Raw genomic sequence first — 65,487 nt, forward strand, 5'->3', positions numbered from 1 at the left:
GCCATCTCTTACTAAGATTGATGAAACGACATAGAGATATTCAAAATGATTTGCACATGGTCTTTGTAGATTTGAAAAAAACGTATAACAGGGTCCCAAGAGAAATTCTTTGGAGAATTCCAGAGAAGAATGAAGTGCAAGTATCATATATTCAATCAATAAATGATATGTATAATGAAGCAATGACTGTAATAAGAACTCATAAAGGACAAACTAAAAGCTTTCCCATTACCATAGGGTTACACCAAGGCTAATCTTTAAGCCTTAACCTTTTTGCATTGGTAATGAATAAATTAACGAGATATATTCAAGATGATATCTCTTGATGTATGCTTTTCGCAGATGATGTAGTGCTAATAAATGAAACGCTTGACGGAGTGAATGCGAAGCTTAACCTTTGGAAGGAAGTTCTGGATTCTAAGTAGGTCAAAGATAGAGTGGAGTGCAAGTTCAATGAGAATTGAGGTGAGAATATGATAGGGGTGATGACTGGAGATTAGGAAGTACAAAAGAGTGAAAGCTTTTGTTACCTTGGATTTATCTTGCAAAAGAACCAAGAATTGGAAAGGGATCTCAACTATAGAATACAAGTTGAATGGATGAAGTGGAATAGTCATTGGATGTGTTGTGCAACCGTTGTATGCCACTAAAGTTTAAGGTAAAATTTTATAAGACGACAATAAAGCCAACAATACTTTATGGCACGGAATGTTGGATGGTTAAGCATCAAAACGTGTAAAAAATAAGGTAACATAGATGAGAATGCTTCGTTAGATGTAAAGTATGAGATTAAGATTAAGGATATCGGAGGTAAAGTAGAAGTGATTGCAATTGAAGATAAGATGAGTTGTTAAGGTGGTTTGGACATGTGAACCGAAAACCTACAAATGCTCCAGTGAAAAAATGCGATTGTGAGATAGGCTCATGGTAAAAGGGGTAAAGGAAGACTTGCAAAGGGACTTTGAGAAAAGACATGGAGTACTTGGAACTAACATAAAACTTGTCGAGTACAGTGGCATTCTAAGATTTATAAAGTTACTCCATTTAATGGTGTTGTAGAATTTCTCCATAATCCAATGTTGTTTCTATGATACTTTTAATACAAAATAGTTTCTCCAAGATCCATGGAAATATATATAAACATGTCTGGGAGGGGGAAGGGTTGAATGTGGATCCTCTTGGATATAAAATTTCTTGATATGGTATGAGAAAATCAAACAACCAACTAAGCAACAAGTAAACAAAATTAGATGACCTATTTTGACAAGAAAAGTGCATGCAGGTAGTTGGAGACGTTTTCGTAAAGAGTTCTCTATATTATTTTCAAAAACATTTACACAAAGAACAACTTAAATATTGAAAGACGACTTCTAAATGTTCATACTTTTCATATTGAATAATAATTTTTATAGTATCATGAGAACACTTTCGGAGAGAAAATATAACCGTGTTTATTTTAGTTATTGTTTTGGTTATTGTTATGAGAAGCACAAGTAGTCAAGAAAAATAATCAGCGGAACCAAATATAATTGATATTGGCAGATGTCACTTTACTGCAATTTTGGAAAATAATCATACCAATGCTATAGTATGGGTTCGATTCTCACTGATTTTTCTTTGTTTTAAAAATTAACCATTTAACTCATTAACACTATTATTTCTATAAAAAAAATATATATATAACTGATGCCGTATTGTACGAAAGAGATATTGCCCGTGGTTGTGCAATAAATATTTAATTAATATATATATGTTTGTAATATATAACCCACTCACGAACCACATCATGTAAGTAATAATTATTTGATGTGGAGACAACCTATGTACTACTGCATAGAATTTTTACCACCTGCAAAATTAAGGTAAAAAATATTTAAAAATACTTATACGTGAACAAGATTATCATAGTATAAAAAAGCTCAAAAACATAAAATATTTACAAAATAACAAGGTTATCATAGTAAAGAAAGCTCAATTAAAATCGTTTTCTGTAAGGATTGATATGAATAACTTGTATTTTAACCCACTGTTAATTAACTATTCAACACAAGATTTAGAAAAGATTTGTAATTGTGAATTAAAGTAAAAGACAAACAATAAAAACAACTAAATTAACAAGGATTGAAATCGGCAATAAGAAAACAAATGTTTTGGAAAATCAAATGTAAAAGGCACTCGGGTTTAGCCATCACCATCGACAATCCTACGTAGTTCTACAAATTATTTATAAATTACACATGCAAACTTTGAATGTTAGATTTTCGTAATGCATATTCCACTTGGTATGTTCAAGTTAGAATGTACATCTAATATGTAACCTGTCTGTGATATTCAAATTAAATATAAACATGGAAGACTCATTAAGTTGTGTGAGAAACTTTTGAAAAATCATGCAATGCTTAAGAGTGTGATGTTTGCCTTAAGTGAGTTTACAATTGTCAATCATAAGAAGCCCTATTCAATTCCAGGGTGATGTTCCAACAAAAATTACATCAAATTTTCTTGTCTAAACATCCTAATATATAGTGATCACTCATCAAGACATGTAGATAGTTTAAACACGGTGATAATAACTTTTACATTCATCTCGTTACCTAGAAATTCTCCAAGTATCTTTTGTTACAGCTTAAAGGAGAGGGCTATATGAAATTAAAATTCCTCAAATGGCAAGTGAGATATTTTTTCCACAGTGTAGTTGTATTTTATGGTGTAAGAATCTGAAATTGTGCTCTGGAATGTGCTTTGAAAAATGTAAAGAAGGTTCTTATTCTATGTAGAACTTTGAAGGGTTAACCCTAGACAATCAATTATTCGATGCATATGAACCATCAAAAGGTACTCCTCAGGGATCTTATAAAAGTGAAACTTATACAGGTTTAGAAAGATCACAGTTCAATACAGCTATACAGAAGTGCATCCAACTCTGACTGAACCAACAATTTTAGGCTGGAATCGCTAGTGACTTGTCTCACTTTGTTTTTATGTCTCGAATGTGTACCTTAATGGAGGCGGAGCCATTCAGAAATCGATAAAATTAAAAAAATAATAAAAAAGTAAAAAAAGAAAATAATAAAATAATAAAAAAAGTGGAATACAAAGGATGACTGAAATCAAAACCGACAACAAATGACTGAGACCTTAATGAACTGAAATCCAACTCTCACTGCACCAACAACTAGGCTGGAATCACTAGTGACTTGTCTCAATTTGTTTTTATGTCTCGAATGTGTACGTTAATGGAGGCGGAGCCATTCAGAAATCGATAAAAAAAAGAAGTGGAATACAAAGGACGACTGAAATCAAAACCGACAACGAATGACTGAGACCTTAATGAACTAATGAAACGAAAAATTAGTAATCCAAACCAACAACTAATGAACGAAAATCAGTTCAATCTCTACTTAATTACTTAAGAGCAATGCTAGAGAGAGATCAAATTTTTTAAACCAAATGATGTGTCACTAATAAGAAACAAGCATGTTAATCAATATTTTAATCCAATTATCTACAACCACATTATTTAGTTTGCAAATTTGATTTAAAAAATTTAATCTCTTTGACATTACTCTTACTTAAATATGAGACAGACTAGAGAAAGAAATAATCCCTTCGAATACTGCTAAATTATAGTACATTCAGAAACTAGCAGCAAATGACTGAGAACTTCATGAACGAAAAGTTATCTATCTGAACCAACAGCGAATTAATGAATGTAAATTAGTACAACCTCCACTTACTTTAATATGAGATATTACATTAGTTCACCAAGCCTGTAACCAACATCATAGCATTTAATTAGTAGTCAAATTAGTGAAGAATGTTGAAAAGCTGCTCCAGTTGTTTGATTAGCTGATTCAAGTTATGATTCAATACAGGGGTAAAGAACTAAAGATTCAGGGTTTAAGGAAAATCTGCTATTATGTGACACACAACGTGCATACTTGTAGACACCGAAACAACAGCCAGATTAACGAAAATTAGTACAATCTCCGCTTGCTTTAACACGAGACCTTAATTTGGTTGATCAGAAGTGTAATTCCATGATTGTAAACAACAAAACAACCAATAGCATTAGTGAAGAATGTTTTGAAAACAAGTTGCTCTAGTTGTCTGATTAGCCATGATTTGAGTCTCGGTTCAATGCCACGGGCTGGAGTGAAGATTTTGTTATGTGACACACAACATGCATATATAATATGCTTTGTTTCTGGTTCATATTGATCTTAATTATGTGTCTCCTCCTATTTTGGAGGGTTGGTCTGGTATTTTCTTCTCTACCATTGCTTTTGTTTCTGCTAGCTGTACTTATTGTCTGTGGAAAAAACCCTATGCCTAGCTACATTTGCATGTTGCAGCAACCTTTGAAAAAAACTATCTAAAGTAAGATGCGATTTGAGGACAAAAATAAACCATGTACCATGTACAACAATTTGTGCGGAAGAAACCACAACCCCCATTTGTGGAACTGACTTATATTCCAAATAATTGTAGGCACTTTAACTTTCAACCAGTATCTTGCAAGAAAAGTAACCGAGTAAATTGCTTGAATTACGAAGCTAGAGTTCGGTCTTGTATCTTTAGACAACTTACATACGCTCCTTGTGCACGATAATTTTTTAAAGCAATATGTAGGCCAAAAATAAAAAAGAACTTGATGAAACAGCTGCTTTATCAGAAATCTATTGAAAATTTGCCTGAAAGTATAAAATCTAAAGGATTCTATGTGCTCTTTAAATTTTCTTAAATTTCCAATTTTCGATTATACAATTAAATCATGAACATTATCTTTAAAAACCTGAACAAACCACACAAAGACTGCTATGGAATTGCTGCATAATGCTAATGATCAAAAGCAACCTGAATTTTTCTTTTAACCACGAATGGTTGATTGCAAACATGGAGAAGATGATGCAAGTAATTTATATAATTCTATATCTGGTGGTACGAAATCGTACAATATTCTAGGGTATATCTAAGACTGCTTCTGGAAGTGATAAAAACGGGTTATGACAACCAAAAACACTTACATTTGGCAGAAAAACTAACATTGTTTCAAGGTCATAGAGGTGCACTTTTCCATGAAACACTTTAATGTCTACTAAAATAACTTTTGGTAAAAGTGCTTATGAGAACAAGTGCTTCCGGTAGTGACCGTCATGCTCAAACTTCCGATTAGTTTTCTCTCTTCTACTATGTTTTTTTATTTAATTTTTTTTTCTTTGAAAAAATACACCAGAAAACTTCGACGCTGATTAGTATTGACAACTTCCACTAGCTTCATGCTGCTTATAATTAAGTTTATGGCATATCCATTAGTTTTCTACTTAAATTGATTTTGAAAACCAAAATAGAAGAATGAAAAAGATAGGCAGAATGGTAGTAAAAAACTTTGTAACTTAAGATAACAGAAAATGCATAACAGCAACAGAAACGACATTTATTATAGTGATTTACAAATAAATACAAACTTGTTTGAATAAAATATCACAATATAGTACATTAAGTAATGCAGGCATCCATGGTTTTCCTTTCTCATTAGGCCTTTCCATCTGGGTTCACAGTTAAGGTTTGGCACTCATATTCTGAGACAATGTTCTTGTGGATTCTGTCTATGAAAGCGGCTGCTTTGTTGTCAATCCCGGGCTCAGCCACGAACTGGCCTCTGTCCTCCTCGCTCGGCCAAACCTTCCTTGCACTCATGTAGGAATCCTCCATCATGTCGTCCCCTCTGCGATTGTGTGGCCTCCTCGATTTGAACATGTTGAAGAATGAGAAGGAGGATTTCTTCTGCCTGTTGCCTGCCATAACTCTTTTTCGACACGAAAAGATAATTAAACACAAGGGTTTAAGTGAGATGAAGAAAGTTCTTAATACTCACACTCACTTTGGTTTGTTGTGACTATTAAGAAGGTGGTGTGTATTTATAGTAGGAGGTGATCCTAGTGGAGAATCTTGGAGGACTCAAACTGCAGCTAAGGAAGTAATTTTTGGATGGTTGAGCTCACAAATAAGACCAGAGAAAAAAAAGGTTGAAAGTACATTTTCTATGGTCCTCTACTTTCTCAACTGACCAAAACACTCATAGAATAATTGTCTCTCATTTGACCAAAGCAGACTCATACAATTATTGTAACTTTCATTTTCGAAGAATTGCCATGGAACTGAATATGTTGCTAGAGCGGGATGTGCTAGCTTCCTTATGCACTCGAGTTTAAATTCTCTTCCCCACAAGAAGGAAAAAGAGGTACTACTATGAAGATTGCATTAAAATTTACAGATAAATCTTTTAAATAGTGATATTCCACCTAAAGTTCATTGTTAACCTTTCCACTTTCTTCATCTTCCAAATCATTTAATTAGCAGTGATGATCAGCCAAATCTGACCGGTTTTTGGGATGTGACCTACTTTTCTTGAGAGATGTATAGTTTTATTTGATTAGCTCCAGATTAGCATACATTTTACTATGTATTTAATTAACAGATACTATGCATATGATTCTGTCACCAGAACGAGTCATCCCTCGTGATCTAAAGCTTGTTTAGATTAAGATTAAGCGTGTGTTGATCAGTATTTAATGGGGTTTTGTTTAAGAAAAAAATATTATTTGGCCTTCATCAACTTTAAGGAATAAGAAATACTGGAAACTTCATTAGATATTCAAGAATGCAGAAGGTATATACAATAGTAAAAAGTTTCCCCTTCTTTAGAAAGATAGCTTTGGTTCATGCATTGGTTAAGTACTCTAGAGTTTTAATAATTAAAGTTCGGTACCCCCTCATTTCCTTCTTTCCTTCGTACAGACAAATCATAGTCCGACGCATATACAAAAATCTTTTCTTTTGCTGATTTTATAAACCGCTTCAGTATTTGTGTCAACTTGTGATTTGTTGTGATTTGCAGTTAAGGATGAGCGACAGTGTTGTGCGCAAAAGTTTCTAGTTTTGTAGCATAGCACGCAAGCTGTCCAGCTTTAAGGTATTTGAAAACTCTTACTTGTAAAAACCAGGGTTTGGCAATATGGTCCACCAACTTATTCCCTGCAACTTCTCTCTACCATGCTTTTCAAGTCATTAAAATATTGATGCTTTCTTTGCACGCTGTAATCCCATTGATTAGTTAAAGTTAATAAAAATCTTAGTTCTTTATGCGCAGAGAATGCTGCTTCATTATCAAAATGCTAAATTGTTAAGTAATTGTTCACACGTTAATTCTTGATTAATTTGGCAAATATATGAGTGCCAGCAAAGAAGTTAGGCAGGATACACACACACACACTAGAAACTTCTTATTGCTTGTTAGACTACTCCAAGAAAGTCAGAAATAGAGTAGGTATTCCGGTTGCACCTAAGTTTCTCGAGCAATTTCTAGTTTAGTCGAGTACTTCTAATGCCTAATTGAATGCTTTCTATTTCTATTGTGCTAATGTTTTGATTTGTTAGTTAAGTGACAACTTTTATCCCCTTTTTTGATATTAGTTTGGGGTTTCTTAATATTTGATTATCTTCACGATTCTTAGATATGGTTTTTGATTCAATTTCACAAAATTATGAAAGCACTCAACCTCTGTTTATTGGTCCTTCAGTTTGGGAATAATTTAATTTTGCGCCCTGTTTGGTCTCTAAATTTGGATGGGAATGGGTTGTATGTTGAAGGAAGAAACGAAAAACTCATGTCCAACTTGAAGGTAGAAGATGAGTTATTTATAAAAGAAATACATCCATTCTAATCCAACTCTAATTCCGAAAAAATGAGAAAGTGTTCACTTCTACCTTTTGATATGTAGGATTGGAATCGTTTAATTTATTAATCTTGTGAGGGATGCACTTATCCCCATTTGCATTCATCCCAAGGGGGGATGCACAAATCTCCATTTGCGAATAACGTATTTTGACCGAATAAAATCACGATTGAACCATTTAATTTATTAATCTTCACTCATATATCACTCCTACAAAAAATCATTCAAATTGGAGATCCTTTAAATCATGAATATGTTACTTGATACCTAAAACGTCAATTTTTGTTCTATAGATTTGAATGATTAAATAAACTCCGATTGAAATGAATTTTTGTAAGAATGATCTTCAAATAAAAATTAAGAAATTAAATAGTTATGATTATAAAATTTGTACAGTCAAGATACATTATTCAAAATGGAGAAATAAGCTAATCTCCCAAAGCGAAATTTTAGTATTATCCAAGATGGATTAAATTCAAAAAGATAAGTTTGACGTTCGAAATTAAAGTTAGATATTCGTTCCAATTCAATAATAGACACCAAAACGAGCAACGTCGCCGTTGTCAATTGGGCTGCGTGGTCTCTCACTAAAACCCACCAAATCAACAGACGGGTCGGCCCATTGGGTTGACCCATTTGTACTTGGGCTATTCAACCCCCAATTTCACTTACCATAATTTCTTGCGTGTTGAACCAGTCGAAGAGGTCAGAAAACAGAGCCGGTTCGAGCTCCGGAGCATCTTCGGTTCTTCCATTCGCCAGAAATTTTCACTTTCTGGTTCAATCCAGGTACTCTTTTCCTAATTGAATTGTTCATATCTACTATTTTTTTTATTTATAAACTAATGGCCCACTTTTCTGGTTCAGCACGGCCTTTTTTTTTTTTACTAATTTGGGGTTTTTTTACTTGATTATCATTTGAACTATTCGAAATTATTTATCTTTACCAGATTCTTGAAATGGGTTTTGGACCAATTTGTAGAAATCACTCGCTTTTTGTGTATTGGTTGTTCAGTTTCTGGCTCAATTTTCGTGTTTCTGGAATGCCAGAGACATTTTTTGCTGGCTGGGAATTTGGTTTCTCTCTAAGTGCTAAAAACGTTTTAGGACAACCAAAAACACTTACATTTGGCAGAAAAACTAACATTGTTTCATGGTCATAGAGGTGCACTTTTCCACGAAGCACTTGAATGTCTACTAAAATAACTTTTGGTAAAAGTGCTTATGAGAACAAGTGCTTCCTGTAGTGACCGTCATGCTGAAACTTCTGATTAGTTTCTCTCTTCTACTATGTTTTTATTTTTATTTTTTGAAAAATACACCAGAATGGTAGTAAAAAACTCTGCAACTTAAGATAACAGAAAATGATTAACAGAAATAGATACGACATTTATTATAGTGATTTACAAATAAATGCAAACTTATTGTTTGAATAAAATATGACAATATAGTACATTAAGTAATGCAGGCATCCATGGTTTTCCTTTCTTCTTAGGCCTTTCCATCTGGCTTCACAGTTAAGGTTTGGCACTCATATTCTGAGACAATGTTCTTGTGGATTCTGTCTATGAAAGCAGCGGCTTTGTTGTCAATCCCGGGCTCAGCCACGAACCGGCCTCTGTCCTCCTCGCTCGGCCAAACCCTCCTTGCACTCATGTAGGAATCCTCCGCCATGTCGTCCCCTCTGTGATTGCGTGGCCTCCTCGATTTGAACATGCTGAAGAATGAGAAGGAGGATTTCTTCTGCCTGTTGCCTGCCATAACTCTTTTTCGACACGAAAAGATAATTAAACACAAAGGTTTAAGTGAGATGAAGAAAGTTCTTAGTACTCACTTTGGTTTGTTGTGACTATTAAGAAGGTGGTGTGTATTTATAGTAGGAGGTGATCCTAGTGGAGAATCTTGGAGGATTCAAACTGCAGCTAAGGAAGTGACTTTGGATGGTTGAGATCACAAATAAGACCAGAGAAAAAAGGACGTTGAAAGTACATTTTCTATGGTCCTCTACTTTCTCAACTGACCAAAACAGACTCATAGAATCATTGTCTTTCTCAATTGACCAAAGCAGACTCATACGATTATTGTCACTTTATTTTTCGAAGAACTGCCATGGAAACTGCAGATGTTGCTAGAGCGGGATGTGCTAGCTTCCTTATTCACTCGAGTTCAAATTATCTTCCCCACAAGAATTTAAAAAGAAGTACTACCATGAAGATTGCATTAAAATTTACAGATAAATATTTTAAATAGTGATATTCCTCCTGAAGTTCATTGATAACCATTCCACTCTTTTCATCTTCCGAATCATTTAATTAGCAATGATGATCAGCCAAATCTGACTTTAAGGGATGTAACCTACTTTTTTGTCATAGATGTATAGTTTTATTTGATTAGCTTCGGATTAGCGTACAGAAAAAGCCCTATGCCTAGCTACATTTACAAGTTGCAGCAGCCTTTGAAAAAATAGAACTTTAACAAAAAAAACTTGTGGTGCTGTTCATTTTAACGAAAAATCACATTTTACACTAAAAAGTAAATCTTGGTACTGTTCACTTTACTCTTTATTTTATCGTTATTGTTAAAACTCAAAGTTTTCAAGTCATTTTCATTAGTTTTCCTTTGAAAAAAAAACTATTTAAAGTAAAATGCAATTTGAGGACAAAACTAAAGCATGTGCCATGTACAACAATTTGTGCCGAAGAAACCACAACCCCTATTTATGGAACTGACTTGGATTCCAAATAATTGTAGGCACCACAACCCCAAGCATGCTTTTCATGTCATTAATGGTTTATTTGCAAGTTGTAATCTCATTGATTAGTTAAAGTTGATAAAAATCTTAGTTCTTTATGTGCAGGGAATGATGCTTCGTTTTCAAAGTGCCAAATTGCTAAGTAATTGTTCACACGTTAATTCTTGATCAAGCAAACAAAATAGTGGATTTGGCAAATATATGAGTGCCACACAGAAGTTAGGCAGGATATATATATATATATATATATATATATATATATAGGGAATTGTTATTGTGTCAAATCCCTGAACGAGGGGGACCACTTTCCTGGCTCGACTCTACCGTAGCACGATATTGTCCGCTTTGGGCCCTGACCACGCCCTCACGATTTTGTTTCTGGGAAATCACACGAGAACTTCCCAGTGGGTCACCCATCATGGGAATGCTCTAGCCTTCTTCTTGCTTATCTTCGGAGTTCCTACGGAACCCGAAGCCAGTGAGCTCCCAAAAGGCCTCGTGCTAGGTAAGGATGAGAATATATATTTAAGGATCACTCCCCTGGGCGATGTGGGATGTCACAATCCACCCCCCTTAGGGGCCCGACGTCCTCGTCGGCACACACGCGGCCAAGGTTAGGCTCTGATACCAAATTGTCACATCTCGGCCCAGGGCGGATCACTTCCCGGGCCCGCTCCACCACCGTAGCACGATATTGTCCGCTTTGGGCCCCGACCACGCCCTCACGATTTTGTTTCTGGGAACTCACACGAGAACTTCCCAGTGGGTCACCCATCATGGGAGTGCTCTAGCCTTCTTCTTGCTTAACTTCGGAGTTCCTACGGAACCCGAAGCCAGTGAGCTCCCAAAAGGCCTCGTGCTAGGTAGGGATGGGAATATATATTTAAGGATCACTCCCCTAGGCGATGTGGGATGTCACATATTGGCACTCCAAAAATCTCATTTTACACTCCAAACTTTCTATATTTGGAAAGAAAAATACACTTGTGAGGAGTGTAAAATGAAATTTTTGGAGTGCCAATAATACTTCCCTATATATATATATATATATATGTATATGTATATGTATATGTATATGTGCGGATGCTCGAAAGCAGCAGCTACAACAGCAACAAGAAGAATCTGGGCCTGCCCCAGTTTCCACTGAACTGAACAGTGCTCCTACACTTGCAGATCAGGATCAACGGAAGGCTTTGAAATTTGGGTTTTCTTCTAAAGGTGGCACCTCTAAGTCTAAGGAACGCGTATTGATCGTAAGCGTTCATGTTGAACATGAGTTTGATTTAAGAGGAAGGTGATTTGTGGTGGTTATTTGAGATGTCTTTTGTTTGCTTTCATTGCTTGGCTATAAGACTTAAACTATTACTGCCACCGTCAACACTTTTCTATCTATTAGATCGAGAACTCTGCATATCGCACTCTGAACTTTGACAAAATAATTAGAGTAAATTGTAACAAGAATCCCTTAACTTTAATCAAATTGGAGCAATGATCTCTCATTAAGCCATTACCGTTTATTGAATTTTGTGAATTGTATATTCATCATGAAAAGAACGAAGTACAAGAGACAGCCAATATATATGTGGTAGAGGGAAGAAACAAGACCTTTTACCCCTCCTTGATTTACGCCTAAAAGCTAACAAAACAAGTAAGATACACATCCCTTGAATTAAGGGAATTGACAACAAGGGACAATTGGTGATACCCATGCTCAAGGTGGCAGAAATCAGCCACTCTACACGGTACATCACACGATCACCCTAAAACTAGGTTAACAACTTTGTACAGTGAACATACAACCTAGCCCTAGTTGACATACTTCTTCCAATACTCCCCATCAAGCTGGATCAAAGGGATTAATTGATCCAAGCTTGAACAAAAGACGCTGAAAATTAGTAGATGTCAATCCTTTTGTGAAAATATCCGCAAGTTGATCATGATTGCATGTAGTGAGTATCGATCACCTTGGACTGAACTTGATTTCGAACGTAATGACAATCAACTTCAATATGTTTAGTTTGCTCATGGAATACAGGATTCGATGCAATGTGCATCACAGCCTGATTATCACAATGTAGGGACATGAGTTGCTGATGAGAAAAACCTAAGTCTAACAAAAGGCTTTTGAGCCAAATAAGTTCATAAGCAGTCGACGCCATAGCACGATACTCTGCCTCTGTGCTAGAGCGTGCAACAACACTTTGTTTCTGGTAACTAGGTTGCCTCCCACAAACATATAGAATCCAATAGTAAACTTGCGATCGAGAGAATTCCTGCCCAATCAGCATCGATATAGCCTGAAATGTGAATGTGACTATTGTTGCGCATAATAATTCCTCTACCAATGGAACCCTTGAGATAACGAAGCACACGATGAACAATCTTCAAATGATCCATGCTTAGAGAGTGCATAAACTGGCTAACAAGGCGGACGACATATGATATATCAGGACGTGTGATAGTCAGATAAATGAGTTTGCCAACCATTCTTTGATAGTAGCTTAAATTAGGAATATGATCATCGTGAGTTTTCAGCTTCAAGTTGTTATCCAAGGGGGTGCAAGCAGGCTTGCAATCTGTCATTTTTGCTTCGTGAAGAAGATCCATAACATACTTACGTTGGTTGAGGAAGAAAACTCTGTGAGAGTGTGCCATCTCGATGCCCAGAAAGTATTTGAGAGTGCCAAAATCCTTGATAGCAAACTTCTTGTTAAGATATTGTTTAAGAGCATTAATCTCTGACATATTATCACCCATCACAATTAGATCGTCAACATAAATGAGCACAACGAGTTTACCTACTGAGCTAAAGTGAACAAATAGGGAGGAATCCGCAATACTTCGACAAAAACCAACCCTTTCTAGAACATGACTGAGCTTGGCATACTATGCACGTGGACTTTGTTTGAGACCATAAATGGATTTAAGAAGTTTGCACACCATTTATGGGTTGTTTGATTGAGGATGAGTTGGGGGAAGCTTCATGTAAACCTCTTCTACAAGTTCACCGTGCAGAAAAGCATTTTTAACATCCATTTGAAAATGAGGCCATGCATTGTTAATTGCAACTGACAACAACACCTAACAGTGTTCATTTTTACCACGGGAGCAAATGTCTCCTTATAATCAACCCTATAGGTTTGTGTAAAACCTTGAGCAACCAAGTGAGCCTTATTCCTTTTGATCGTGCCATTTGGATGAAACTTAGTTTTGTACACCCAACAGCTCCTCACTGCCTTTTTTCCTTTTGGAAGTTTCAATATGGTCCATGAGTTGTTTTCACTCGAGTTTAAATTATCTTCCCCACAAGAATTTTGAAAAACAAATACTACTATGAAGATTGCATTAAAATTTACAGATAAATTTTTAAATAGTGATATTCCTCCTGAAGTTCATTGTTAACCTTTCCACTCTTTTCATCTTCCAAATCATTTAATTAGCAATGATGATCAGCCAAATCTGACCTGTTTATGGGATGTAACCTACTTTTTTGGGATAGATGTATAGTTTTATTTGATTAGCTTCGGATTAGCGTACAGAAAAAACCCTATGCCTAGCTACATTTACAAGTTGCAGCAGCCCTTGAAAAAATAGAACTTTAACAAAAAACTTTCAGTACTGTTCATTTTAACAAAAAATCACATTTTTACGCTAAAAAGTCAATCTTGGTACTATTCACATTACCCTTTATTTTATCCTTATCGTTAAAACTCAAAATTTTCAAGTCATTTTCTTTAGTTTTCATTTGGAAAAAAAAAAACTATCTAAGTAAAATGCGATTTGAGGACAAAATTAAAGCATGTACCATGTACAACAATTTGTGCCGAAGAAACCACAACCCCTATTTATGGAACTGATTTAGATTCCAATTAATTGTAGGCACCACAACTCCAAGCATGCTTTTCATGTCATTAAAATATTGATGGTTTATTTGCAAGTTGTAATCTCATTGATTAGTTAAAGTTGATAAAAATCTTAGTTCTTTTTGTGCAGAGAATAATGCTTCATTTTCAAAGTGCCAAATTGTTAAGCAATTGTTCACACGTTAATTCTTGATTAAGCAAACAAATTAGTGGATTTGGCAAATATATGAGTGCCACACAGAAGTTAGGCAGGATACACACACACACAAACACACTCAAAAAACTTCTTACTACTTGCTTGCTAGACTACTCGAAAAAAGTCAGAAATAGAGCAGGTATTTAAGTTTTCTCGAGCAACTTTATGGCTTAGTCGACTACTTTTAAAGCCTAATTGTATGCTTTCTATTTCTAATGTGCTAATGTTTTGGTTTGTTAGTTAAATGACAACTTTTCTCCCCTTTTGTGATATATTAGTTTGGGGTTTCTTTTTTGATTATCTTCACAAGATTCTGAGATATGGTTTTTGGTTCAATTTCAAAAAATTATGAAAGCACTCAACCTTTGTTTATTGGTCCTTCAGTCTGGGAATGTTAAATAATTTAACATTGATCCTTGTTTGGTCTCTAAATTTGGATGGGAACGGGTCGTATGTTGAAGGAATAAATGAAAATTTTATGTTCAACTTTAAGGTAGAAGATGAGTTACTTATAAAAGAAATACATTCATTCTAATCCTACTCTAATTCCGAAAAAAATGAAAAAGCGTTCACCTCTACCTTTTAATATACCTAAATTTAATAGGTTATCCATTTCAATTCAATTATAAACGCATGGGGCATCGTTTGGCATGTAGGATTGGAACCGTTCAATTTATTAATCTTGTGAGGGATGCACTTATCCCCATTTGCATCCACCCTATATGGGGGATGCACATATCTTCACTTGCGAATAACGTATCTTGACCGAATAAGATCACGATCGAACCGTTCAATTTATTAATCTTCATTCAAATATCACTTCACTCCTACAAAAAATCATCCAAATTGGAGATCCTTTAATCATGAATATGTTACTTGGTACATGAACTGTCAATTTGTTTTATAGATTTGAATAACTAAATCATCTCCAATTGAAATGAACTTTTGTAGGAATGATCTTCAAATAAAAATTAAGAAATTAAATAATTCCCATTATAAAATTCATGCAGTCAAAATACGTTATTCGAAATTGAGAAATGAGCTCATCTGCCAAGACGAAATTCAAGTATTATCCAAGATGGATTAATCATTCAAAAAGATAAGTTTCACCTTCGAAATTAAAATTAGACACTCGTTCCAAATCAATGACAGACACCAAACGAGCAACGTCACCAAAGTCAATTGGGCTGCGTGGTCTCTCACTAAAACCCACCAAATCAACAGACGGTTAGGTCCATTGGGTTGACCCATTTGTAGTTGCTAATGGTTTGTGAGCATATGGTATATTGAGAACCATTAGTTTTCTACCTAAATTGATTTTGAAAACCAAGACAGAAGAATGCATAACGGAAACAGATACTACATTTATTATAGTGATTTACAAATAAATACAAACTTTATTGAGTAAAGTAAGACCATATAGTACATTAAGTGATGCAGGCATCCATGGTTTTCCTTTCTTATTAGGCCTTTCCATCTGGCTTCACAGTTTCTTCTTCAAATTTCTTGCGGATTCTGTCTATGAAAGCCGCAGCCTTGTTGTTAATCCCGGGCTCAGCCACGCACTCGCCTCTGTCCTCATCGCCCGCCCAAACCCTTCCTTCACTCATGTAGGAATCCTCCATCATGTCGTCTCCTCTGCGATCGCGTGGCCTCCCCCATTTGAACATGCTGAAGCATGAGATGGAGGACTTCTTCTGCCTGTTGCCTGCCGTAACTCTTTTTCGGCACGTAAACATAATTAAACACAAAGGTTTAAGTGAGATGAAGAAAGTTCTTAGTACTCACTTTGGTTTGTTGTGACTATTAAGTAGGTGTTGTGTATTTATAGTAGGAGGTGATCCTAGTGAGGAATCTTGGAGGACTCAAACTGCAGCTAAGGAAGTAATTTAATTTTGGATGGTTGAGATCACAAATGAGACCAGAGAAAAAAAAAGGTTGAAAGTACATTTACGATGGTCCTCTGCTTTCTCGCTTGACCAAGACACGCTCATACCATTATTATCTTTCTCAACCGAAGGTACATTTTCTATGGTCCTCTATTTTCTGTAGTTTTATTTGATTAGCTTCGGATTAGCACACATTTTACGACGTATTTAATTAACAGATACCATGCATATGATCTTGTCACCAGAACGAGTAATCCCTCGTGATCTAAAACTTGTTTAGATTAAGATTAAGCGTGTGCTGATCAGTATTTAATGGGGTTTTGTTTACCAAAAAAAATATTATTTGGCCTTCATCAAATTTAAGGAATGAGAAATACTGGAAACTTCATAAGATACTCAAGAATGCATTAGGTATATACAATTGTAAAAAGTTTCCCAATAGCTTTTGAAAAGACAGATTATATTCACACATCTCAAATTACTTCTCCCACACATTTTTAATTTTTTTAATATTTTCTACACACCACTAACACTTGATAAAAAAATATTAAAAAATTAAAAGGGTGTGGGAGAAGTAATTTCGGGTGTGTGAATATAATCTTCCTTTGAAAAATAGCTTTGGTTCATGCATTGGTTAATAATTAAAGGTCGGCGTCCCCTCCTTTCCTTTTTTCATTCGTACAAACAAATCATAGTCTGACACATGTACAAAAACTTTTTCTTTTGCTGGTTTTATAACCGTTTCAATATTTGTGTCAACTTGTGATTTATTGCGATTTGCAGTTAAGTATGAATGGCGACAGTAAAAGTTTCTAGTTTTGTCTCATAACACGCAAGCTGTCTAGCTTTAAGGCATCTGAAAACTCTTACTTATAAAAGCCAGGGTTTGGCATGCTCCACCAATTTATTCCCTGCAGCTTCTCTCTACCATGCTTTTTAAGTCATTTCCCAAGAAGGAAAACTAATGAAAAGTCTAAAAAAAATTTTAGTTTTAATGATAAATGACAAATAAAGGTGTAGTGAATAGTACCAGAAAAAGGTAAAAATGTGGTTTTTTGTTAAAAATGAACAATATCAGAAGTGTTTCGTTAAAACTTCCTTAAAATATTGATGGTTTCTTCACAAGTTGTTATCCCATTGATTAGTTGAAGTTGATAAAAACCTTAGTTCTTTATGTGCAGAGAATGATGCTTCATTTTCAAAGTGCCAAATTGTTAAGTAATTGTTCACACGTTAATTCTTGATTAAGCAAACAAAATAGTGGATTTGGCAAATATATGAGTGCCACACAGAAGTTAGGCAGGATATATATATATATATATATATATGTATATGTATATGTATATGTATATGTATATGTATATGTATATGTGCGGATGCTCGTAAGCAGCAGCAGCAGCAGCTACAACAGCAACAAGAAGAATCTGGGCCTGCCCCAGTTTCCACTGAACTGAACAGTGCTACTACACTTGCAGATCAGGATCAACGGAAGGCTTTGAAATTTGGGTTTTCTTCTAAAGGTGGCACCTCTAAGTCTAAGGGACGCGTATTGATCGTAACTGTTCATGTTGAAGATGAGTTTGATTTAAAAGGAAGTTGATTTATGGTGGTTATTTGAGATGTCTTTTGTTTGCTTTCATTGCTTGGCTATAAGACTTAAACTATTACTGCCACCGTCAACACTTTTCTATCTATTAGACCAGGAACTCTGCATATCGCACTCTGAACTTTGACAAAATAATTAGAATAAATTGTAACAAGGATCCCTTAACTTTAATCAAATTGGAGCAATGATCTCTCATTAAGCCATTACCATTTATTGAATTTTGTGAATTGTATATTCATCATGAAAAGAACAAGTACAAGAGACAGCCAATATATATGTGCTAGAGGGAAGAAACAAGACCTCCTACCCCTCCTTGATTTACGCCTAAAAGCTAACAAAACAAGTAATAAACACATCCCTTGAATTAAGGGAATTGACAACAAGGGACAATTGGTGATACCCATGCTCAGGGAATTGACAACAAGGGACAATTGGTGATACCCATGCTCAAGGTGGCAGAAATCAGCCACTCTACACGGTACATCACACTATTACCCTAAAACTAGGTTAACAACTTTGTACAGTGAACATACAACCTAGCCCTAGTTGACATACTTCTTCCAATACTCCCCCTCAAGCTGGATCAAAGGGATTAATTGATCCAAGCTTGAACTAAAGACGCTGAAAATTAGCAGATGTCAATCCTTTTGTGAAAATATCTGCAAGTTGACCATGACTGTGTGTGTAGTGAGTATTGATCACCTTGGACTGAACTTGATTTCGAACGTAATGACAATCAACTTTAATATGTTTAGTTTGCTCATGGAATACCGGATTCGATGCAATGTGCATCACAACCTGATTATCACAGTGTAGGGACATGGGTTGCTGATGAGAAAAACCTAAGTCCAACAGAAGGCTTTTGAGCCAAATAAGTTCATAAGCAGTCGACGCCATAGCACGATACTCTGCCTCTGTGCTAGAGCGTGCAACAACACTTTGTTTCTTGCTTTTCCATGTAACTAGGCTGCCTCCCACAAACGTACAAAATCCAGTAGTAAACTTGCGATTGAGAGAATTTCCTGCCCAATCAGCATCGGTATAGCCTGAGATGTGAGTGTAACTATTGTTGCGCATAATAATTCCTCTACCAATGGAACCCTTGAGATAACAAAGCACACGATGAACAATCTTCAAATGATCCATGCTTAAAGAGTGCATAAACTGGCTAACAAGGCTGACGTCATATGATATATTAGGAGGTGAGATAGTCAGATAAATGAGTTTGCCAACCATTCTTTGATAGTAGCTTAAATTGGGAATATGATCACCGTGAGTTTTCAGCTTCAAGTTGTTATCCAAGGGGCTGCAAGCAGGCTTGCAATCTGTCATTTTTGCTTCGTGAAGAAGATCCATAACATACTTACGTTGGTTGAGGAAGAAACCTCTGTGAGAGTGTGCCATCTCGATGCCCAAAAAGTATTTAAGAGTGCCAAGATCCTTGATAGCAAACTTGTTGTTGAGATACTATTTAAGAGCATTAATCTGTGACGTATTATCACCCGTCACAATTAGATCGTCAACATAAATGAGCACAATGAGTTTACCTACTGAGCTAGAGCGAACAAATAGGGAGGAATCCACAATACGTCGACAAAAACCAACCCTTTCTACAACATTATGCATGTGGACTTTGCTTGAGACCATAAATGGATTTATGAAGTTTGCACACCATTTATGGGTTGTTTGATTGAGGATGACTTGGGGGAAGCTTCATGTAAACCTCTTCTACAAGTTCACCGTGAAAAAAAGCATTTTTAATATCCATTTGAAAAAGAGGTCATGCATTGTTAATTGCAACTGACAACAACACCCTAACAATGTTCATTTTTGCCATGGGAGCAAATGTGTCCTTATAATCAACCTCATAGGTTTGTGTAAAACTCGAGCAACCAAGCGAGCCTTATTCCTTTTGATCGTGCCATCTGGATGAAACTTAGTTTTGTACACACAACGGCTCCCTATTGCCTTTTTTCCTTTTGAAAGTTTCACTATGGTTCATGTGTTGTTTTCATGGAGAGCTTGAAGCTCTTCTGCCATAGCAATTCTCCACTCACTATGAAGATTGGGTTCTTGAAAACTTTCTCATTAATGGCACTTAGGAATGTAGCAAAAGAAGATGAGACTTTGCTATAATCATTAACATCAGTCACGGGATACCTGGTAGTGTAGGTCACATAATCATGCAACTTGGATGGAAGTTTCCTCTCACGTGCAGGATTGTGACGATCTGGAGAAGGTTGAGCTGCAGGTAATTGAACAATATCATGGTTTGAATGATCACTGGAGGGTGCAGGTTGAGTCTCTGATGAAAAAGAGGTTTCATCTTTAAGATGTTCCACCAAGAGAAGATTAACATCATCTGGCACATGATCACTAGGAATGCATGTTGGACCTTCTCCATTTGGATATGGAATTGGAAATAAATCCAGCAAATGCTCCCCCTATCTAGAGTAATCCAGTGATTGTGAGAAGTAAGGAACATGTTCTTCAAATTTAACGTCCCTTGAAACAACCATTTTTCTAGTTGTTGGATTATAGCACTTGTGACCTTTTTGGGTAGATGAATAACCTAGAAAGACACATTTGGCAGCCAATGGTCTAGCTTGTCATGATTTTGTGCTTGAATGTGAACAAAGCATGTACACCTAAAGACTCTCAAATGGGATAAGTTGATCTTTCTATTTTTCAAGACCTCATAAGGTGATTTAAAATTCAACACTTTACTACGCAATCTATTGATAAGATATGCCACAGTAGGACTCCTAGGGACCAAAATTTCTTGAGCACATTCATGTGAAACATAAGAGCTCTAGCTTCTCAAGTAGATCTTTATTCTTCCTCTCGGCCACCCCATTTTCTTGGGGTGTTCCAACACAACTTGTATAATGTAATATACCATGTGTGCTCAAGTAATGTGACATGTTATGGGACATATATTCGGTGCCCTTATTTGATCGTAAAACATGAATTTTTGAAGCAAATTGTGTGGTTACAAGTCTATGAAAATCTTGAAAAACTTCCATCACGTCACTTTTAAATTTCAAAAGGTATAACCAAGTGATCCTTATGAAATCATCCACAAAAGTTACAAAATATTTGTATCCATCAAAAGACTCTAGGATTGGTCCCCAAACATCGGAATGCACGATTTCAAAAGGATTACTAGCCCTAGACAAAGAGGGAGTATATGGTAATTTAGTAAACTTAGAGAAGTGACAAACATCACAAGGACTTGTAACTTTGCAGAGGTTTAGGAACAAGGTGGATATGACTTTTCAAAAGGATGTGCTAGTCATTGGTGCCAAAGTTGTTGTTCTTGAGCTAAGCTTGAAGTGACTTGGAAAAACTTGGGAACTTGAATATGCTTGGAAAGATAGTAGAGACCATTTAAGAAAAATCCTTCAGCAATCGTCTTCTTGGTGACTAAATCCTGAAAAATCACATTTTTTTTGAGAGAAAATAGCAAGACAATTTAATGAGTTTGTGCTCTTGCCAACAGATAAAAGTTGAAAAGGGAATGAAGGAACATAAAGAGCCTCAAACTCGACATCACTTGAGATCAAATGCGTTTTTCCTTTTCCTACAACCATAGCATTTTTGCCATTGGCAACTGACACTTGAGATGGAATTGAAAGTTTTTCAAAATTATGCAAGTTGGTAAACTTGTTAGTCATATAATCCAATAATCATGCACATTACCAATGTTAAGAGCAGTTGAGAAGGAGTGTAAGATACATGGGATGTCCAGCTGTACCACGCCTTCATTTCTAGCCAGGAAGCCAGCAAATTGTCATAGTAGTGCAGTTTGATTGTTGTCACACTAATTTGGTGGTCCTTCACTATCTCCAAGGCCTTGTTTCTTGTGAAGAAATGCAGCAAACTCGTTAATCAGTGCAGCTGGATTAGTGGTGAACTTCAGTGCTCATTCGGAAGAAGTTGTGGCAGCATGATTTGCCTTGTAAGAAGGGTTGTACGAGCCTTTAGATACACCGTTGTTATCCCTAGGAAGCTTTGGTTTTAGCTCTGGATGAAGAATCCAGCATTGGTCTCTTGAGTGCTCACCAGCATCACAATGGCTACATTTTAAGCCAATTTTCTTTCCTTTATAGCCCATCTCTTCACCAATTTTGTGGTTAGAGAAGTAAGCCCTAGCTTTTGGTATATTTGCCTTTACTTCCACGGTCATGACTTTCCTTCAAACCTCTTCTCTTTGAATTATGGCACACACACTTGAAAAAGAAGGCAAGTTGGGATTCATGAGGATATGGCTTCAAAGATCTTCAAATTCAGGGCTCAGGCTTGCTTGGAGTTGGAATATTTTGTCCTCGTCGACTCTCTTAGTTAGCACAACAGCATCGATGGTGTGTGGTCGATACACATTCAACTTGTTCCACATAGTGGTCAGCTTTCCAAGATGTTGCACAAATGGCTTCCCTTCCTATTGCAAGCCAGCAATATCCTTCTTCTACTGAAACACACAAGCCGCATTGTTCTTATTTCCATACATTTCCTTGAGATTTTTCCAAAGAGTCATGGAGGATTCAGCATAGCTGAAAATTTCTGCAATATTACTATCCATGGAATTGAGTAACCACGACATGACCAACTGGTCTTTGCATAGCCAAGCATCATAATCCGGTGAGGTAATCTCAGGCGTTGGGATAACACCATTGACATAACCAAGCTTTGATCGTCCTCCCAGAGCAAGAGAAACTACTCTCTCCCATGGAAGGTAGTTAAATACATTTAGCAAGACAGAACTAAGACGTTGATTTGAGTTGATATCAACATCTGAATGTGGTGATGATGGAGCAACATAGGAGCCGTCTCTTTCCAAATTCACTGAGCTCTCTTCAATCATGTTTGAAGAACAAGAAGAAGCTCACAAATCTCTCAAGAAAAACCACAGAGACAATCTGGTTAGGGTCACTGCTCTGATACCATACTGAATTTTGTGAATTGTATATTCATCATGAAAAGAACAAAGAACAAGAGACAACCAATATATATGTGCTAGAGGGAAGAAACAAGACCTCCTACCCTTCCTTGATTTACGCCTAAAAGCTAACAAAACAAGTAAGATACACATCCCTTGAATTAAGGGAATTGACAACAAGGGACAATTGGTGATACCCATGCTCAAGGTGGCAGAAACCAGCCACTCTACACGGTACATCATACTATAACCCTAAAACTAGGTTAACAACTTTGTACAGTGAACATACAACCTAGCCCTAGTTGACATACTTCTTCCAATACCATTGGTCCCTCAACCCATCAAAATGTGTAGTTATGGTCTTTTTCGTCAACTTCGTCAGAATTTTGTCAAAATGAGTTATGTTAGAAGTACCATTGCTAAAGTTTGAGGGATCAATGCTCCAATTGGGTTGAAGTTGAGGGACCATTTATCCAGTTAAATTAAAGTTGAGGGACCAATGGTAATGGATTTTTAGTTGAGGGACCATAGTTGCATATTTTGATGAGTTGAGGGACCAATGGTAATAGATTTTTAGTTAAGGTATTATTGCTCCAATTGAGTTAAAGTTAAGGGACCGTTACTACAATTTACTCAAATAATTACAATGTACTCATTTTATCTCATGGCAGTTTGATTGTAACATTTGTTATCAAGGCGATCCTTCATTAGCATATTGGTACTTTTCTCCCATTTTACAGATCTCGTTTGGTAGTGCTGCAAAGAAGCCGAAAGTTGCCGTGGCCTCAGTATTTGGCAATGAAAGCGATGAAGAATAGTGCGACAGTACCGGCCACCAGCTCTGTACCTTATAAAGCTTCCGTTGTGTCCTTATGTAGTTTATGTGGCCTACGACACCAGTTATACGCAATTGTGTTGCATGAGATGTAAGATCATTTTTATAGGTTTACCAATCGGAGTTAAAAACATCGATGCCTATGAACAACGATTGGTTTGTAACGATTGTTTATTCTTGTACTTTTCAAAATCAAATATATTGAATCGAAGCGAAAAATGGATTTACAAAAAATAGAAAACGAGATTAGATAAAATCCGTCTGTACATTATTAAGTTAATAAAGCATCGGAGTTGGATTACATGACAATATTTTGATCTGATACAAATCTCCAACTTATAAGTTTCTGAAGCTAACAAGATACACAGAACCAGAACGGTACGGCGTTAGGCAGCTTCGGCAAATCCAACTTGAAGGTCACCAAAGTCGAAAACCGTGTGGTACGGCCCCATGAATACATCTCCGAGAATCCTGCAGGCATATAGTCAGCTAAGACATAAACCCTAATGAAAATGCAGTTAAGCTGGATAATTGGTAAAGGTTTATGCTAACATACCACAGAGGTCCGGTTGGAGGAGGGATATCATAAGCTGTAAACCCGCTGATACAGACTTCAGCGACGCCTTCACCAGTTTTCAGAACATACTGCAGAAAACATGGGAAATGGTTGCAGAGTTTAACCAATAATTAGTTCTCCGATAACAGCTCCAAGTCCGTGATAATGTTACTAGCGCAAGAAAGCATCAATTACGGGAGTAAAATCTGTAGGACTGTCGAAATCTAACCTGGTCGGGAGTGAGAACGAAAGGTTTATCTCCGATGGTGAAGGTAACGTTTGGCATGCTCGAAAGGCTACTGCACTCGACTATTGATTCTCCTGCTGGACTTGGGAGGCTCTCGCAAAGCTGTTACAATTGACACCAAAACCAAAACTCATTACAAGTTATACAACTCGCAAATTTATTCCAAATTTTGGCTTCTTAGCAATTCATACTCACCTCACTAAGGTAGCTAAGCACTTTCTCTTTTGTTCCTTTTTGTTTCAGCTGATTCTGAGCCCAAACAACAGCCATCTCACAAGCTGTGCACAAAGCACCATTGCTGACAGATGATCCCTCCTTGATTTCCTTCTCAACCACTGTTTCAATCCCCGTGCTGCCCAAAATTCGGTTTCACCATTAAAAGATGTATTGTGTCAAAGTGCGTTATATGTCTATGCAGATCCAGATGAAGGGTTTTGACACGTGCGTTATATGTCTATGCAGATCCAGATGAAGGGTTTCCTGTCAAAACCCTTCATCCAAACCCTGTTGATATAACAAGTTCCAGCTTTTCTGGTGTACTTAAACAAGAAAAGCTTTTTTCCCTAAGAATTTGCTGTAAAAATTGCATAACATAGTTTAAAATGCGTGTATGGCTGACGGGATCAGAAGATTATCTCGAAACATGGAAAACAAGGGAGATAATTTAAACTATGAAGAGTATACTAACCTCACATACTTAGACCCATTGAAAATACATAAACCAAGCTGCTTACAAACTTGGCCAGGTTGTGCCTGCAGATTGCAGACAATGATATGATCCTTAAATCCGACCTTCGGTAATCCTTAAACCTTAAATCAAAGTTAAGGATAAAAAGCAACTTACCCCTGATATCAGAAGATCCCATATCAGGTCTCCGTACTGAGCCACGACTGTCTTACATTCTGCACTCACTACTCCTTCAGCTCCGATAGCATGGTTAAGCACCGTCACAGTAGTCTGGAAAACAAAAAGAGCAAATATAAAACCAAGCCTCAAGTATTTTCGAAAATTAAGCTATAGTAGACAAAGATGGAATCACGTACTGTTGGACCAATGAGCAAGGACGTTCCTGAATCCACAATAGCAGCACAACCGCCCTCACATACACCTAAAATCGGACAACAAGAACAATCAACGACAAGAAAAATACTGCTAAGTTTCTCCTCCAAAACTAATAGATGGAAATTTTTTATGATCAAACAAGGTAACAAAACACGGTGCTACTGACTCACCCGTTGACTGGTTACCGATTATAAGATCACCCATTTCGAACTGAAAACAAAGAAAATGTGTTTACTTATCAGATTTCTAACTACAAGAATACATAACAAAATAAGATATACAGAGTTTAAAAACATAATTTTAGTCACCTGCCAGTAACCCTTTTTAGTAACTGGAACGTAGGTGTGCTTCCCTTTGTAATGATTTGGGTCCACTCCACCGAAAACAAGTTCACCTCCTACATCTGAATTTGTGTCTCGATTAAGCCAGAACGAGAAGACATCATCGCTTAAAAGATCTTGTTCTGACATGGTTTGCCTGTAATATTAAGATTAATCTACTATAATCTGTGCAACTGTAGATTTTCGAGAGAAAACATCTAAATTAAGATTTATTCAGAGGGAAAACATTAAAGTACCACACTGGTGTAGCATTCCCAACAGAAATTTCTTGGAATCCAAGGCCAAGAAGTCCATCAAACTTTGCTATAACGAATGTGAGACTTGCTTCTTTTGTGGCCTCAATGAACTCCTGCATTTACAAAGTCAGTAAATAATGGTTACAATCATTGCAGCTTAGGCACGATAGAAACCGAATCTGAAAGTGAAAACCAAGAACAAAACAAAAGCAAAACCCCACTTGATTTTTGACGACAAGGTCTCCAACTTCAACATTGTCTTGACTGAAGAAACCGGAAATTGATCCGCTTCCATATGTTATTGAAGCAGACGTCCCTGAACCACAAGGAAACCATTACAATCTGATCTTGCATTTCACAAAAGGAAACAACTTTAAACTGATACCACGCTTACCAATTGCGGTATATGTGCTGGACTTGCTTGACTTGTACCGAGTGTGGAAATAGCACGCAAGCTGCATGAAATTATGAAACAATACGTGATTTTCTGCAAACCAAATTATGGAAAATGATAAGCCAAGAGTAAGCACAACTTACAGAGAAGTAACATTTTGAAGAAGGAACCCAAAGATTGGAGCTTCCAGTGTCAAATATGACAGTGAAGTTCTGAGGAGGTGAGCCGATTCCAATCACCCCATAGTACTGAGCATCCAAGTAATTCTTCAGAGGTACGATACCTTCGTCTGAACTACCCAAATCCTGAGGCTTTCCCTCCCTTGCTGTCCTTGCAGCTTTGATGGTTTGAAGATCCAACGGTCGCTTCTTCAGACCAATTCTGACTAGCCCATTGGAGGAAGCAGGAAGAAGTGAAGAGATTAAGGCCCATAAGTAGACAGCCACCAAGAGATGTTTGCGCCGCATGTTTACAGACTTCCAGTAGAAAAAAAGTTACAATTAGTAAGATGTTTACAGCCACCATATCTATCAACACAGTTAGGATCATCAAGAGGCTTGTAACTCAAGTCGTTAAGGAACATGTTGGGAGTTGATGAGTTTTTATGATTTCAAAGGGCTTTCAACTAAATGGTTAAAAAGTGTTTACCCTGCACCAAATTCTTGTGTTCAAATCCCCTCTCCAATATCGCTTGTACGAAAATAATTTCCAATTTCAATGAGTTTAACTAGAACAAGAAGTAAATTGCTTTTGGGTAAGCTAAAAAGTAAGTTAGTAGAATAGGAACTTAGAAGCAGAACAAGCTAGGGTTACTGACCAAGTAAGAAAGCTCACTTGTAAAATTCGAAGCTGAAATTATAATCATATCACTTCACTTCTGTTGTAAGATAATATTACACACATACAAAACGAACCCATCTTTATAGACACGAGTTAGACCAGTTGGTCAGACGGTATAAAATAATATTGCACCTGAATAGAATAGCACCTTATCAACGGAAGGAAAAACTCCATCTCGAGAAACTGAGCAAAACATTACACAAGATGCTACTGCTATATATGCATAAGAAATCATGAACTACTCATGTGACTGACGAAATAACTTGATTAATTCTTTTGGTTATTTCTTGAGAAACCACAAATTAAAGCAGATGGTCACGATGATCATGAAGATTTAGTGATTAGTGCTCAAACCTTGATCAGCAATTAGATGATGAGCCAAGAAGAAGAAGAAGAAGCATCCAGAAGATGAAAATATAATCCACAAAGGTAGGAGATCACTTTCCTTCTTATAGTGGTCCATACAGAGACAACACCATTGGTTACTCACAAGGCCACGCGCCTTTCCATGCTCGTGAAAATCAACAGTACCCTGCTAATTTGTAATTTGGAGAAATAAATTGGGAGGGCTACGGGATTATGGCAACTCTCACACTAGATAAGTTTGCGGGCGTTGAATAGGACCAAAATATAAGGAATTTTATGATTTTGTGAGGGATCCAAACAACCAATTATGTGGTCAGGTTAGCTCTACACACAAGGTTTTCTCCCTTACATGGACTAAAAGCAATTTCAAGATCGTTCAACTACCGATGTCATAATTTCAATATTTAACGAAAAAAATACATAATTAGTTTATTTATTAGATAACTGATAAATGTGCTCATCCAACATTGCAAGAAGAAAAAAAAGAATGGGACGATTGAAAAGGAAAGTTAAAGTAAGAAAGTTGTCACCAATTCTTTAATAATAACCTGATTGAAACAAAAAGAGACAGAAAAATTAAGTGAAAAAACTGGATTTCAAAGGAAGAGTAAAGAGTTTGGGTGGAAGGAAAGGTAGTACGTACGTTTCCACGGGCATGGCCATGCAGTTGTTTCTGATGAGAAGCTACCGAGAAGTTTCATAGATAACGAGACGTGGACACGAAGGAGGGTGGTGGGGGTGTGGGAATCAAAATTGAAACCCTTGTCCTTTTGCAGATAATACTCAACAACCAATCTGGCAATCTTCAATTTCCAAACTACAACTAATAAATTTGGTGAGAAATACAATAAACAAATTAAAAGATTAAGAGTCAAATTGCACACTGTCGTGAGTATGAATGACAGATCGAAGAAAAGAGGAATTTTACATGTGTTTATGAGTAATTGAGTTACTCCTCATATTGTCGATTAGTTTTATAGTTCGACTTTGTTCGACTTATTACAATAGTAAATAGCTTAACTTTTAGGTCTCATCTGGGGAATTGACACTGAAATGGGAGAGGGGCGTAGATGGATAGGGTACACCATCGTGGTGGTGTTCGAACACAACCTCATGTGAAGCGAAATTAACACGTAATATTGTATTATTAGACAGAAACAACATAGGATAATGGTGTACCCGACATATCTAAATTTCTCTTCATAAATGTACAATGAAATTGACGTGCCAAATAATACTTTATCTCCAAGTGGTATCTTATAGTGATAGTTATACTAATAAAGAAGTTATACTCATGACCAAAAAAACGAGCCCAAAAGAATTATAATACATGTCTCAGTCTTCACATGAAGAAAAAGAACCCAAAAGAACTCAATTCAAGGAGAAAGAAGAGACCTCGACACTTGTATGGATTGCATGCAGCCCATAAATTTTAATTTTGGGTCATTAGCCCATATTTTTGGAGATAGTAAGAGTGTGACACGTGGTACACATAGTTGCCGATGTTCCATCATCCTATAAATAAACTGTCAGTTTTGGAAGAGATTTTTCAATGTGACTGGAACACGGGGTGATACATCACGTGTTACTATATAAATGGCGTGATATGTGTATTAAAAAGTTAATAACTTAAAAAATAAATTTTATCACCACTTGCATAAAAACATGTGATGTATCCTCGTGTTCCCGTTATAATAAAAAATTTCTCCAATTTTGAAAGAGATTTGGGACCCAACCCGAACCAAATTGCATTATGCAACCCAATTTACATGTCCCACTTGTGATGCAGAATTGCAAATCCCCACTAAAGTGTAAAGACGAATAAGGACATTGTTTCCTTTCATGTTTTGACAAATTGACATCGGAATTTCAGCTGCAAAAACAATATGGCAAAAATAATACGACGAACTCCACAGAAATGCTAATCCCAATTGTCCTAAAATTAGTACTAATCATGTACTAATTAGTTGCTTTGTGTGGATTATGTCATTTAAATGTGGTTTTAGATGTGCGGATGAGTTGAAGTGAGCAAATACGAAATACGCTTGAAACTCGTATCTGTATAATTAATTATGATTTGACGTGTTGGTCTAAGTCATTGATTAAAACTGAATATATGTAATGAAAATTAAGATAACATAACATGTCAAATTATTTGACATGACAACGTTATTAGCTGTTGATGGTAGTAATCAAACAAAAATATGTTAATGTAACGAATGTTTTGTTTCTTGTAATAGATCTATCTCTCTCTCTCTCTCTCTCTCTCTCTCTCTCTCTCTCTCTCTCTCTATGCTGACTAAGCTAAATAGTTGTTGATTTATAACCTCATGACCCATAAAAATGGAGAGATTTTTAATGTGCCCAATAGGAAGAATGCGCAGTTAGAAGGACAACTAATTGAGTCTGCATCAATGGACTTTAAGGGGGTTATAAGTATCTCTATGGGAGACAAAAATGAGGGTCGAGTCTTTGCGAGTTTATCCCAAACAAAGCAAAGCAAACCTCTTCCAGGTCTTGGTCAGGAAGATGCGGATAAAACGCCAATAGCCTATTGTTAGCTTCTACTGAAACCTAAGACAAGGACTATTAAAGCTTAATAAAAGCGTAAGTCCCTCCCTTCCCCCTCCCCGAAACCCAATGCTCCTTCAGTACGGTCCTAGCAAAGATATCCACAAGACGGTTCGTTTTGTTCAAATATTCACGGCCTAGAAATACTGGATTCTCTTTCGAATAGGCCCTAACATAGGCAACAGAGGGGTCTCCCACTTCGATTCCGGGTTTAGGGTTTAGGGCGGTGCAGTACGTTATATGTTATTATATAAATGAAAATGAGTTTTTTTTTTTTTTAAGTGTCTCTCCACTTGTATAATGACATGTGGCATGATCGTGTTCGTGACATACTGAAAAATCTCTCCAAAAAAATAACAATTTAATTGAACTTTATAGCGACTTGAACACTAGCAATTGAATGATGTGGGATCAACAACAAATAGGAAGCAAACAAGATCGGTTCAATTGTCTCTCTAATCACGTAAAATGCATATATATATATATATATATATATAGGAGATACATTCGAAGACATGAGAAAAACTTAGGTAAGAGAATTCGACATATGCATACATATACATACATATATATATATATATATATATATATATATATTAAAGTAATTCAGTCTCATCTATAAAAATATAAAATTTTATGTATTTTGGTCGTATCTGACCTTACGCAGTAACGCTCAATATGAGAAGCTATCCTAATTAATTGAAGATAGAACGTAACCCAAGTTGTTTTTTTTTTATTATTTGTTGAAACATATAATGTAAGTTTTAGTCCTAAATATATGGCATTTAGAACATATATTATAGGGTGAAGTGCCGATTTAGTCCTTGAACTATCACCTCAGTGAAAATTAGGTCACTGAATTGTTTTTTCGGTAAAATAAGTCCCTAAATTCATAAAAAAATTGCTAATTTCATCCATACTATTTTATTCAAAGCTATTTTATCCAATTTTTCGTCAACTTAAGTCACTTGAGACATTTTAGTATGTAATACCATCATTTTATCACCTATAAGTCATTAACATTTTATATAGGTTGCGAATCTGACATTTAATTTACCCTCCAAAGTTAATTTCATACACTATTTTTTATGAAAAAATACCAATATACCCTCTAATATGTATCACATGCAAGTAACGTGAATTAAATGACCGAAAAATTGAATATAGTAGCTTCGAATCTAATATTAGAGATGTAATTGCCATAATTTTATAATTCAAAGACTGATTTTTCTAAAAAAAATAGTTTAGGTACCTAATTTTCACTTAGATGATAATTCAGAGACTAAATTAACAGTTCATCCTATATTATAAGTTATATGCAAACCCATAAAGCCAATCCTCATAGCCATGTTCATAGATTCATAGTATGATAGCATGTGTCCTCTCCTTTACTCAAGAGTCATGATTATTATACTTTTTTCAGTTTTGCATTATGAGAGGCAAAATTAACAACTTTCAACCGTTGATACATATTATCGATTCGTGCGTGCAACTAATGCAAACACAACTCACTAATCCACAGGGCCACAACCATACTTTCCATAAAGTTGAAAAAGTAAGTAGCAATGCCTAATTGATTTAGGAGAAACGTTAAGGAGATTCTCTCATAAGTGTGACTCTAGGACTCTTCATAGATTGTCTGCCACCTCATAGTTTTTACACAATATTTTATAATATTGGCATTACAATTAACTTTAGACTATGAGGTATCAAAAATTTCATCAAGAGTTCGGCTTTGAAAAAATCTCGTGAGCATTTATCTTGATTTAGACTAAAAGGGAAAAGCAATTAGTCTAATCACAAGAAAATCAAGAAAGAAGTAACTGTGTGATGTAAATGAAAGGAAATACTAAATAGGAGGAGATATTTTTTAGTGTGACGTGACCGAACACAAACAAAATGGAAATGGTCCATCGAGTCTTCGAGTGAGTGCATCTTATTTGGCGCCACCTGATTTGTTAATTCAATTAATGGCACCTCCAATGCCGCCCTCGTCCCCCGGGGCGCCCGGAAAAGGATCCTCACCCTTTTTCTGGAGATTCTAGGTATTCTGCGATCGTGATCGTTCATCGTATATCGTATGATTAGAAATCATTTTAAATTTTAAATTTTAAATATAAATAATACCTAACGAAAACTGATCGCATGATGTAAACGGTTACGATCGCGGGATCCCTAAGATCCATAGGAAAAGAATATAACGAGGATCCTTCCCCCCTCCCCCCCCCCCCCCCTTCCCCACCCCTTTTCCCATTTTCTAATTTCAACTTAGTTCGATTTATTACAGTAGTAAATTGCTTAACTTTTAGGTCTGATGTGGGGAATTGACACAAAAATGGAAGAATGGCGTAGATGGATAGGGTACACCATCATGATGGTGTCTAAACACAACGTCATGTGAAGTGAAATTAACACGTAATATTGTATTATTAGATCGAAATAGTATAGAATAACGATGTACCCGACATATCTAAGCTGCTCTTCATAAATGTACAATGAAATTGACGTGCCAAATGATACTTTATCTCCAAACGGTATCTTACCGTGATAGTTATACTAATAAAGAAGTTATACTCATGACCAAAAAACGAGCCCAAAAGAATTACAATGCATGTCTCGGTCTCCACGTGAAGAAAAAGAGCCCAAAAAAACTCAATTCAAGGAGAAAGAAAAGACCTCGACACTTGTATGGATTGCATACAGCCCATAAATTTTAATTTTGGGTCAGTAGCCCATATTATTGGAGATAGTAAGGATATGACATGTGGTACACATAGCTGCCGTTGTTCCACCATCCTATAAATAAACTGTCAGTTTTGGGAGAGATTTTTCAATATGATTGGAACACTGAATGGTACACCACGTGTTACTATATAAATGGTGTGATATGTGTATTAAAAATTTAATAGTTTAAAAAATAAAAATTTTCACTACTTGCATAAAAACACGTGATGTACCCCCGTGTTTCCGTCATAATAAAAAATTTCTCCAATTTTGAAAGAGATTTGGGACCCAACCCAAACCAAATTGCATTATGCAACCCAATTTACATGTCCCACTTGCGATGCAGAATTGCAAATCCCCACTAAAGTGTAAAGACGAATAAGGACATGGTTTCCTTTCATGTTTTGGCAAATTGACATCGGAATTTCAGCTGCAAAAACAATATGGCAAAAATAATACGACGAACTCCATAGAAATGTTAATCCCAATTGTCCTAAAATTAGTACTAATCATGTACTAATTAGTTGCTTTGTGTGGATTACATCATTTAAACGTGGTTTTAGATGTGCAGATGAGTTGAAGTGAGAAAACACGAAATACGCTTGAAATTCATATTTGTATAATTAATTATGATTTGACGTGTTGGTCTAAGTCATTGATTAAAACTGAATATATGTAATGAAAATTAAGAAAACATAACATGTCAAATTATTTGACATGACAACATTATTAGCTATTGATGGTAGTAATCAAACAAAAATATGTTAATGTACCGATTATGTTCTCTCTCTCTCTCTCTCTCTCTATCTCTCTCTATCTCTCTCTCTCTTTATGCTGACTAAGCTAAATAGTTGTTGATTTAGAACCTCATGACCAAAAATGGAGAGATTTTTAATGTGCCCAGTAGGAAGAATGTGCAGTTAGAACGACAACTAATTGAGTTTGCATCAATGCACTTTAAGGGGTTTATAAGTATCTCTATGGGAGACAAATACGAGGGTCAAGTCTTTGCGAGTTCATCCCAAACAAAGCAAAGCGAACCTCTTTCGGGTCTTGGTCGGGAAGATGCGGATAAAACGCCAATAGCCTAATGTTAGCTTCTACGAAAGCCTAAGACAAGGAGTATTTAAGCTTAATAAAAGCGTAAGTCCCTCCCTTCCCCCTCCCTGAAACCCCATGCTCCTTCGGTATGGTCTTAGAAAAGATATCCACGAGACGGTTCGTTCTGTTCAGATATTCACGACCAAGAAGTATTGGATTCTCTTTCAGATAGGCCCTGACACAGGCAGTAGAGGGGTCTCCCACTTCGATTCCGGGTTTAGAGCGGTGCAGTACGATATATGTTATTATATAAATGAAAAGAAGTTTTTTTTTTTTTAAGTGTCTCTCCACTTGTATAATGATATATGGCATGACCATGTTCGTGACATACTGAAAAATCTCTCCAAAAAAATAACAATTTAATTGAACTTTATAATGACATGAACACTGGCAATTGAATGTCGTGGGATCAACAACAAATAGGAAGCAAACAAGATCGGTTCAATTGTCTCTCTAATCGCATACAATGCATATATATATATATAGGAGATACATTCGAAGACATGAGAAAAACTTAGGTAAGAGAATTCAACATATGCATACATATACATATATATATATTTTTTTTTTTAAAGTAATTCGGTCTCATCTATAAAAATATAAAATTTTATGTATTCTGGTCGTATCTGACCTTACGTAGTAACGCTCAATATGAGAAGCTATCCTAATTAATTGAAGATATAACGTAACCCAAGTTGTTTTTTTTTTATTTGTTGAAACATATAATGTAAGTTTTAGTCCTAAATATATGGCATTTAGAACATATATTATAGGGTGAAGTGCCGATTTAGTCCTTGAACTATTACCTCAGTGAAAATTAGGTCACTGAATTAATTTTTTTTTAGTAAAATATGTCCCTAAATTCATTAAAATTTGCTAATTTCATACTTACTATTTTATTCAAAGTTATTTTACCCAATTTTTCGTCAACTTAAGTCACTTGAGACATTTTAGAATGTAATACCATCATTTTATCACCTATAAGTCATTAACATTTTATATAGGTTGCGAATCTAACATTTAATTTGCTCTTCAAAGTTAACTCCATACACTATTTCTTTATGAAAAATTACTAATCTACCCTCTAATGTGTATCACATGCAAGTAACGTGACTTAAATGGACGAAAAATTGAATATAGTAGCTTCGAATCTAATATTAGAGATGTAATTGCCATAATTTTATAATTCAAAGACTGATTTTTCTAAAAAAAAAATAGTTTAGGTACCTAATTTTCAGTTAGGTGATAATTCAGAGACTAAATTAACATTTCATCTTATATTATAAGTTATATGTAGACCCATAAAGGCAATCCTCATAGCCATGTTCATAGATTCATAGTATGATAGTATGTGTCCTCTCCTTTACTCAAGAGTCATGATTATTATACTTTTTTCAGTTTTGCATTATGAGAGGCGAAATTAATAACTTTCAACCATTGATACATATTATTGATTCATGCGTGCAACTAACGCAAACACAACTCACTAATCCACAAGGCCACAACTATACTTTCCATAAAGTTGAAAAAGTAAGTAGCAATGCCTAATTGATTTAAGAGAAACGTTAAGGAGATACTCTCATAAGTGTGACTCTAGGACTCTTTATAGACTGTCTGTCATCTCATAGTTTTTACACAATATTTTATAATATTGACACTACAATTAACTTTAGACTGTGAGGTGTCAAAGAATTCATTAAGAGTTCCGCTTTGAAAGAATCTCGCGAGCATTTCTCTTGATTTAGACTAAAAGGGAAAAGCAATTAGTCTAATCACAAGAAAATCAAGAAAGAAGTAATTGTGTAACGTAAATGAAAGGACATACTAAATAGGAGGAGATATTTTTCAATGTGACCAACACACGAGGTCGTACACCACGTGTTACTATACAAATGATAGGATATGTGTATTAAAATGTTAATAACTTAAAAAAATAAAATTTTCCATCACCTACATTAAAACACGTGATGTACCATCGGTATTTCCATCACAATGAAAATTATCTCAAATAGGAGGTTGGAAATCCATGCGTGTCACGTGACCGAACACAAACAAAATGGAAATGGTCCGTCCAGTCTTCGAGCGAGTGCGTCTTATTTGGTGCCACCTGATTAGTTTATTCAGTTAATGGCACCTCCAACGCCACACCTTTTTTCTGGGGATTCTAGGTATTCTGCAATCGTGATCATTCATTATATATCATGTGGTTAAAAATCATTTTAAAATTTAAAATTTAAATATAAATAATACCTAACGAAAACTGTTTGCATGATATACGATCGCAGAATCCCGATCCTCCCTTCCGGACGGGGGCACAAAAACACTTTTCCCATTTTCTAATTTCACCCCAAAATTAATTTATACTTTAACCACCAAAGTTTTTATTAATTTCTCTCTTTTCCCTTTCGCTCTCCCAAAGGCTGAAACCATTCCCTCCCTTCACTCTCTCTCTCTCTCTCACTCTGAACGTTTCATGCTCTTCCTCAGCTTCATCATCAACCTCCGCAAACCCTAACCCTTCAAACCCTAAATTCTCAAATGGCCTCCTGGCCGGACCACCACATCAACGGCGACACCAAAACCCACATCTCCAAAAAACTTAAACTTTCCCCAAATTTCATCACCGCCGCCGAAATCGCCGCCGAATTCTCCCACCACGACCCGAACGTCGCCCGGATCAACAACGGAAGCTTCGGCTCCTGCCCCGCCTCCTTGATCGAAGCCCAGCGGCGGTGGCAGATCAAAAACCTCGCCCAGCCCGACCATTTCTACTTCAACGAGCTTAAGAAGGGAATCCACCATTCCAGAACCATTATCAAGGAGCTCATCAATGCCGACCATGTCGACGAGGTCTCACTCGTCGACAACGCCACCACCGCCGCCGCCATCGTGCTTCAGCAGACGGCCTGGGGGTTTTCGGAGAGCAAATTCGAAAAAGGTGATGCTGTGGTGATGCTTCATTACGCTTATGGCGCCGTGAAGAAGTCGATTGAGGCATATGTGACGCGTGCCGGTGGGTATGTGATTGAAGTCCCTTTGCCTTTTCCTTTGAAATCAAATGATGAAATTATCTCTGAATTTAAGAAAGCTTTGGTGAGAGGGAAGGCTAATGGTAGGAGGGTTAGGTTAGCTGTGATTGATCATATTACTTCAATGCCCTGTGTTGTTATACCTGTTGAAGAATTAGTTAAGATTTGTAGGGAAGAGGATGTTGACCAGATTTTTGTAGATGCTGCTCATAGTATCGGGTGTACTGATGTCGATATGAAGCGAATTGGGGCGGATTATTATACTAGTAATTTGCATAAGTGGTTCTTTTGCCCCCCGTCTATTGCGTTTTTGTACTGTAGGAAGTCTCCCAAGTGCCCAGAGTTGCACCATCCTGTTGTTTCCCATGAGTATGGTAACGGGTTGGCTATAGAAAGTGCTTCGGTTGGGAATAGGGATTATAGCCCGCAATTGGTAGTGCCTTCAGTTTTGGAATTCATCAATAGGTTTGAAGGAGGTATTGAGGGGATCAAGAAGAGGAATCATGAGGCTGTTGTTGAGATGGGGCAGATGTTGGCCAAGGCATGGGGAACACATCTCGGGTGCCCTCCGGAGATGTGCGCCAGTATGATCATGATTGGGTTGCCTGCTTGCTTGGGGATCTTGAATGAGACGGATACTCTGAAGTTAAGGACACATTTGAGGGAGAAGTTTGGTGTTGAAGTTCCGATATATTTCCGACCACCCAAGAATGGGGAGGTTGAGTCAATAAATGGGTATTGTCGAATTTCTCATCAAGTGTACAACAAAGTCGACGACTATTACAAGTTCAGAGACGCAATTAATCAGCTTGTTTCTGAGGGGTTTACTTGTGCTCAACTTTCTAACTGATGAGGTATGCTCTGCTTCCATCCATTCTTATGGTTTTTAAGTTAGAAATGTGTGGTAATCCAATTTTCTTTCTTCTCATACTGTGATAGAAATGCTAGTTAAATTTTGTGATGAATCCAAGTGCTCTTACAACCATTTCCAGAAGTTTAGTTATGGTTAGCTGGCGTTTCTTCATTGGGTGGTCAAGATGTTTGTTTCAACTTGTAGTGGCCATGGAAGTAGGTTACTCCTCCCACCTGTCCGGTTTAGAAACGTCCATGGAAAAGCTCAATGTAGTATGAATCTTATAGATTAATAGTTCTGTTGTGTATAAACTTCTTGCCTGATGTATCTGCAGTTTATGATAAGCAAGGAGGGGCCATGTTTCTTTTAGTTATTACCATGATTTAATTATTAGTAAGTTGTTTTTTGACATGTAACTGTCTGCATATTGTAGTCCAATGAAGCACCGAAGAAGCTCTTCTATGAATAACATCCATGGCTATATCTGCATCGCCTGCATCCCTCAGCAGTTGCAAATGGTTTCGGTACCATTAATCCCTAAAACTAGTAGAGAAACAAACTGCTAAGTGCATGTATCAAAGCAGAAACAAATTTCTTCATGGTTTTTGGTTTCCTGGACGTGTTAACAACTGTCTGTTGAGCGTTGTCGGAATTGTTGTTGTTGTAAATGTTTAATGAATGTTTCGACATTTGCATGCTTAATTATCTCATAAACTCTAAAACAGAAAACTTAAATCGAAATAAGACTTTTTAGAAACGATTGAGCCTGACCGTGACTTAGTTAGGGTATGCTGTATGTAGTGAAATTTTTGCACCTTGAGAAAGAACTAAAGAAGTCTTGGACGAGGGTTTCCTTGTGGACCCCACTGCTATGGATCTGGAAGGTAACTTGTCTTAGAATCTAGAAATATTAGAAGGCAAGGCAAAGAAAAGATTGTGTCTCCAAATTCTCCACTATTTTACTTTCTGTTTTTGGGTTATGCTGATTTTATTCTGATCATATTCATATTCCTCTGGATTCTTCTTCATATTCTTATTCTCTGAAAAGGGGTTTGAGCTTGAAATTTTTTTTTTGTTCTCCCACATTTCATTTTCTCCTACACCAATTGGCGGCTGGCGCGGTTATGCCTATGTTTTTCCAAAAATTTGCACTCTGTTCTTGAATTTGAAGTACAAATACTTTGTAGAAACAACTTTTGACCCAAGCTCGGGCATAATCAAGTTGGCTAGAGCTGTGTACTTTCTTCTTTGCACAAAAGTTTGAATTCCCTTATGCGTAGTTTAGATTAGTAGAGTTGTGGGCTCTTTGATGTATAACTTAAGTGGTTAAAATTATTTACTTAGTTTGATGCGTCATTTGAAATATAGGATCATTGTTATGTATGATCACAATCACGAAGACTTACAGGTGATCTTAATAGATTTAGTTAATCTGAAACCTTCTCCGTAATTATAGGAATGTAATTCTTTGTTGTAATTATTTTAGGATTCCTTTCGCTTGTGATATTGCTAATGTATATTTGTTCTTTGATCATGTATTACTAATGTATATTTATTCTTTGATCATGATCTAACATGTTGTATTAGTCACTTTTAATTGGTGAAGTAGTACGTGTTTGTGATTGACATTCTTGTGGCATATTCCGCACACATGCTCTCAAATTTTAAATAGACTATTGACACCGTCACCAGTCGATGTCAATTTTCCGTCTAGTGTTAAAACCGAGTTGGGCTACGTCCACGGTTGGTAGTTTTGTTTGACTCACTGAGTTTATTTACAATTTAGTGGAATATTGTTGTGGGTTAGACGGGTTGATTAGAATAGCGTATCTTTCTGTATCGAGATCTGAATCTTCCTCTTTGTACTAAAAGCATTTTAGAACATTGCTTGTCAAAAGTCAATGTAAGAATATGTTAGTTTTGTATTTTTTAAAACCTACCAAGGTCCAAAATTTTGAAACAAAACACACAAGTTTAGTGGTAAAATAAGCGAGTTTGGTCGTTGTTCTCTGTCACGAGAATCTTGACAACCATTGAGGCATCATGAGCTCAGCCGCGGGATTCTACACAATAGGGTGCTCCGGAGTACCGGATAAAATATATAGAGTGCTTTATTTAAAAATACAAAAACTAAGATTTAACGGTTAAAACATCCGTAGTACTAAGTATTGGAGCATTTAAGATTTTGTATAACCCTGTTGAGAATAAGAAGTGGCTGAGTACGAACTATTTACTTCAGTACAACACAACCACGCAAATAGTCCAATTCATCAAGATCAGAATGGGGCAACGTGGGAAGTACTTATGCTCACAAACGTTTGTGTTTGAAGTGCTTTTTGTATTCCACTCGTTTTTATCAATCATATCGTCCATCAATATTAACATTTAGTTATAATACTGTGTAATGATGTGATTGTATTGTTTGCTTGTGCGCGAAGACGTTAGTGATTTGAAAAGGTTAGGTTGTGTGTGACCGTTGATAGGCATAAATGGCACATGACTTTACAAACTTTATATGTGCAAATATGGCATCAATTGTGAAAGAAAAAAAGAAAAAGAAAAAAAAAACCAGTTAATTTGAAAACATAGGTCAACTTGAAAATGTTAGTTAGATCAGTTGATCAAAGTAATTTGTTTGCCTTTGTAACCTTGATCTTGAAATTTTTTTTTTCTGTATATTTGAATAATTTATTACAAAGTATCATTTCATTAAAAAAAAAAATTACGAGTTACATGAAATTAACTTTTGACACAAAAACTATTTCTCTTGCTTTTTGTTTATGGTATGCATGCACAAAGCTTATCATACAACTTAAACTCCCAAAAATAATCCTCAACACTAATGAAAATTTGTAATAAGAAATTCAAAAGAGACTCTCTCAAAATTGACTCTCTATAGATTGATAACAACACTTGACGAGGGACATTCTGAGTCGTTGAATTTTCAACGATTATATTTTTTGGTTTATTGGATTTTCAACTGTAAAAAAACTGAAATCAAATCCCAATGGCTTCAACATGTGTCTTGACCTGAGCCGTCGATGGAAATAAAATAAATAATAATGAATTAATTTTTTTTTCTTAAAAAAAAAAAAAAAAAAAAAAAAAAACTGGGATGGGTTGTGATTGTGAAGGAAAATAAGTATGGTGAACTGGTGGGAAACCAAATAGCCACATGCCGCTCTCTTCTCTCTCTTGGGGTTGAATTGTGTAGGTTACGTATGCGTGAACATCTCCAAATTTCAGAGCTGCGAGCCAAATTCCACGGTCAAAATCCCAACTTCGAATTGGGCATTGGAGACTCAGACGACAATCTCAGTTCCGAAAGGTAATCATCTCAAATTTCCGCTTGTTTTTCCGCGATTTGATGTGTTGGTATTGGGGAAATTAGGGTTTTCAGAGTACCCTTTTGCAGGATTGAATTTTTTTACTTAAAGTCTGAATTTTTGGTGTTATTTCCGTTTGTTTTGATCGAAATTTTGGTACCCATTTGCTTCTTTTTTTTTTCGTTTATTGTTGAACCCCTTTGAGGGTGTCTGAAAGTTGCTGACTTTCTGAGTTTGCACTTGCAACAAAGCCTAAGCTTAATCCTTTGCTGCTTGGGACCTCAGAGACTACAGTAAATAATGTATTTGTATTGAAAATATTGCTTGCATTTGGAGCAATTGGGTTCGACTAGTTTTGATACGAGTGATTGGGGGAGGGGGAAATCGAACTTGGGAGCTTTGGTGCAGCAGTGAATGCCTTTAACCAACTTAGCCACAAGCCCTTTGGGGGTTTTACTCTGTGGTTTTCTTGAGAAATAAATATGACATAATCAGTTTGAAAAATCTAACTAGAAGTTAAAGTCCGAGAACTTATGTTTAGTGCGTATTGATTTTAAGCTCAACGAAATTGCGTCGCAGTGAAATCTTGAGTTTACGCTGGTAAATTCCCACGGATTGCTGTAATGTGAAGTGAAATGAGGTCTGGTGAGAGAGGATCTATGCTGTTTATGAAATTTGTGTACAGTTGACTGATAAAATGTACTGTAATAACATGTTGCTTACCGATTTGCTATGACTGGGGCAGATCATGGAGGTGAAGAGAGTCATAGCAATTTGTCAGTCGGGGGGTGAATTCTTTACAGAGAAAGATGGTACATTGTCATATAGGGGCAAAGATGCTCATGCTATTGACATTGATGACCAGATGAAGTTTGATGAGTTTAAATTGGAGGTCACAGAAATGTTTGGTTGCGGCTACAATAACATGGTTATCAAGTACTTCCTCCCTGGCAACAAGAAGACCCTGATTACTGTTTCCAATGACAAGGATCTCCAGCGCATGATCAAATTTCATGGTGATTTTGCAACAATTGATATTTATGTCATGGAGGAAGTAGCTCCTCCTGATGTCTCGAACATGCCTCCCAGTAGGTAGTTCTCTTGATATGTAAGCTAGTAGTTTAGATACCACTTCAAAAAAAAATTTCTTTTTTTATGAGACTTATGAATTTCATGGATTTTTCAGGTCAAGCAGAACAACTCTGTCAGAAACTGTGGTTCCTGTTGATGCATCTCTTGATGTCGTGGACTTTGTGGGTGATACCACTCAGCCTGATATCCCACTTGATGCTTCTCTTGATGTTGTGGACGGTGCCAGCCCTATTGATGCACATATTGATATACCCACTGAAATATCACCCATTTTTCCTCTTGTTGGCCCTAGCGGTGAGAAGCATGCTAAAGGTGCACACCAGTGGCAGAATGCTATTACGGGTGTGGGCCAAAGATTCAGCAGCGTTCATGAATTTCGTGAATCATTGCGCAAATATGCCATTGCGCATCAGTTCGCCTTTAGGTATAAGAAGAATGATAGTCATCGTGTGACTGTGAAGTGCAAGGCTGAAGGCTGCCCTTGGAGAATTCATGCATCAAGGTTGTCGACAACTCAGTTAATATGTATCAAGAAAATGAATCCAACACATTCCTGTGAAGGTGCTGTTGCAACTACAGGGCATCAGGCGACGAGGAGTTGGGTGGCCAGTATTATCAAGGAGAAGTTAAAATATATGCCCAACTATAAGCCCAAGGATATTGTGAACGATATCAAGCAGGAATATGGTATACAGCTAAACTACTTCCAGGCCTGGCGTGGGAAAGAAATAGCAAAGGAGCAGCTTCAGGGTTCGTACAAGGAGGCATATAATCAATTACCATTTTTCTGTGACAGGATAATGGAGACAAACCCTGGTAGTCTTGCTACTTTTACCACCAAGGAAGACTCCAGTTTCCATCGCCTCTTTGTCGCATTCCATGCCTCATTGTATGGTTTCCAGCAAGGTTGCAGGCCTCTCCTTTTCCTGGATAGCATTCCCTTAAAATCGAAATATCAAGGCACCTTGTTGGCTGCAACAGCTGCTGACGGGGATGATGGGGTATTCCCTGTTGCTTTCACTGTGGTGGATGCAGAAACTGATGATAATTGGCATTGGTTTTTACTACAGTTGAAATCTGCATTGTCAATATCTTGTCCTGTGACATTTGTGGCAGACAGACAGAAGGGATTGAAGGAATCAATTGCGGAAATATTTAAAGACTCATATCATGGCTATTGCCTGCGATATTTGACCGAGCAACTTATCAGGGACTTGAAAGGGCAGTTTTCTCATGAGGTCAAGCGGCTAATGATTGAGGATTTTTACGGTGCTGCTTATGCGCATAGGCCTGAAAACTTTCAAAGTTGTCTTGAAAGCATAAAAAGCATCTCACTGGAGGCTTACAATTGGATCATACAAAGTGAGCCCCAGAAGTGGGCGAATTCATTCTTTCAAGGTGCTCGATATAACCATATGACATCCACCTTTGGTGAGCTGTTCTATAGTTGGGCATCGGATGCACACGAGTTGCCAATAACACAGATGGTTGATGTGATCAGGGGTAAGATTATGGAGTTGATCTACACAAGAAGGGAAGGATCTAATGAATGGTTGACGAGGCTTACTCCAACCATGGAGGAAAAGCTAGAAAAGGAAACTCAGAACATCGGAAACCTCCAAGTGCTATTGTCGACTGGTAGCAGATTTGAGGTTCATGGTGACACCACTGAAGTTGTAGATGTTGATCGCTGGGACTGTAGTTGTAGAGGGTGGCAGATAACTGGTTTACCATGCTGTCATGCAATTGCTGTCATTCGTTGCATGGGCAGGAGCCCATATGATTATTGTTCAAGATACTTTACCACTGAGAGCTATAGATTGACATACTCAGAACCAATATATCCTGTTCCAAATGTAGACATGCCTGTGACGAAGGCTTCTTCTCAAGTACTAGTGACCGTAACCCCTCCGCCCACCCGGCGTCCACCAGGCAGGCCTACTACTAAGAAATATGGATCACAAGATATGGCTAAGCGTCAACTCCAGTGCAGCAGATGCAAGGGTCTTGGGCACAACAAGTCCACTTGCAAAGAGTGATTGTAGAGTATTAGATGTCGGGTAAGCATCAACCTTTTTCGTCCATGTTTTCACTGGTTTATTGATGAGCATACCTGTGGATTGGTATTCAAGTTCAAGTGCATTGTAAGTTAGGTGTGGCTTCATTGTATAGTCTTGTCATCTGTATGAACTTGCACGAGCAGCACGTTTGGATTCTATAAAGTAGAGTTCCCGGGATGCCTATGAGATTTTGCATCTTTTTATTTGTTTCGTCAATGTATTTTTGGCAAATGTGTTTGCGTTATTTTTTCGAGCATACCTTAATAATTGATGGACTTTTTATGTTGGTTCTGTGAATAGGATTGCATCCGATAGGGCGACGGCAAGGGCATCATCTGTACTAGAAGCAGCTCAAATAGATAGTGGGATGTGTTCCTGAATGTATGTGTTAGTGGGATGTGTTCCTGAATGTATGTGTTAGTAACTTAGTAGACATGCTTATGTAAATTATTGTGTGGCTAGTGGCTATTGGGAAGCTCAACACTTGTGATCAAATTCAAAGGAGAAGTCCTTTTATTTGCTTCTCTCCCCATTGGTGCAGTTTGTGTAAAGCTAAGGAGGAGAGTGTTAACCACATTTTTCTTCATTGTTCTTACACGATTCAACTGTGGTGGAAATTGTTTCAGGAGGTTAGAGTTAGTTGGGTCATTCCAAAGGGTTGTTTCGAGCTTCTAAGCACCAATTTTGAGGCTCGAGGAATTGGGAGGAAAGCTATTTGTGGGGTTGTCTGGTGTTGGCAGTTTTTTGGAACATTTGGTTGGAGCGTAACAAAAGAATTTTTGAGGATTATACTGGTGTGGGGGTAGCAGATCTATGGGGAAGAGTAAGATATTGGGCAGCCCTCTGGGCTTCACTTTCGAATGATTTTAAGAATTACTCTCTTTCTCACATACTGTGGGATATGTTAGCAGTTGTAAAGTGATTTTGGTTGAGGTTTTCCTACTTATAATCAGATCCTCTTGAGAGATTTTCTTGTTCTGTTCTTGGTGGATTTCTTATCCACTTCTGTGTATTTCACTTTTTTTTTTTAATAAACTGTTATAGTTTCTTCTCAAAAAAAAAATTGCTAACCGGGATATTTGGTAGTTTAACTTTGGTAAATGAGTGTGATTTACGTTAATTTATTAAGGTATTAGGAGGCGGATGTTGTTAGAGTTACTTGAAGTTGAAGGTACCATGGAAGTTGGAATTGGAATTTGGCATCCAATCATTTTGTAGGTTTGGTCTTTTTGTCTTGTAAATTATCCTTTTGGTCAGCTGGCCAATGTTTAATTCATTTATACGAAGATGCTGAGCGTTTAGTTTGAAGATATTCCCTTTTACTTGCCTTTGCACGGCCAAGATCGCCTCCTCCCTCCATGTACAAAGCCATTACAGGAACATGGGTCGAAGCTGAGCGTCGGTCCCAGAGACCGCCTTCGGCTTGTAAACATGCCAACCCTTGGGGATGAGCGGCATTGGTGGTGGTGGTGGTGGCGGAGTGGTTGGTGCCTTGGTGGGGGGATCCCGTCTTCAGGTGCGTACGTAGTCTAACCTAAAGGTTAGATGGAAGCCCTATTATGCCTTGCAGAGTACTCATAGATTATGCCCCAAGCATTTCTTCCAACCTCAATGGCCTTCTCCAAAGCTTGCTTAACAACCTGTCGTCTGAATTTTTTAGAAGGCAACTGCTTAAGGCATTTTTGTTGGTACGAGATCACCCAGACCATTCCTAACATCACCTGACTTGCTTCCCAACAAGTAGTTTTCTGATCGAACGGCTAGCAAAAACTCGAGTTGCTTGATCCCCAAGTCTATCAATCCCATGCACTCTTCAACTGCACCCTTTTGTACTTTTTTCATTACCGTTAGGGTTGCGTCGATGGAGGCCGTAAAATGGTTTACAGCACCCGAGTCTGAATCGTTGCCAATGGGACCGAGAGTAGACGGGCAAAGTCCCGGCCGTGATCAGTTTTTCCAGACGGTGGCAAAACTAAGATCAATGCCAGAGTTGTTCCTTGGCTTTGGATCAAGCGCTGTGGCCTCATCGGGGTTCTTTACACCACCCACGACAATCACCACAACCGCGGCAATAACCACGAAGGAGACTCTGATCACTATCATGTTGCGGAGGACTTCATCCCTCTCGTCATTGGAATCCATTAGATATTAGAACTTGTTTCTTAGTCTTGTTTAGGGTTTCTTCTTCTTTTCAATTCAACAACAAAGAAGAGAAAAATAAGCGAACTTCACTGCATTTAGTTTGGTGTTAACCTTCTTTCCCCTGTCAGCTATTTCTAAGCAAACTCTGGTAAGACTGGTATTATTGGGAACAACTAATCAAAATTCATCTAACTAAACCAAGAAACCGAAAACCGAGCAAGGATGAAACACATATATTTGACCCTTAAATCATTGAGCTGACTTTTTCTTTTTGAAACAAGCGATATTCTACTTTAAAAGAAAAAAAGAGAGAAGGATAATCTTGTTTACCCTTCTTTTCATAAGTGACCTTGTAGTCATTAGCTAAGGCCGCCGTAACAACCTTTTCCCGGCAATCCCTATCATCCATAGGCTGGACTTCAACACCAAGATATGTATCAACATCAGCAGCAGAAACAATATATTTTGGACTCTTTGCGCCATCAATATAAGAAACAGATCCATCGTCAACATAGCATCCCCATTCAAAAAAGCATAGGGTTGTTCCATTAACACCGTATCCGCACACTACAAGTTCTTGTCCCGGAAAAGCTAAGCTTTCCCTGAGATTTCGAGGCACTATATACCGAGCAGAGGCTCTTTAAACATGTCCCTGCCGCTTGAAGTTTCCACACCGCTGGCTAAATCATCAGTTTGAATTTGTAGTACAGGAAGGAAAACAGGAGGAAAAGTACCTACAACCACTTCGATCCAAGCCTTCACCCCTCTGCCTCTCATTACATCCTTGTACCGTTTTCCCGCAAGAAAAGTACTGCAGAAGTCAGGTCCGAAGATGTCGCAGGGAAAAACTTCAGTACTGGTGTCTGGTTCTGACTTGGGATTTGGCTTCAACTTCTGATTACACAGAGCTTCCCCAGGAGTTAGTTCAAATAGGATATCACTGCTCTACCTTCTGTCTTTCCTCTTGCTCGAAAAATTTGGCTGAAACATGTCACTTTTAAAGTTAATTCTGAGCATACTAACTGTTCAGAATATAACCGCCACAGAATTTTCATAAGAAACAATTTCGTTTGAATCTATAGAAACATAATGGTGTAAGAAAGTACCTTTCTTGGCGTGGTTAAGGGTTTGAATATATAGAAGAGATCCATGAACCTCGGTGAAGGTGAACAAAACTATTGAACATGGCAGGCAACAATCATATCCCCTGATCCATTGCACAATATATGCAAGCACCAGAGCTACAAAGGGCTCAGTGTGAATGATTATGGAGAAAAAACTTTCAACAGAGATCATCGGAGGCAAAAAGATCAGTTCACCAAAGTAGTTGAGTGGCCAACGGGTCATAAAACGATTATTGTGATGGAAGTTTCTATCATGTTACATCATCTAATCCCTCTGCAAGGATGTTGCTAACACTATCTTGGACAGTGCAATTATCATAGTCCAACCTGTTCCTATCTACTTTGCCAACAACAGACCCCATCAGCAATCCATGAGTCCTAGCATCTGGGACCCAATCCCTTTCCAACATTATATCCAAAAATTGACAGGCCTCGCATTTATAACCCTCTTTCCAGAAGCCGTTAATCAGTACATTGTAAATTGCTGAATTTAGAACTTCACTATCAGAAATAAGTTTATTTATTGAACCTGAAATCATGTGCAACTGAGAATGGTTGGCTATGCAGGAGAGTAGATTTAATAGTCTCTCTGAATCAGGTATAAGACCCCCATCGACCATCATATCAAAAAGCAATACGCATTCTTTTACTCGATTCTGCAAGCTCATGGTTTGTATGAGCACGCAGAAGGCATCCAAATCAAGATTGCAACCTTCCACCAGCATTTTTGAGAAAACTACCAACAGATCTTTTACCTTGTCTAATTTTGACAATCCAAGCATAATAGTTGAGTAAGTTGAACTGGTAGAAGAAGTACCGGCATAATAGGCCAATTGTTGCATCCTTATTGCTTCTTCAACCTTTCCCGTCTCACACAAACCCTTGATCAACATATTGAATGAGGAAGGCTCGATGAAACATCTATTACTAGACATGTAACAGAACACTTCAGTAGCCTCATGAGTCATTTCTTCTAGGCAAAGGCCTTTGACAAGCTCAGAGTAAGATGTACGATCCAAAACCCAACTTTTGGCACGAGTCTGATGAAATATATCCAGAGCATTTCTATAGTTGCTCATTTTGCAGTGGCAAACGACCAGAGCTGAGTATGTGTCAGAGTCTGGAAGAGAAGAAGAAACCACCATTCTACCTAGAAGTTCCATCACTTCCCTAATCCTTCCGTTCTCGCTGAGCCATCTGATAACAATATTCCAAGAATTACAATTAGTCACATTCCTTTCGGACATTTCCACTAGTAGATCTTCCGCCACAAGAAATTTACCAACACTGCAGAAACCTTCAAGCAGGACATTGCAGGCAGAAGTTTCCATGATTTTCTTATCCTCCAAGAATTTCATCGCGTTGTCTACCTTCCCTAATTTACAAAACACATTTACTACATCCACAAAGACATTATTTGGTGGTGTCAATCCAGTTTCCATCATTTCTTCTAAAACCTTTATTGCATCATCTAATCTAAGGTTCTTGCATAAAGACTGCAACAGAACCTCATAAACCAATGAATCCGGTGTAAAATTTGAAGCTCTCATCATTTCGAACAATCTAATTCCCTCATCCGGTTTATTTTCCTGACAAAACAAAGGTATAATGAAGGAATAAAAACTCAAATCAGGCTGACAACCAAGATCAACCATTTCATTCAAAACAATAACAGCCTCATCCACTCGGTCTTTCGCAATAAGGCCTTTTATAAGAATCTCAAAACTCCTACTATTAGGACTACACCTTTTCTTCTTCATTCTTCTATACTGATCCAGAGCAGACTCAATGCGGTTGGCCTCCACCAATGCCTCTAACAAATAATTCAAAGTATCAACCGTTGGCACGATTCCTGCCGTCACAATCTCCTTATACAAAAATAAGACATCTCGAAAATCTCTCTTATCTTTCACAAGAGCACCCAACAGACCATTAAATATCTGTATTGAAGGCCTAAAGCCACCTGCTTTCAAATTCACAAGCACCCTAATTGCCTCACTTAACCTGCAATGACTGACAAACATATCAATCAGGGCCAAAAGCGCCTCTTCAGCACCCGGACACCGATCTTTCACCATATTTTGACAAAACCCCTCCATCTCCTCAACATTTCCAGCCAAACCCAGTTTCAAAACAATCCGAAAATACGTATCGGCGGTGTGATTAAACCGTTTTTGCAGGGAAGCCCACTTGAACACCTTCACTGCTGAGCTCAAATCATCAGTGTTATCCAGAACCCGGATTAAGTTATCCGGGACAAGCTTATTCCTCAAAGACTGGATATTTTGTTCAAATTCGGATGAATATTCTGGGTCCTGATTGTTTCCAGAGAAAATTTCGATTTTTTTTGCGCAGGAAGATGCAGAAAAATATGCATTCGAGCAGACCCAGGTGGGGATTCTCTTGGAAAATGTTAAAGGATGGAGCTTTATGAACATTGCAAGAGTTCATGAAACAGTTTTTGCTATTTACTCCGGTAAAAGAGTAAAAATTGTTCGAATGGTAAACGACAATTCAGGAAAGATTGATCACTGACCTGAGGGGAAAGAGCGACATGAAGTAGATTAACACCTTAGGATTTCGGAGAAGACTTGGAAGCAGAGATTGTATCCAATGTGAATGTGTTCTGCCGTGAAGAAATGCAGAGAGGTTTGTTCTCTCTCTGGGTTCACTTTTTGACCGTTGGATTCGATTGGACGGTCAAGATTAGATTGAGACCAAAAATAAAGAATCCTCCGAAGAAACGGGTGGAAAAGAAAACCCGTTTTTCAAAAAGATGGACCCGGATCAGGTCAAGCTCTGCTCTTCTTCCTCCGGCAGATGAATTACAACTTGACTTGGGCCTACATCGGCCGAAAGAATAGGCCCAACTTTATTTTATGAATTTCTTTTTCAAGAAGTCACTAGTTTGGTGTCGGTTGAACATACTTCTTTAGAAAGCACCTTTAGCGCGACTTTGTAATACAGTCTAATATTATTCTTTTTCATTTGTAAGTAAGAGGATTTAGGTTCGATTCTCATCAAAAGTGAATTTGAACCACATTATTATTGTTAACCTAGTGTGAGGTTTAGCCTTCCCCACCTCCTTAGCATAGAGAATATCATTTGTTCATAAAAAAAATTAAAAAAAAAAAAAAAAAGTACTTCTGTTAGAAGTCGTTTTTGCTAGAATTCCTATTAGAAGTAAAAAATTTGAGCACAAAAACTTCAAGCACTTTTATAAGCACTTAAAGTGCTTATTGAAAGAAGCGATATTGCACTTCGTGAACTTTTTTGAACACACAAACACATTTTTTGGTCAAACACAATAAAAAATACTTTATTAATCTAAAAATATTTTTAATTATTTTAAAAACACTTTCAAATAAAAATGTAATTTAATAAAAATATCTAACTTGAGTGCAACGAAATCAAAATCTAGTTAACCTAACACAAACATGCTTCATGTTCATGATCCCTATCATTCCATGTTAAATGTTGACCTTGCTTTTATTTATATCAACATCTAACTTTATTAGTTGCCATCAACTTGGTTCTCGTCCCTAACCAAGATAATTTAATTTACTACAACTATAATTCTAACCACAGTCAGTGACGGATCCAGAATTTTAAACTCGGAATGTCTTAATAACAAAGGTAAAATTTTTTATAGATTAAAATAACATTTAAAAGTTAAATTATCATACATTTTATTGTCAGTTTTAAAAATATTTAAAATGATTTCTGACCACATAATGTACGATGAACGAATATGATTCACAAATTCCCAAAATACTCACAAAGAGGATCCGACGAGAATTAGGATTCCTTTATTTATATCAACATCTAACTTTATTAGTTGCCATCAACTTGGTTCTCCTCCCTAACCAAGATAATTTAATTTACTAGAGCTATAATTCTATCCATAGTATACGTGTTATGAGGATCAATTTATCTAATCAAATTAGATTTTTCAAAAGCAATTTTTTTTATATTAAAAAGACTTATCTAATCTTTTTTATTTTATTTTTTATTATCAGATATCTAATCTTATACTATAAAAATAAAAATTAAATTAAATTGCAAAAACGAATTGACTACCATAAATATAAGATTAGCTTCATGTTTTAAAATACAAGCGATATCCTACTCTAAATCACACTAAAGAAAGAAAGCGATTCTGAACCTCGGACATAACACCCTAGCTATCAGGCAAATGTTAGTGAACTGTATTGATTAAAAATTAAATAAAATATAGTACTATCTATGCATATTTTTTTATTTTTCACACACTTTTTAATTTTCAACCGTTCAACCTACAAGTCGACATAGAGCCCACAATAGCATGGGCCGCAATCCGAACCGAGCCCATCATTATTTAAAACAAACAGCAAGATCCGAAAGGGTTCCTAGATTCCCCCACGTGGCGAGAACCCATTCGCCGTGGCGAAAATTTGGATTTGCCGCGCAGTGCGTCAAAACTCAAAACCTACGAGGACCAAGCGATGGCTTCGGGAATCGTCATATTTACGAACCCGAGGTTCGGACACTCTTAACCAAATCAGCCTCTGTCCTTTCGCTCAAAACGCAGCAACTCCCGCTGGATAAAGACAAAAAAAAGTGTAATTAAGCAACCCTAATATTACGGGATTATTGGTGCCTAATTAGGCTTCCATTACAACCGTCGGATGGTATAAGAGAACTGAATCGTGACCATCCGTTGGATCTACATCTACCTTCTCTGTTCATCGGATGTAACAGAGCACTCAGGTCTTGTCTCTCTGTCTTTCTGTCATTTGTTTGGCAACAAAACAGAGATTTCCAAGTGGGTTTTTGACTCAGCAGCTCTCTTCACTCGAATTTGGCCTGGCTCACCACCTGGTATCCCTCTCTCTCTCTGTCTCTCTCTGTCTCTCTCTAGAAAAACATGTTCTTTGTGGTCTTGTGTTGGTGTTGTTGATGTTTTGCTGAGATTGTTGGATCTGTTTTTTAGGATGTTTTTGGGGATCCATTTGCATGCAGAGGTTAGGAAGTAGTCAAATTATTAGTTAATTATAAAAGATTAGAACTTTTTCACTGTTTTTATTTAAAGTTGATTTTTTTGGGGAAATTGAATTTGTGGGTCAGCCATAAATTTAAATTTGCTTTTACCTTTTGAGTGTTGGGTTCATTTTTTAATAAATAAATTTAATTTTTTTTTTCTGAAGAAATTTAGAGATGAAGGTATTCAAATTGGAGACTTTGAGCTCAGATTTCTCTAAATGCAGTAGACCCAGTTGATGCCTCCTTCTCTCTCTCTCTCTCTCTCTCTCTCTCTCTCTTAAATTCAATAATATTTATCAGTTGAAGTTGACACATCTTTTGCATGATTAATTTGGTTGATAGTGAGAGGAGGTGTTTTATTTGCATGATTATTTGTTTTTTTAGAAAAATATGTGCAGTTTTCTTGGACTGGATTTTCTCAAGTAAACGATGCTTGTAGAACTTTCTTAATTATTATTTTTAATTATATTTTCAGTTTTTTTGAGGTTAAATCCGTGAAACCATTCTTTCAAAGCTACAACTTCTTTTATTTTATTCAATTTTTTTTTTAAATTTAAATTTCATGGAGGCCATAAAAATTTAATGCACAACGACTTCTTCACATGCAGCTATGAAGAGGATAAGCTTCTTTCACTGCAAAGACTTTAAACCTCTGATCTTCTGTCCTTCAAGCAACACGGATCTTCACTGTTAATCTGACGTGAGCTGAAGAGATTTCGAATTTACGATGTCAATTTCGGAGAAATCAAGGCCGTGCTCACCTTCCTCATCTTCCTTATCACTGTCACCGATGTCAGTCCACGATTTTGATCCGTTGCTGAAAGATTTGAATGAGAGGAAGCAGAGTTTTCGCCGGAATGTGGTGTCGTTGGCATCGGAGTTGAAAGATGTTCGGAGCCGGTTAGCGTCTCAGGAGCAATCATTTGTTAAAGAAACCCTCACAAGACAGGCATGTGGTGGTTGTTAATTTCAATATTCTTTTTGTGTTTTATATGACATGGTTTTAGCCTTGAAATCATTTAGAGTTTGTTTGGATGTTTTTTGAAATGAAATCGTTTTTGGTAAAAATGTTTTTGGAACCAATCTTTACAAAAAATGCAAGTGAATTCTGAAAAACACTTAAATGATTCATGAAAGAAGCACATAACCGGTGCTTCTTGCAGAAAGCACTTCAAGTGCTTTTGAAACCAAAAAACATTTTCTCTAAAAGCGTTTTTAATTATTTTAAAAGCACATCCAAATGAGTTTTTGGAATTAATTTTCGCACATCCTTTTTCTCTTCTGCTCGCCCTTATTTATTGGCGGTCGTTGGATTGATTCAAGAGCAGAAAGAGAAAAGGAGAGTGCGGAAACCATTTCTCTTTTTCTTTAGGAGTTTTTTAATTGTGGGGTCATTTGGGTTTGTTTGTACTAATTACAGGAAGCAGAGACAAAAGCCAAACACTTGGAAGAGGACATTAGCATAATGCAGAAGAGATTGGAACAGAGAAATCAGCAGCTTGAGGTCTCAGCATCTGCGGCCGAGAAGGTTCCACTCTTTTCCTGCTTCTTGATTATGTATAACTTTGCATTTAGTTTTTTAATTGCTTGGCTAATTAAGGACGTGATTGGCTAATTAAGGTGGTTAGATTTTCTATCCCGAGTTGATTATTTTTGTTTGCATTGCATCTTATTGTTTTGAAGTTGTCAAATAAGCCGGACTTGTTGAGGATGCCTTTTGGCTTTGCCTCTTTGTTTTTGGCGGAGCCCATTGGAGAAAAGGTGACCTTGGCTTTATGTTTTTGTATAACGGTTGTTCTGAACTGTACAAACTTATGGTTTGTTTATAGCATGTATGGTGGCCATTTCGTTTTTAGATTTTAGTTTTCTCTAGCTGGCTTGCTTACTGTTTTCCAGTAGAAGCCTGCATTTGTTTTCCCTTCGGTGATACATTACAAATGAGAAACCAATGGGATTAAAATTGTGCTCATAAGCATCTAGTTCCCATAACACTCACGCACACACAGCGTCTTTTATTTTTGCCTCGTAAATGGACAAAGTCTTAATAAGTTCAAATTCAAAGAAGCCAAATTAGTTTCAGTTTCCATATCAACACGTTAAATAATTCAGCCTGCGTAAAATCATTACAATTGCGTTTAGTAACTAATTAGTAAATTGGCTAATTTATTTTTGTAGTCTCTGCATATATACATGTGGGCTGGCGCATAGTACTTGCATTTATAAACAGAACACATCGACATAACATGTAACTGTTGTCCTGAAAGCAGAAATCCAAATTCAACTTTATTTAGTTAATTTCTGACTGAGGTATAGCATACTTTTTATGTATAACTAGACATTAAGAAGTAGAGAGTGCCGACCTAAGACGTGTGGAAGTTAAATAACTCAAGTAAATAACTGTTAGTTTGAAGCTTGTTTTGCATGTCTTCGTATTGTGAAGTTTTGAGTCGGCTTGTCACCATTATTTATTAGGAAAACTAACGAAAAGTCCAAAAAAACTTCCTTTTTAATGAAAAGCCCTTTTTAAAGGTATAGTGAATAGTACAAGGAAAAGGTATAAATGTGGTTTTTCGTTAAAAATGAACAGTACCGGTAGTGTTTTGTTAAACCTCCCATATTTATTAGCTATAAAGAGCTTTGTCAAACAGATTTGGAAAATAGTTGGATTTTGTAAATTTATGAGTTTACCTTGATGATTGTGTAACCGATAGCCGACATATTTGTATTTTGGAACATCCCTTGGCTATTGTCTCCGAACAGTGCATCGATTTATAAGCTACCAAGATAACTACTTTCATATCATAGTTTTCAGTAGTTAAGGTTGTGAACCTTTATTGGTGCACACATTTCCCTGACTATAATGTTATTAACGGAATGCAGTACCTCTCCGAATTGGATGGTCTGAGATCACAACTTTCAGCCACGCAAGCAACTGCGGATATTAGTGCTGCATCAGCTCAATCGGCGCAGCTTCAGTGTTTAGCACTTTTGAAGGAATTAGATGAAAAGAACTGCTCGTTAAAAGAGCAAGATGATCGTGTAATTAGGCTAGGAGAGCAATTAGATAATCTGCAGAAGGATCTTAAGGCTAGAGAGTGTTCCCAGAAGCAACTGAAAGATGAAGTTTTGAGAATGGAGAATGACATTATGCAAGCTGTCGCAAAAGCGGGGGTGAACAAGGACTGTGAGCTGCGGAAAATATTGGATGAGGTATCTCCGAAGAATATTGAGAAGATCAATAAGCTTTTAGTTGTGAAGGATGAAGAAATAGCAAAACTGAAAGATGAAATCAGGGTAATGTCTGCTCATTGGAAGCTCAAAACTAAGGAGTTTGAATCACAGGTACATCCATCACGTGCTTTCTTTTCCTCCAGTTTTTTTATAAGGTCCTCGTTAATAGATCTGTAATGAAGTTCAACAATTTTCTGGACAGTTGGAGAAACAACGACGAGTTGATCAGGAACTGAAAAAGAGGGTCTTGAAATTAGAGTTTTGTCTACAGGAAGCTCGTGCTCAAACACGAAAGCTGCAAAGGGTAATCGTTAGTTTTCTTTTCACTGTTTTTGTCAACTTCAAATAAAATTCTCAGTCCTTGCTAAATTGTTCTTGCCATTATATTTGGGACTAACATGACCTTGGAAACATAATTCATTGCGACAGATGGGTGAGCGGAGAGACAAGGCTCTGAAAGAGCTCAGAGATCAGTTACAGCAGGGTGGCTGTGGAGCTGCAGCTGCTGAAAGACAAAACTTTTGGGAAACCTCTGGTTTTAAAATCATGATGTCTATGTCCATGTTGATCTTGGTGGTGTTCTCAAAGCGATGAAATCATTGTACTGGCGAGTGTCGTGTATAAACAGCATGAAACTTTAGTTTTAGTCAAAGAATTAGGAGTAGCTGCACAGGCCACAGTTGTAGAGGTTCTCGTTACGTAGCATTAGCAAATAATGCAATTTTGTGGTTCTCGTTAAAACCACATTAGCGTATGAATATCGAATTTGCAGGTAGGTTCTGTGAATTTTAATACCTCAAGTTTTCCTCATCTTCTAAGTCCAACAGGTGCTCTGATGTTCGTAGCAGTTTGGTTGCTGCCCTCTCACTTAATTCATCTTTGAGGCGAAAACTTCAGAGCTTTCCGTGATGTTACGATCAAGATTCAGGTAAATGAGTGAAATTTACTTCGATGAATAGCAGAATTTCCCGCGCTAGTTTACTAAATATATGAAGCAATCTAACTTCAATTCTATTAGTAACAACTCAGTACACAGAACTAGAATACCCAACTAAAAGATATACAAGATCACAAATCTCTATTGCAACTCCACCTCAAGAGTAAAATTGTTGTTTCTATAGCAGCCCGGGTTTAGACATCGAAAAGCTTACCTCCACTTCACCCAGAACCATCTCTGCATCCCCAACCTAATGCAAGACAGTACCTACCATGCGTCCTCTACCGTCGTTTCATGCATATGTAGTTACGTACAACCGCGATTATGATGAGAAAACGAGTTTATGAGGAATCTGATCACTCATTGAGTTACATGGAGAAATTCCATTTTCACATGTTGAGAAAAATATTTCTTGTAACCAAGGCTGTTCCGAAAAGGATGCAACCAAAAGACGGTTGCAAGCTTGCTGAAGTGGATATTGATGTGTTGAAACCGGGACGGCTGTCGGGCTCAAATTCTGGCATGGTTCCTGAAGGAGCCGGGTTGCTTGAGTTCAAACCCGAAGGCGGAGTACCAAAGCTGCAAGTAGAGGTGATATTAGTGATAGACTTGGAAATGTAGTTGGAGTATGAAAGTCATGAGATACGACACTATACATACCCTAATACACCTTCCCCTGGTGGTGGAAATGATGTGATTGCTGGCGGTGGAGTTGACGTTGGTGGTGGAATTGTCAATGTTGGTGGTGGAGTTGTTGACGTTGGCGGTGGATTGGTTGTTGTCTGATTACGAGTTGGTGTTGGTGGTGGAGTTGTTGACGTTGGTGGTGGAATTGTCGATGTTGGTGGTGGAATTTTTAATGGTGGTGGTGGATTCGTAGTTGTCTGATTCGGAGTTGGTGATGTTGGTGGTGAAATTGTCGATGGTGGTGGTGGAATTGTTGATGGTGGTGGTGGATTCGTTGTTGTCTGATTCGAAGTTGGTGTTGTTGGGGTTGAGGATGATGATGATGATGCATAAATGCAGGAACCAGTGCCTGTTCAAAAATTACATTAGTCTCAGATGTACATATTCTAAACTACACTAAGCTGCAGGAGGGAAATTCGAACTAGGATGCAAGAGATCGGACACAGTGCCTAGACCAATTAGCCTAACCCAAAGTCTAAGTCCTCTTTGAGCTTACTTTTGATAACCAAAACCGAATCTTACTATGTTTGGCACAAAAAACTTAAAAACGATTCTCAGTCGTGGAACCACATTATAAACAAGGAGAAAAAAAAATTCTAAGTGCCGGTATTCAAGCAGGTACCTCACATGTCATAATTCAAGTGGATGGACACGAGAAAATATATCATTCCTCTACTTGTAATATGACATGCGGAGTACCGCTTGGATGCCCGGCATTGGAAAACCCTCTCCTAAACAAAATCTCCAACCAGCCTTCAGTTGATGTATAGTATAAATCATATGGAAGAAACAAAAAGTACTGATGAATGAAATATTTTTCTTACTTGGATTAGCAGAAACTATTGTGGCAACCCCACCAAAGTCACAGCTAGTTGACACAGGATGCTTCTGATAGTAGCTGTTGAATGCATAAGAGGCATGATTCTGTAGAGAATTTGGATCGTAACAGCTCCCACCCTGCTGGATCTGTGAGCAATCTATGCCTCCCATTCCACACGCATAATCCAAAGCTGCCTGAAGTGCTGCTTGCGGTGCTCCACTCTTTGCCACACACCAGCTCTGCCCTGGAACTGCAGGAGCATTAGAAGTTGCGGGAGGTGTGACCGGATTCGTGACGGGTGGTGTTGTTGAGGGAACACCTCCAGGTGGCGGTGGGTAAGTTGTCGCAGGGTTAGTAGTTGGTGGAGTTGTGGTAACTGGCAATGGTGGACTCACAGGGTTTGAGGGAGAAAGTGTGGAGGAGGAAACTTCCACGGGGGTGGCAGGGTTAGCTGGAGTTATTGTTACCGGGTTTGTAGCTGGGACAGTGACATTGTTTGGGGAGTTGTATGGAGAATTTGTGGGTAGTGGTGGTGTTGAATTTGTAGGGAAGATTGTTGGTGAGCCATATGCATCAAGTGAAGTTGTTTTCGGGTGGAGATCGCTTAGGAGTTTTCTGCTGGAAGAAGGAAATATCTGTTCCTCTTCTCTTTTGAGCTCTTTCTGTGCAAAATCTTCCGGATCCATGCAATCTACTTCTGCATATAACCCTACTAACCTACTTGCAATCTGAGTTTCGTTTTCTAAAGCTTTTGAAACCTTGTCGGCGAATTGAGCCACTTCAGTTGTATTGGGAACTGCTGGACTTTTGATTGTCAAAACCATTGGGACATCACTACAAGTCAGAACGGAATGAGCAAGGCCGGCTTTTTCGATCAATGACCGAACAAATTTGTCGCCCATGCTCAATTCTTTGTCGATGTTTGCTTCTATAACGACGGATCTCACTTCATTGATAAAACTACAGATACTATGCAGGTCTCTTTCATTTCCTCTTCTCAAATTCTCAAGAAATGACAAAGAAAATGCTACTGACACCTTAATTCTTCGGTCGAAAGGAAGACTAGTGAGGATAGAGTGTAGGGTTTTAAGGCTGGATAAAACCCTAGGCAGACTAGATTTTCTTGTATCATCATTGCCACTAATTGCTACGATGCTTTTGATGTCTACTTGCGAGATAAAGGGCATTATGTGCGTTTTCAACCATGATTTTGAGGAAGATTCGGAGCTGATTATGTTTTCGACCTGCCTCTCATTCAAGTAGAGATCAACAGCTACACCGTTTTTGGACAGAGTACTTAAAACCCTAGGATCTTCGACAGAGACTCGAATCTGAGACGCGTTGATCTTGTTTTGCTTCAGGAATGATAATGTCCTTCCAGGTGATGAAACTGCAGTGTTTCCACTTGCATGATATGAGAAACCCACCAGGGTTCCTGTTGGATGTGAAAAAAAAAAAAAAGGAAAAAAATGACAGAAACTTCAAATTACTTTAACTGATAGTTCTAGCTGTAACCAGTTATAACCCAAATTTATATAAACAAGAACCGATCAGAAAATGAAAAATGCATATTCAACTTCAAATTGATCAGTGTGTTCATCGAAATGGAATCTGACATAAGTGACGTTTCGAGTAAGTGTGTACACAATCTTCCCCAGTCCGAAGAAATGATTCAACAAAATAACTAACGTGTCAAAAAGTAAAAACTTATTACTTACCTGATGAACAGAAAAAGAGGAGAGAGAGGAAGAACAAGAATAGGCACTTGGAAGCTGCATTGGCCATGATTTTGTGAGGTGTTTCTGGGATTCCAAGGAAAGACTAAGCCGGATTTTAAATGCGATTCATAAGCGTCCTTACTGAAAGCGCTAACGAGCAACGGGGAATGGGGATGCTTTTAATAACATTGCACGTAGAAATGGAGTGAATTTAAACCAGTGGAGAGCGCAAAGTGTATGAACACAAAGGTGGCAAAAAAGAAAAAGTGACAAAAATGAGTCGAATGATGAAGAAAATAAGTTTGCTTTGTGACTAAGGTTCATGAGAAACATTGGAAAGAATCAAACCATGATGCTTTTGTGCTTCTTTATCTTTCCTAAAGAGAGAGATGAGGAGCCGATGAAGATTTAAAGTTGGCGCTAAAAAGTAATAAGATTAATTAAGATCACCATGATGATTAAGGCTGTCGGCAGTGTTACTAATAAAGAAATGATTTCCGCAAAGTTTTTTCTCTTCATGCACTTCCCCGTTTATTTATGATCTTTAAATTGAATAAAATCAAAGAAAAAAAAAAGGACAAAAGAATAGAGAGGTTTACGGGGGAAGAGAATAAATGTGTAAAAATCATTTTTCTTAGGGTAAAATGCGGTTTAACCTCTTGACTATTTCCCCCCCTAATTATTTTTTTGGTAAATTAGCCTTTTGAATTATTTAAATCAATTAATTAACCCTTTCCCGTTAGATTCCGTCCACCATTCCGTCAAATTCAAGGGTAAATTAGTCATTTTATTATCAATTCTTACTTGTCAATGATAACTACCATTAAAATTATGACACATGAACACAAAATAATGTGTAAAACATATATCATAATAAGAAAACATAAAAAACCCGAACGTTTACATAAAGGACTATTTCACATTGTCATTACACATTATTTTGTGTTCATATGTCATAAATTTTTTGGTAGTTATAGTTGACAAGTAAGAATTGAAGATGGAAAGACTAATTTGTCCTTGAATTTGATGAAATAGTGGATGAAATCTACCGACAAAGGGTTAATTGGCTAATTTCAAATAATTTAGGGGTTAATTTACCAAAAAAAATAGTTCAAAAGGTTAATTTCAACTGGAATAATAGTTCAAGGGGTCAAATAGCAGTTTACCTTTTTTCTTATCAAATAACATTTTATTAGTGTTAGTAAGTGGTCTCACTCTATTGATTTTATCTCGATATTGTCTCATTATGTTAACAACAAATAATCCCAAATTGTCTTGGTATGACCTGAATAAAAGTATCAACATGTTGATATCGTCTTTTTTATTTTTCCTTTTAAAAAGGAGATTAGTAGTGGTTTTGCCATGATAATCTACTCTTTCAAGGGCCGAGAAAACTCATAGAAGGCATTAGAACCTCCCTTTGATTACCATCATATGATTCATTAGCACCATAAATCGAACTCAGGACTTGCTATGTGAAATTCAGGTCTGGAATTTATCCCTAAAGTTGAAAGATGTGATTTTATGAATTAAAGGAAACACTCATACTAGATTAGCATGAACATCTGGCCTATACTAAAGGAATGTAAAAGAATTTAGATTTGTTTTGATTGGATCATGTTAAAGTAGCTATTGTGCTTTGATAAGTGAAACCCATAAATTAAATTAAACAACAAAAAATTAATGCATAAATAAAGTCTTCCGGAGATTAGGCATAGAAATCCACTTTTAGGTGTAGGCATTTTCTTCTCGGATAAGCGTTTGTGGCTTTCTTGCATGTGATCTTGTATTTGTTTAGAGAGCATGCTGTAGACCAAAATCTTGGGTGGAGTCGTAGTTCACACGTCTCTGTTTATCTCTCGCATCATAAAAATATGTGATAAATCACCGGTTACATGCAGTGGCGGATGCATCGAGGGGCAGGGGATCAGCTGACCTCCCTCCCTGCCCCTCCCGAGCTTTGGTAAACGTCAATTGATACCTTGAGTGCTGGCTCTCTGAACTTCGATGAATGTCCATAGATACCTTGGGTGATGCCCCTTTAAAGATTAGAGTTGGCTTCATACATGCCCTCCAACTGACTTCAGGCCTACCAAGACTTGGTGAATGTCCATAGATACTTTGGGTGCTGCCCCTTGCATACATTAACAGGTGTGCAATATGCATTTTGCAAATGATTTTAGGTCTACCAAGACTCGATGAAATGACGATATGCATGTTATTTTTGGTAAAAAAAAAAATTTATGACCCCCTTAATATTATTTTTTGGATCCGCCACTGGTTACATGTAGAATTTCTCTTAGCAGAGAACTTGGCGGTTCCACATCAGGACGTCAAGAAATGTGTATGGTTTGGTGCAACAGGACCACAATTCTAGTTGTGCCTCTAACTGCATGTTCATGTGCAGAGTACCATACTCTCAAATGCACGATAGAGACACAAGAACGCACTGCAAAGATTTTTTTTTTTATTGGTCATGCACTGCACTGCATAGATCATTAGGTAAAAGTCACAAAAAAAAAAGCCCTAGTCGTTATATTTACCTTGCGCCTGGTGGGTCTAGGTAAGTAGGTAATTTTCCAATCGGGGGCAGAATGTAGTCCAAGCTCGCACCTTAATCATTTCACGTAACTTGTCAAACAGCTTGCCCTAGTGACAATTAGACTGCTTTCGTAAAAGAGTAATTATAGCACTGATTTCTTAACTTTAATTTAATTGGAGCAATGATTTTTCAACTAAAAATTCATTATCAATGATCCTCATCTCAGCAAAACGTGTAGCTATAGTCATTTTCATCAACTTTGTTAGAACTTCTGTTAAAATGAGTCACGTGCCATGCACATGAGGCTGAATCTAGAGACAAATATAGAAAATCAAATAAGAAAAATTGTATCAATAGTCCCTCAACTTTAATCCAACCGGAGGAATGGTCTCTTAACTTTAATCCAATTGGAGCAATAATCCATGAGTTGACGAAAATGACCATAACTACACGTTTTGATAAGTTGAGGAACTAATAGTAATGGATTTTTAGTTGAAGGATTATTGCTTCAATTTAATTAAAATTGAAAGACAATTGCTATTATTTACTCTTTGTAAAAACTCGAAAACATTTATAACAAAAGGGAGACGTGGACCATTAAGCTTTACAAAAATGACGAAAAATCAAATATTTGCTCTAAAATTTGTTACATAATTAAACCACAGTACCTAAAGTGACCATTGTGATAAATTACTTGGATCATTGTGACGTATTACAGTAGACAAACTTAGGAACCACGTTTATCGATTTTCATTATCGAATATCAAAATAAAGAGTTATGTCAATCTCAAAGATTATTTTGAATTAAAAAAAAAAAAAAAAAGAACTAAAGAACACATACGAAGTAGTACAGCGTAAAAAAGTGGCCATAGCCTTTATGACATGATGATTCTGCTGCTGCTAATTAGGGTTTTGAATTCAACATATGCCATTAAAGCCACCATCTTTCTACGGATTTAAGATGGATATGCAATCTGAGTGGGGACAAACACCCATGTGGAATACTCTATTGTGCTTCTCTTGGCAGCACTTAAATTCTCAATAGTAGTGAATCAAAAAGCAGCTTCTTTGACTCGATCATCAGCCGAAAGCAGGAAGAGAGAGAGAGAGTCATACAATCACACCTGTGTTGATTTCAAGGGGAAAAGGAGTTTATATAGAATATTTGCTTCGTGGGCTTGTCTGTTTGCTCATAAAGTTGGCTCAATACAATCACAATTTGAAAGGAAGGTGTTCTACATTTAATTCAATCTAAACCACAAAGTGAGCGATTCGAACTCAGGTGCAAAAGCAAAACGGAGCACATCCGCTCTAAATAATGCGGCTACGCCCACATCTGCAAAAACTATAGCATTACTCTTTTCTGAACCCTACAGCTTCACTACATATTCACAACATTTCTACTCACTAGAAGCATAAACATTCAGTTTCTAATCTAAACTACAGCATCTTGTCATTCCTAATTGTAACTTAAATGCCAGGAGGATCAACAAACAAATCACTGAAAGAGGGATCAAGAAGTGCTTCTCTGGCTGACTGACACTGGTCAAGACGCTTCTTCAACGAGCGCAGGTCTCTCTCGTCCTTTGATGAACGTTCCTGTCACAGGATAAATCATTCAAACCGAAGTCATTTCTTTTCAGGATACATAGTTTTTTGGAACGACATAAATTGACTATAGTGGTAAGAAGTTTCCTGAAAGTGATTGAGAGAAACTTACAAATGATTTCTTTAGCAGTAATATATCCACGAGGTATATCAACCACAGTACATTTGTTCTGGGGAAGCTGTAAAAAGCCAATTAACAATGATTCAGCACTAGTAAAACGCTTAAGCAAACGAGTTTTCTTACCTCAGGTATCAGTCTGTCAAAATTACAGAACATTTTGAAGATCAAATGTGGTTCTCCGCTTTCCATGGTATGATTTTGTTTCTTTTTATAACAGAATTTTCAAATTTCAATCTTCACAAGAAGATATTCACGCGGATTTCAAAATATAATTCGCTTTTCAATTTGCACCATGTTCTTGCTGCTATATCAACCATACCTTCCCTCCCAGCAGTCATTTGTTACCTCCTTCATCTTCCGGTATGTCTCTGACTGCAAATGATTAACGATCAATTATTTTATACAAGAAAAGATATATTTACTGATGCAACTTTAGTTTCAATCCTTACTTGTCTATCTCCCTTTGGACCTTTAAAGAGTTCAGGATCTGAAGATAGGTCTAGAAAGAGTACGTCTTCACCTACGCATATTTGATGTTTGTTAAGCATGTTACACCAACAGTAAATGTATCCTCTACCGTATCAAACACATTATCTAGTAATCGAATAATTTACCATTACTGATTCTTGAAAGACTGAAATCTATTATCGATACCACCAATCCAAATGTTTGAATAAACATCTGTTTTCTCTCAAGAGTCAACTGGATTGTAACAGAATCATTCCGACTTAGAAGGATGTTTCCCCTGCAGCAAATGCATATTCCCCAGTCAGCAATTCCAGTGTCACTATGATAGAGTACAGACACAAAAATAACCATACCAGTGAAGATCACGGTGTTCAAACTCATATGCAGCTTCAGCCACGGCAAGGGAAGCTGTAACCTGGAACGGTAAATGCAATCATTTAATAACAAAT

The 65,487-nt window shown here is 37.1% G+C and overlaps 9 protein-coding genes across 13 annotated transcripts in view; 3 read left to right on the top strand and 6 right to left on the bottom strand.

The window, feature by feature from the left end:
* Positions 1–12,705: 12,705 nt before the first annotated feature.
* On the bottom strand, positions 12,706–13,248 carry LOC137722137 (uncharacterized mitochondrial protein AtMg00810-like). Its single transcript, XM_068461112.1, has one exon. It carries the CDS (start codon positions 13,246–13,248, stop codon positions 12,706–12,708), a length of 543 nt encoding a protein of 180 aa, XP_068317213.1.
* A 9,265-nt stretch (positions 13,249–22,513) lies between these two features.
* Positions 22,514–22,909, bottom strand: LOC137722138 (uncharacterized). Its single transcript, XM_068461114.1, has one exon. The coding sequence runs from the start codon at positions 22,907–22,909 to the stop codon at positions 22,514–22,516; it is 396 nt and encodes a 131-aa protein (XP_068317215.1).
* Positions 22,910–24,050: 1,141 nt separating this feature from the next.
* LOC137722289 (aspartic proteinase-like) lies at positions 24,051–27,929 on the bottom strand. Of its 2 annotated transcripts, none has more exons than XM_068461256.1 (14): positions 27,851–27,929; positions 26,800–27,132; positions 26,657–26,717; positions 26,484–26,578; positions 26,263–26,375; positions 25,994–26,162; positions 25,856–25,895; positions 25,667–25,731; positions 25,467–25,580; positions 25,311–25,375; positions 24,818–24,974; positions 24,605–24,724; positions 24,376–24,464; positions 24,051–24,290 (listed from the first exon to the last, which is right to left on the bottom strand). In XM_068461256.1, the coding sequence occupies exons 2-14, from the start codon at positions 27,121–27,123 to the stop codon at positions 24,206–24,208; spliced, it is 1,497 nt and encodes a 498-aa protein (XP_068317357.1). In that variant the 5' UTR covers positions 27,124–27,132; positions 27,851–27,929; the 3' UTR covers positions 24,051–24,205. The 2 variants fall into 2 exon arrangements, with proteins under 2 accessions (XP_068317357.1, XP_068317356.1); XM_068461255.1 differs by lacking the exon at positions 27,851–27,929 and adding an exon at positions 27,474–27,536.
* Positions 27,930–36,678: 8,749 nt separating this feature from the next.
* On the top strand, positions 36,679–38,842 carry LOC137722981 (probable L-cysteine desulfhydrase, chloroplastic). Of its 2 annotated transcripts, none has more exons than XM_068462120.1 (2): positions 36,679–38,141; positions 38,574–38,842. In XM_068462120.1, exon 1 carries the CDS (start codon positions 36,797–36,799, stop codon positions 38,135–38,137), a length of 1,341 nt encoding a protein of 446 aa, XP_068318221.1. In that variant the 5' UTR covers positions 36,679–36,796; the 3' UTR covers positions 38,138–38,141; positions 38,574–38,842. The 2 variants fall into 2 exon arrangements, with proteins under 2 accessions (XP_068318221.1, XP_068318222.1); XM_068462121.1 differs by lacking the exon at positions 38,574–38,842 and adding an exon at positions 38,236–38,565.
* A 2,456-nt stretch (positions 38,843–41,298) lies between these two features.
* Positions 41,299–45,845, top strand: LOC137722859 (uncharacterized). 2 transcript variants are annotated; one of them, XM_068461959.1, is made up of 4 exons: positions 41,299–41,468; positions 42,212–42,558; positions 42,653–44,618; positions 44,919–45,845. In XM_068461959.1, the coding sequence occupies exons 2-3, from the start codon at positions 42,215–42,217 to the stop codon at positions 44,595–44,597; spliced, it is 2,289 nt and encodes a 762-aa protein (XP_068318060.1). In that variant the 5' UTR covers positions 41,299–41,468; positions 42,212–42,214; the 3' UTR covers positions 44,598–44,618; positions 44,919–45,845. The 2 variants fall into 2 exon arrangements, with proteins under 2 accessions (XP_068318060.1, XP_068318061.1); XM_068461960.1 differs by lacking the exon at positions 41,299–41,468 and having other exon boundaries at positions 42,387–42,574.
* A 1,020-nt stretch (positions 45,846–46,865) lies between these two features.
* LOC137723480 (pentatricopeptide repeat-containing protein At1g63330-like) lies at positions 46,866–50,494 on the bottom strand. Its single transcript, XM_068462675.1, has 2 exons — positions 47,867–50,494; positions 46,866–47,741 (listed from the first exon to the last, which is right to left on the bottom strand). Exon 1 carries the CDS (start codon positions 50,320–50,322, stop codon positions 48,136–48,138), a length of 2,187 nt encoding a protein of 728 aa, XP_068318776.1. The 5' UTR covers positions 50,323–50,494; the 3' UTR covers positions 46,866–47,741; positions 47,867–48,135.
* Positions 50,495–52,623: 2,129 nt separating this feature from the next.
* Positions 52,624–56,912, top strand: LOC137723388 (nuclear envelope-associated protein 2-like). Of its 2 annotated transcripts, XM_068462579.1 has the most exons (7): positions 52,624–52,744; positions 53,515–53,859; positions 54,331–54,434; positions 54,590–54,667; positions 55,787–56,248; positions 56,340–56,441; positions 56,567–56,912. In XM_068462579.1, exons 2-7 carry the CDS (start codon positions 53,634–53,636, stop codon positions 56,729–56,731), a joined length of 1,137 nt encoding a protein of 378 aa, XP_068318680.1. In that variant the 5' UTR covers positions 52,624–52,744; positions 53,515–53,633; the 3' UTR covers positions 56,732–56,912. The 2 variants fall into 2 exon arrangements, with proteins under 2 accessions (XP_068318680.1, XP_068318681.1); XM_068462580.1 differs by lacking the exon at positions 54,590–54,667.
* Positions 56,913–57,041: 129 nt separating this feature from the next.
* On the bottom strand, positions 57,042–60,695 carry LOC137723387 (glucan endo-1,3-beta-glucosidase 3-like). The gene is made up of 4 exons (XM_068462578.1): positions 60,300–60,695; positions 58,586–60,016; positions 57,735–58,110; positions 57,042–57,653 (listed from the first exon to the last, which is right to left on the bottom strand). The coding sequence occupies exons 1-4, from the start codon at positions 60,364–60,366 to the stop codon at positions 57,464–57,466; spliced, it is 2,064 nt and encodes a 687-aa protein (XP_068318679.1). The 5' UTR covers positions 60,367–60,695; the 3' UTR covers positions 57,042–57,463.
* A 3,387-nt stretch (positions 60,696–64,082) lies between these two features.
* LOC137722139 (serine/threonine-protein kinase haspin homolog) overlaps positions 64,083–65,487 on the bottom strand; it is a 4,637-nt gene continuing 3,232 nt past the window's right edge. Inside the window, 6 exon segments of the mRNA XM_068461115.1 lie at positions 64,083–64,440; positions 64,562–64,628; positions 64,890–64,942; positions 65,020–65,090; positions 65,185–65,315; positions 65,392–65,453. Coding sequence (XP_068317216.1) covers positions 64,282–64,440; positions 64,562–64,628; positions 64,890–64,942; positions 65,020–65,090; positions 65,185–65,315; positions 65,392–65,453 — 543 coding nt within the window. The 3' untranslated portion in view covers positions 64,083–64,281.

The sequence above is a fragment of the Pyrus communis genome, chromosome 17 (assembly GCF_963583255.1).
Source record: "Pyrus communis chromosome 17, drPyrComm1.1, whole genome shotgun sequence".
Classification (NCBI taxonomy): Eukaryota; Viridiplantae; Streptophyta; class Magnoliopsida; order Rosales; family Rosaceae; genus Pyrus; species Pyrus communis.

Bases quoted from the DNA above. Each gene is read 5' to 3' on its own strand.
- LOC137722137 (XM_068461112.1), bottom strand. From the start codon at position 13,248: ATGGGTGATAATATGTCAGAGATTAATGCTCTTAAACAATATCTTAAC.
- LOC137722138 (XM_068461114.1), bottom strand. From the start codon at position 22,909: ATGATTGAAGAGAGCTCAGTGAATTTGGAAAGAGACGGCTCCTATGTT.
- LOC137722289 (XM_068461255.1), bottom strand. From the start codon at position 27,521: ATGATTATAATTTCAGCTTCGAATTTTACAAGTGAGCTTTCTTACTTG. The intron at 27,133-27,473 runs GTCAGTAACCCT...TTCTACTGGAAG, and splicing joins CAAGTGAGCTTTCTTACTTG to TCTGTAAACATGCGGCGCAA. The intron at 24,465-24,604 runs GTTAGATTTCGA...TGTTTTCTGCAG, and splicing joins TCGTTCTCACTCCCGACCAG to TATGTTCTGAAAACTGGTGA.
- LOC137722981 (XM_068462120.1), top strand. From the start codon at position 36,797: ATGGCCTCCTGGCCGGACCACCACATCAACGGCGACACCAAAACCCAC.
- LOC137722859 (XM_068461959.1), top strand. From the start codon at position 42,215: ATGGAGGTGAAGAGAGTCATAGCAATTTGTCAGTCGGGGGGTGAATTC. The intron at 42,559-42,652 runs GTAGTTCTCTTG...TGGATTTTTCAG, and splicing joins TCGAACATGCCTCCCAGTAG to GTCAAGCAGAACAACTCTGT.
- LOC137723480 (XM_068462675.1), bottom strand. From the start codon at position 50,322: ATGTTCATAAAGCTCCATCCTTTAACATTTTCCAAGAGAATCCCCACC.
- LOC137723388 (XM_068462579.1), top strand. From the start codon at position 53,634: ATGTCAATTTCGGAGAAATCAAGGCCGTGCTCACCTTCCTCATCTTCC. The intron at 54,435-54,589 runs GTTCCACTCTTT...ATTGTTTTGAAG, and splicing joins CAGCATCTGCGGCCGAGAAG to TTGTCAAATAAGCCGGACTT. The intron at 54,668-55,786 runs GTGACCTTGGCT...AACGGAATGCAG, and splicing joins CGGAGCCCATTGGAGAAAAG to TACCTCTCCGAATTGGATGG.
- LOC137723387 (XM_068462578.1), bottom strand. From the start codon at position 60,366: ATGGCCAATGCAGCTTCCAAGTGCCTATTCTTGTTCTTCCTCTCTCTC. The intron at 60,017-60,299 runs GTAAGTAATAAG...CACATCCAACAG, and splicing joins CCTCTTTTTCTGTTCATCAG to GAACCCTGGTGGGTTTCTCA. The intron at 58,111-58,585 runs GTAAGAAAAATA...ATTTTTGAACAG, and splicing joins AATAGTTTCTGCTAATCCAA to GCACTGGTTCCTGCATTTAT.